This window comes from Phascolarctos cinereus, unplaced genomic scaffold, assembly GCF_003287225.1.
Source record: "Phascolarctos cinereus isolate Bilbo 61053 unplaced genomic scaffold, phaCin_HiC Scaffold_9;HRSCAF=440, whole genome shotgun sequence".
NCBI classification, from domain to species: domain Eukaryota; kingdom Metazoa; phylum Chordata; class Mammalia; order Diprotodontia; family Phascolarctidae; genus Phascolarctos; species Phascolarctos cinereus.
In genome coordinates, this window is record NW_027556402.1 from 151,376,656 (window position 1) to 151,448,744 (window position 72,089).

Here is a 72,089-nt window from a genome sequence, read left to right on the forward strand (position 1 = left end):
GACATAAGCACCTATAGATCAGAGACTGTTTAGTTTTGTTTTTTTTTTCATTTCTACCCCTATCACAGTACCTGGCATATAATAGAAAATAAATGTTGAATGATTGATCTACACAATTACCCAATCAAACATTTTGTCAAAAACGTTTTATTACCTGTCTTAATTCTTTCATACTTAGCAACCAAAAAATTCTATAAAATTATACCTTTGCATTATTAGCTATGCTTCAAAATTAGATTTTTATTGAATGTAATATAAAATAATTTGCTTACCACCTTGTCTACAGAGAGTACCACATTGGGTGATAAGGGAACATGAATTTTAGATAGAACATGATCCCTGGTTCATAGTATATAGAGTATAGTAATGAAGAAACAATGTAACAATGGCTCTGCCACTTACTACCTTTGTGACACTAGGCAAGCCACAATTTCCCTGGCCCTCAGTTTCCTCATTGCTGTGATGATTAACTGCATTACATGATCACTAAGATACCTCCATCTCTAAATCTCTGCTTCTTTGGTGTTACATATCTCTGGGCAATGGAATGGTTTTGAAAACTGGAAAAGCCACCTGAAAAGCCTTTTTTGGACCATGAGAACCAGTGACAATCAGGGAAAGGGTGGAGATTTCACATCAGGTTAACATGAGTAAACTTGAGAAGAAAGAAGCAAGTACAAGAATGGGCCAGAACCAAAAAGTATTCTGAAATAAGTGACTAAGATAGAAATGGAATTTGTAAGTTAGACAAGCAATATGGAGTAAGAGATACGTGGTTCCTGGAGGTCAAGGCAAGGCAGTGGGTCAGAACCAAGGTGTCAGAATATCAGTCATAAACCATTTGCACCAAATAAAATTAGAAAACAAAGCTTCCTTTTTACCTGCAAGGAAGAGTTTTACATTTCCTCCTGCTGAATTAACAGGCAAACCTATGGCAGGGTCAGCTTGTAGGTGAGAAAATGAGAGTTATTTTAAGAAAAGAAAAAGTGAACACACCTGGATCAAGCAGGGATGCTAAGGTAGAGACTGCTCCCAACACAGAAAGCTTTTTTTAACTGTTATGTCTATACTGTTATTAATTCTCCTTAGACAGGACTATCCTAGAGATATTTGTATTTACACACCCACACACTAACTAGTGCTCATTTGTGGAGCAAGACTAGGTACATATCAGAGGAAAGTGGGGGAAGGGGGAAGGAAATCAGAAGTCAGTAAAGTGGTTGAATTTTTCATTTATAATGGGGGAAAAAACACAAAAACTCCTGGAGTCAGTAAATATAAGACTGAAATAAATATTTAAAGTCTCATATTACACAGTTTCATTTCACCTTTAAATTTATCTGGGAGGTATTGTATATACTTAGTCACATAGCTTCATTATGAACAGATTTTGAATTATGTTATGCTGTTCTTGGAGAGGAAATGTGATGTAATGAATCAAGAACTGACTATGAAGCTAGAAAAACAAGAGTTCAAGTTCCCTCTCTGAAACACATGGGGTTGTGTGCCCCTAAGAAAGTTATATAACCTCACAGGCTCTAGACAACATTTTAAGGTTTTAAGCTGCAGAGAAAGTACCAACCTGTACTGGTAGAGGGAGTTCCTAACTGGGAGCTTCCTATACAGTACCAAGGAAGTCAAAGGTGAGGTCCCTTTAGCTGAATAGCCCTTGTGAAAGTTCCCGACTATGTTGTAGCTATGAATTAAATTATCAAGAAGAGAAACCATTATTTCTTCATATTGCTAACTCACTACTCATTTCCTTGAGTCTCTTGAACTCAACCAAGAGGGCTCCACTACCATTCCACTTAAACACACAGAGTCAACCCTACAGGGCAAGAATTTAGGTGATAAAAATTAATATTTTTAAGACATTAAATATTTCCACCTGGAGCACTAGGTACTTTTTATTTGAGCAATGACCTTGTCACTGCTCCTATTTCCTATGAAAGAAAGAGGAGAACCTGTATGATTAATGGTAAGTGGGGTAAAACTCATTAGACAGTCAAGGAACCATCAACACATTTTTTAGTATAACTGTTCACACCCTCTCCCATCCCCTCACCTAAACAGACAATACACTGCCACACATGCACATACACACACTTCATAACCTCTGGAATCAAATATTGGGAACAAAGCAATATAAAAGAAGCAGATTTAACATCCCAGAGTAAGAATTCTATAAGGGAGAGGTAAAGAGGCATTGCATTTCCATGGCTGTTTTTATGCATTTGGTAGGAAGGACTAGAGGAAAGCCTATAGGAGGGTTAGTGTTAGTGAAAATTTGTTGAGGGAGCAAAGTGAAGCCAGTGAAGCTTATTAATATCACAACTGATCATTTTGAGCTCATAAAATAGAAGGATAATTATAAGAGGCTTTTAAGAACTTTTGTGTACGTGTGAGGTTTTACATGGCATGGAATGTTAGAGAGAGCATTGGACTCAAATGCAGAGGACTTAGGTTTAGCTCCTAACTGACAACTACTCACTATGTGATCATTGACAATATAAGTAATCACTCTGATTCTCAGTCTCCTTATCTTCAAAATGAGAAATGACTTGCACTATGCATGTCACTCTTCACATTTTAGAAGAACTCAAGTTTTCATTGCTATACTATGACAGTATTATTAATAATAATTATCAATAATTATTGTTCATGATAAGTATTGTTTGATATTATTGTTGTTTATTACTATTAGTGTTGTTATCATTATTATGTTTGAGTAAAATGAAAGCCCCAAAGTTAATAATATTGTCTTATCATTTCAGGGTAGCATTCAGCTTTTTTGTCTCATTTTTTTTTCTGAAAAATTGTGATATGGAAGAATTTATTTTCTTTTGAAGAAAACATATGCTTTAATGATATCCCTAAATTTAAATATTATTTACTTTTATTTTCATCAGAGACTTTAAATTTCTTGAGGAAAGGGTATGTGTGTGTGTGTGTATGTGTGTGCGTGTATGTATGTATGTATGTATGTATGTATGTATCCTCAACATCTTTCATAGTATTTTACAACTACTTGTAGCATAATAAATACTTGTCAAATTGAATCATCTGAAGCTTCACGTGGATGTTGGGGAGTTAAGCTTTCCACAACCACATAGAAGCTATGTTTCTTAGCTTCCTGGGAAAAAAATCATTCCCTGCTGAAATTCCCCCTCAATAACAGAGATGACTAAACAATGTGGAATTTCATTATTTGTAAAAATCTATTATTTAATGCTATTTGCTAATGTGATTTTTTTTTCTGTAGAGTTACACATATAATTGGGTATGTGTTTTTAAATATTGATTTGTAATGCACTTTAGGGATTTATTTTAATCTAATTCAATAAATGAGTGGATTATTCAACTCAATGTGACACAAATACAATTTTGTATTAGTAGATGGATGAGTTTACCCATTTCTTATGATCTTTAATCACTATTTCTTTTGCCACATGACAGCCTACACTAATTCAGAACTATATTATTTTAAAGAGTAAATGGGGAAAACACATATTCAAGAGACTCATCTGCCATTAGATAACTTTCCTAGTCAACATTACTGTTACCAAATGCAGTCTCATGATGGAAGAGACAATAGATGGCCTCATTCATTCCTGGCAGTTTTGTAAGGGCTGTACACTCTCTGTATTTTTGAGGGTTTGTCAGTTAATGTTTATCTTCAAGTGTTTATGTTCTATTGCCTCTTTGGATGAGATGTGCTATTGTTGCTGAGAAACTCACAGTACTCTTTTTATATTGCCAGAAATGTTTTGACTATTTTTTTTTCAAACACATATAGGATTTTATGTGGTATGGACATGAATTAAGTGCTTTGGGCTTGACAAAATTTAAAAAAAAAAAGTTCATCAAGAAAACATCCTGTTCTCTGCCTAAAGATTCCTTCTGCCTATCTCTGCCTATTTGTTACCACATGTAAATAAAGAGTTTTTGGAGAAGATTCTGGGAAGATGGTGTTGTAGATCAGAAAATTCCAATATATCCAGATTTTCCCAACAAAGAAGACAAAATAGCACCTTGGGGAAAACATAGAGTGGAAAAATAAATAAGACTTGGGGCAGAACAGTGGTCCTCCTGGGACAACTGGAAAAGATCCAAAGAAAGATCCCAGGACCCAGGTTTAGTACCTGTGAAGTGTAGACACTTCCAGGCTAGTTCTGCTGAAACAGCAAGCAGCAAGCCTTAGGGCTAGCTGAGTTGGGAGGAAGCCTTGCCCTCACCACAGGAATTTTCACCTTCCAGACAGTGTGGGAAATCTGGTGTCTTAGCAGGGGAAGAATGAGGGAACTTCTGCTGATAAGTAATGTCACACTCATCTGTGCTACTAAGATACAGCCCTGGCCAAGAAAAAAGGTAGTACATGACTGATGAGTGCAGAAGCAATGGAGCACTTACAGGAGGACAGAGTACTTGCTTGCAGGTCCAGGCCAGAGGGGAGAACTGAAGGAGGATTGAGACCAGAGGCATTATCCCTCATATCCCACGACTACATGTGATTACAAAATAAATTTCTACAAATTGAAAAAAAAAATAGTAAGCAAAGAAGAAAGAATCCAAATATAGAAAGGTACTTGGAATAGAGAAGACTGGGGTTTCTCTTCAGAGGAGGATACTGAAACAAACAAACAAAACGAAGCCTCTCCTACCACAAACAGTAATATGGAATGGTCACCTGCTCAAAAAGAATTCATAGAACAACTTAAACAAGGATGGCGGAGTGAAAAGGTAGTCGCTCTCACTCTCCCCTATCAAACTCTGAAAACCCAGAAAATATCACCCCAGAAAAAAAAAAAAAAAACCCTGGAACACCTGAACTAGAAGAAGTACAAGGAGCAGCAGTGCAGTAGCCCAGCAAATGGGTCTCCCAGTGCCTCAGCAAAAACAAGGGGCCCCAGGTGGATATGCCCCTGCGGCATTCATCTGAAAGGAGGGAAGAAAACAACCTAAAGGCTTCCTAAAGCCCCGACCTTGCTGATTCCAACCCAACACCAGGTGAGCTGTAGGAGCCCTGAAGACCCCAATAGTGAAGAGATCCTGAAGCCCAGGTGGTAGAGCAGGCAAACACCAACAGTTGGACGTCCGAGTGCCTCAGTGAGGGTCAGGGGAACTGGTGGAAACCAGCTCAGAAAACCACCAGGAGTCTCAACAATCCACCGCAAAGGAATCTCCTGGTGCATTAGCAGAAATGAGGGAGCCCCAGGCAGATAAACATCCTGCAGCACCCATCTAAAAGAAGGTAAAGAAAGCTAAAGGAAAGGAAAAGCAGGTAACCTAGAATTGCCTGAAAGTTCCAGCCTTGATGATTCCAGCCCAACAGGAGGTAAGCTGCCAGAAACCTACAGCCTCCAATTCCCAGCATAAGAGGCCCCAGCACACAAAGCCAGTGACCAAGACCTAGGCTCCCAACACAAGAAGCTTGGGTCAGTACCCTCTGTGCCCCAGCAGGAGAGCTCAATCTCTTTAAAGGCCAGGGAATAAAGAAACACCACGAGTAAAAAGAAAGATACCATAGATTCATATTATGAGAAGAGTGAAGATCAAGACAGAAATTCTGAAGAGGACAACATTGTCAACAAACCCACATCTGTAGTATCAAAAGGGACAATGAACTGGTCTGAAGCCCAAAAAGCCTTCTTAGAAGAGCTCAAGAAGGATTTTAATAGTCGAATGAGAGAGGTAAAAGAGTCCTTCAAAAATACAATTGGCCAGTTGGAAAAAAAAATACACTGAATAAAACAAGTCCCTAAAAAACACAATTGGCCAATTGAAGAAGGAAGGACAAAAACTAACAGAAGAGTACACTGAAGAAAACAAGTCCCTAAAAAACACAATTGGCCAGTTGAAGAAGGAAGCACAAAAATATAATAGAAGAGTATGCTGAAGGAAACAAGTCCCTAAAAAACACAATTGGCCAGTTGAAGAAGGAAGTACAAAAACTAACAGATGAAAACAATCTGTTAATAACTAGAATTGGACAAATGGAAACTAATGTCTCTATGAGAGAGCAAGACTCAGTCAAACAGAAACAAAAAAAATGAAAAAATCGATGAAAATGTAAAATACCTCATCAGTAAAACAACTGACCTGGAAAATCGACTCAGGAAACACAATTTAAAAATTATTTGACTACCTGAAAATCATGACAAAAAAAGAGCCTGGACAGTATCTTGCAGGAAATCATAAAGGAAAACTGCCCAGAAGTCCTAGAACCAGAAGGGAAAATAACCATAGAAAGAATCCACCATCACCACCTGAAAGAGATCCCAAATTGACAATGCCAAGAAATATAATAGCAAAATTCCAAAATTACCAGATGAAAGAGAAGGTGCTGCAAGCAGCCAGAAAGAAACAATTTAAATATCATGGAACCACAGTCAGGATTACACAGGACCTTGCAGCTTCTACATTAAAAGACTGCAGGGCATGGAACATGATATTCCGTAAGGCAAAGGAGCTTGGAATGCAGCCAAGGATCAATTACCCAGCAAAAATGAGCATCATTTTTCAAGGGAGGAGGTGGATATTCAATGAAATAGGAGACTTCCAAACTTTCCTGATAAAAAGACCAGAGCTCAACAAAAAATTTGATCTTCAAGTACAGGACTCAAGAAGGACTTAAAAAGGTAAATGGGACAGAAGGATACAATATGTGTTAATAAGGGGGGGGGTGTTTAAACCCCTACAAGGGAATATGAGACTTGCAACCCTTGAGAACTGTATTGTTATTACACCTTGTTAAAGGAGTATACATAAAGAGGGTGGATATTAGTTGACTTTGATGTAATGATAAAAAAAAATCTAATCAAGTGGGTTAAATGGATCCAAATAAGTGGATCAATCTAATCTTAGAAAAGGTACTGAGAAAGGAGGAGGCAGACAAGGGTAAATTACATTACAGGAAAAGACACAAAATCCTATTACAGCAGAGGGAAAGAAGGGGGGGAGCATTGTTTGAACCTTACTCTCATCAGATTAGGCTCAAGAAGGGCATAATATAATCAGTTAGGTATAGAAATCTAACTTGCCCTATAGGCAGTAGGAGGGAAAAGGGGAAAGAAAAGGGAGGGGGAAAGAAAAGGGGGAAGAAGGGAGGGAAAGCAGTAAGACTAAAGGGGAAGAAAAGGGAAAGGGATAATAAAAGGGGGAAGGGACTGAAGGAGGCGGTGGTCAAAAGCAAAACACTAGTGAAGGGAGAAAGGAAAAAGGAGAAAGAAAAGCATAAATAGGGGGAAAAAGGATGGAGAAAAAGACACAGATAGTAATCATAACTGTGAATGTGAATGGGATGAACTCTCCCATAAAACGAAAACGTATTGCAGAATGGATTAAAAACCATAATCCTACAATACATTGTTTGCAGGAAACCCATTTGGAAAAGAGTGGCACATGCAGGGTAAAGGTAAAAGGCTGGAGCAGAATATATTATGCGTCAGCTGAAGTAAAAAAAAAGCAGGGGTAGCAATCCTGATCTCTGATAAAGCAAAAGCAAAAATAGATCTAATCAAAAGAGATAAGGAAGGAAACTACATCCTGCTAAAAGGCACCTAGACAATGAAGTAATATTACGTGAAATTGAGAAGTTTTTGCACAAACAAAGCCAATGCAACTAAGATTAGAAGGAAGGTAGAAAATTGGGAAAGAATTTTTACAACCAGTCTTTCTGATAAAGGCCTCATTTCTAAAATATATAGAGAATTAAGACAAATTTATAAGAACACAAGCCATTCCCCAGTTGATAAATGGTCAAAGGATATGACCAGACAGTTCTCAGATGAAGAAATTAAAGCCATCTATAGTCATATGAAAAAATGCTCTAAATCATTGATTAGAGATATGCAAATCAAAACAACTGTGAGGTACCACATCACACCTATCAGATTGGCCAACATGACAAAACAGGAAAATGATAAATGTTGGAGAGGATATGGGAAAATTGGAATGCTAATACATTGTTGGTGGAGTTGTGAAATGATCCAACCATTTTGGAGAACAATTTGGAACTATGCCCCTATAGGGCTACAAAAATGTGCATACCCTTTGATCCAGCAATAGCACTTCTAAGGCTATATCCCAAAGAGATCAAACAAATGGGAAAAGGACCCACATGTACAAAAACATACATAGCAGCTCTTTTTGTGGTGGCAAAGAATTGGAAATTGAGAGGATGCCCATCAATTAGGGAATGGCTGAGCAAGTTGTGATATATGAATTTAATGGAATACTACTGTGCTATGAGAAATGATGAACAGGCTGACTTCAGAAAAACCTGGGAAGACTTATATGTGAAGTGAGCAGAACCAAGAGGACTTTCTACACAATAACAGCCACGTTATGCAATGACTAAGAATGTTAAACTGAACCCTTCTCAACATTGCGAGGATCTAGGACATCTCCAGAGGCCTCGGGATGGAAAATGCTGTCCACATGCAAAGAAAGATCTATGGAAGTCGAATCACTCTCACTTATTTTTACCTTATGCTGAGTTTTGTTAAATACATGAAAAAAATTGAAGAGAATGTGAAACATCTCATAAGAAAAACAACTGATCTGGAGAATAGATCAAGAAAAGAAAACGTAAGAATAATCAGACTATGTGAAAGCTATGATCAGTAACATAATCTTCATACAATAAAACAAGAAATAAAGTAAATTTTCCTGAAGGGTTAGAAGAGGAGGGGAAAGTAGAAATAGAAATCCACCAACCACCACTTGAAAGAGATCCTATGAGGAAAAGTTATATTATTATAGGTAAATTCTGAAACCCCCAGATCAAGGAGAAAACATTATGAGCAGCAAAAAAAACAAACAAACAAACAAATAAATAAATAAATAAATAAATAAATAAATAAATGAATGAATAAATAAATGGATGGATGGATGGATGGATGAATGAATGAATGAATGAAAAACATGGCAGAGCCAAAACTAGAATTGTGCAAGACGTAGAAGCAATGATACCAAAAGACCACAGGTCTTGAAACACTGTATATTGAGGAGCAAAAAAAGGGGGGTGGGGCAAAAATATCATACTCAGCAAAGTTAAGTATAATACTGAATGGAGAAAAAGGATATTCAATGAATTGCTCGACTTTCAGGAATTTGTTGCAAAAAAAATATACCCTGAATTTAATGGAAAATTTAACAAACAGGATCCAAGAGAAGTATAATGTACACTTCAAAGACTAATTGCAAGGGATTCAATAAGGGCAGACTATTTAATTTTTATATGAGGAAATGTAAAATGTGTCCCTAATATTGTTATTAGTAATTGGGTAGTTTGAAAGAAAGATTTGGGTAGACCTCAGTATGATGCGGGTTACTTAGGAAACAATACATATATATCTAGAAAGATAAAAAAGTCTTCTAAATTCAGTGTACTTTTTTTTTTTCCAATTGGCCAATTGTATTTTTTTAAAGACTCTTCTACCTCTCTCACTAAACTTTTAAAATCCTTCTTGAGCTCTTCTAAGAAGGCTTTTTGGGCTTCAGACCAGTTCATATTACCTTTTGTTGTTGCAGATGTGGGTTCGTTGACAATGTTGTCCTCTTCAGAATTTCTGCCTTGATCTTCACTCTTCTCATAACATGAATCTATGGTACATTTCTTTTTATTCATGGTTTCTTTGCTCCCTGGTCTTTAAAGAGATTGAGCTCTCCTGCTGGGGCACAGAGGGCACTGACCCAAGCTTCTTCTGTTGGGAGCCTAGGTCTTGCTCACTCGTTTTGTGTGCTGGGAACTCTTATGTTGGCAATTGAGGCTGTAGGTTTCTGGCAGCTTACCTCCTGTTGGGCTGGAATCAGCAAGGCTTGAATTTTCAGGCAATTCTAGGTTGCCTACTTTTCCTTTCCTTTAGCTTACTTCAGCTCCTTTTAGATGGTGCTGCAGGGTGTTTATCGTATCTGCCTGGGGCCCCTTGCAATGCTGCCTTGCTAGTTTCTGCTAATGCACTGGGAAACTCCTTTGTGGTAGAGTGCCTAGGCACCTGGTGGTTTTCTGAGCTGGTTTCCACCAGTTCCCCCACCCTCATTGAGGCACTTGAAGGTCCGGGTGTTGATGTTTGCTTGCTCTACCACCTGGGCTTCAGGATCTCCTCCTGGTTGACAGTTGGAGGCTGTAGGGTTCTGACAGCTTACCTGGTGTTGGGTTGGAATCAGAAAGGCTGGGACTTTAGGAAGACTCTAGGTTGCTTTCTTCAGCTCCTTTCAGATGAATGCTGCAGGGTGCTTATCTGCCTGGGGCCCTTTGTAGTGCTGCTTCCCCTATTTTTACTGAGGCACCGGGAGACCTGTTTGCCAGGCTGCTGCACTGCTGTTCCCTGTCTTTCTTCTAGTTCAGCTGTTCTAGGGTTTTTTTTTTTTATTTCTGGGGTGATATATTCTGGGTTTTCAGAGGTTGATAGGGGAGAGTGAGAGTGACTACCTTTTTACTCAGCTATCTTGGCTCCCGGAAGCCAAGGTCATGCTAAATTCAGAAAGAAAAAAAAGCTAAGGGGGATAGGGAAGGGGGACAGAATAGGGGAGGGATTTTTAATGGCAACCTTATTCATATCAGATCTGGGTTAAAGAGAAAACAATATATACATTTAGAAGAGGATAAAAGTGTTTTAAATTTATAAAGAAATTAGAGGGTGAGAGAACAGAATAAGTGGGGTTATAGAATGGTGTCTAAATTAATGAGAGTGTGATAAAGAAGGAACAACATGTATGTATATATACATATATATTATATATAATATGTGTGTGTGTGTGTGTGTGTGTATATAAAAGCATTCTAAATTCAGATAGAAACAAGAGGGCAAGGGGAAAGCATTGGGGTCGGGGAGGATAAGGAATGGATCTTTAGAAGGCTGTGGGTTAAGTAATAGGAGGGCAAGGTAGCAGGTTGAAGTAAAGTAGAGGAGTCAGGAGGGATAGGAAATAAGATACACACAAACACGAAATAAAGATCAGGAGTAAATTTTACTGGAAAAAGAAGCAGGGCTAGTAATCATTTATTTCAGACAAAGTTAAAGCTAAAACAGATTTAATCAAAAGAGAAAAAGAGGAAAACCACACTGTATGTCAGCCATATTAATCAATATTGCTTTAGACTATTTAAAATAACTAGACAGTATAATGTTGGAATGTTGCTGCAGTGCAAGACATGATGAGTTGGTGGACTTAGAAATATATGGAAAGACTTGGACTTTTGAAGATGATATCTTCCCTCAGGAAAAGAAAGGACAAACAAGTATAATACAGTCTTACATAGATGCATAGGAATATAGTTGTCTATATGTGAATATGATTATAGAATTTAAGTATATATACATATATATATATACAGACATATATATGTGTGTGTGTGTATGTATGCATATATATATGTATATGTGTGTGTATACACACACACCCACACACACATATATACATATATATGTATATGTACATATAGTAGCCTTCTTGGGGGAGGTGGGGAAGAAGGGGGAAAAAGAATAAAGCCAAAAAAAAAAAAGTAAAAGTGCACAGCAGACAACAAAAGAAAACTTACAAGGAAAAGAAAAAATGGACTGCTCTAGACACAATATATAGGCTTTTTTGGAATGGAAATTTTTTGCTGTATGTTTTGAATCCTGTCTTATATTCTGTTGTGCACATGGCAGTGCTTTTTTTTTTTCTTTTCTTGTACATTTAAGTTTAAAATAAATTAATAAACGGAAAGTCTTTTCTACATTCAGGGTAATACCCTGTTAGAAGTTTGGCACGAAGACCCAGGCTTTCAGAGCCTTTCAGACACTGTCTGCTGCCCTGTGCCTATGAATTATACCCTAACTTAGATCTTTGACCACATGCTATGTGGAAGTTTTGATTTCAATTCCCAAGGAAAACCTTAGCTAATGTAGAAAAACTGGAGGTGTACCCTAGGGTTCTCAATTTAGAGGGCCTTACTAGCACCTTCTATCCTTCAGCATTGTGTAGAAATGAATGTACTCAGCACCTAATTAGTGGAGATAATTAGTTCAAATAGGAAGCTACTAGACAGACTGAGAGGAGCTCTTCCCTTTGCTCCCTCTACTTCCCTAGGTAGGAGATTTTCATCAGTGTCTGAGGATCTCTTCTCTCACTTTTGGTAGGAGGTATTCTACCTTTAACTCCAAACTAAAGGTTTACTTTGTATTGTTGCCCCAAGTGTGGTTAAAGGTATTTTTCAGGGGTTTAATAAGTCTTATTAATGCCTCTGTTCCTCAGTCCTTGTTGCCCAGATCAACTGGCTTTGAACTGTCCCCATTTTGTGCTAAATTTCTTACACTGGCACTTTTTAATTAACGTTTCAGTCGCTGGATTTCTTACTTACTGAAACCCTAAAGCAAGTGCCTTTGCAACCTTGGTTAATTTTTTGTTATTGGCATTGTTATTGTTTTTTACCTTTTTTTTTTCCTTGTTGTTGTTGTATAGCAATTTTCAGTCGTCTCTGACTCTTCATGACTTCATTTAGACTCTCCTTGGCAGAGGTACTCAACTGGTTTGCCATCTCTTTCTCTAGCTCATTTTACAGATGAGGAAACTGAGGCAAAAAGCATTAAGCAACTTGTCCAGGGTCACACAGCTACTAAGTGTCTGAGACCATATTTGAACTCACAAAGAGGAGTCTTCCTGATTCCAGGACTGGCACTCTATCCATTGTGCTACTGCACATGATCCCCCCAGGTGAGCTCTCAGGCAATGATCAGTACCCCACCTATTTTCCTGGTACCATCCCTTTTATCTAGCCAAACTTTTCTGCCTTTTTCCTGCTCAAGTCTCAGAGAGAAATAATATCCATATTTTGAAATGCCTCCTTTTAAGTTTATGGATTAGTGATGCATGTATTAGGTATTCACACATTAGCATAGGCTATTAGGAGTTCATGTGCAATACTAGTGATATATTACAATAGTAGAGATTACTTCTTGTATATCATTCTTTTCACTGCTTATTTTTGGTGACAACTTTTCCAGAGCAGAGCTGAAGAGGATAGAGTCTAAGGAACAATAATTATATCTGCATACAAATTTATACCATGTTCGTTATAGCTTTTTAAGAGAACCTGCCCCATGTCTATGTACATATAAAGTGAAGTGTAGGAATAAGGAATATTTCAATAATGCAGGTCAACTTCCCTCCCAGTATCCAGATTTGTTTTGTTTATTTTTGTTTTATTTTGTCTGGGATATCCAGAAAATTGAAGCAAATTGCCTTTTATATTTGCTTAATCAGTTTTCCAACTCCATATGTGTGAATATTCTTAGCCTATTAGACTCCCAAAACTTTTGAATGTCAGCCATTTCAATGATACAACAGAATGATTAAGGTAAGGAAAATAATATTTCTTTGTGTTGATAGGAATAGTATATTAGTGTTACTATAATTGCAAAAGGATCAGTCATCTGGGACAAAAAGTATTGGACTGGGAGAGCACACTTGATGGATGAAGCAAGGAATACATGGAGGAACAAGTAGATCACAATTTATGTACAGGCGTCACATGCTGAACATAAGCCAATGAACTGGCAGCTGCAGCATCTCTCAAAAGTATCAACTGGAACTTAGTTGGGAGTTAAAGAGGCAGTCAAAGCATTGTCATAGTGTTTGAATAAGAAGTTAGGTTTGTTTTTCTTTGCAAAGAAGAAGCAGAAAGAAATAAAGCTAAAGAACTAAAGTTACATGTATGTAACCAAGTGGTGTCATAGCCTCTAGAAAGAGTACAAAAATAACCAAAATATTCTGCAAAATACTATATATTTTGGCTATTGAATAAAATACAATTTTCAGATAAACCATGGTTCCTTTCTTCACGGAGATTTATATCCCAGTTGGGGGGGGGTGGGGCAGGTCACATATACCATTTGTACATTATAAAGCTATATCTTAGCAAATTACATTATGCAAAATGAAATCCAGAAAAAAGTATATGTATATATATATATATATATGTTTGTGTGTGTGTAAACATATACCAATATGTGTATATATCTATAAATATATTTATGTATCTATATGATTATATATATGTATATATGTGTATATATATGTATATATGTATATATGTATATATGTGTATGCATATATACTCATACATACACATATGCATACACATATATAGGTAAATATATAGATACATATATGTGTATATATACACATAAACATGTGTTTTTCTCTGGATACTATACACATACACACACATGCATACACGTATACCTTGAACAGATTGGAAAAATTGATTATATAGATATATACACATATAGGCATACATATATAGATAAATACACATATAGGTATTTGTGTGTACACACATAAACATGTCTATATTTACATTAATATATTTTTCTCTGGATATGTATGTATGTGTGTGTACACATACACACTCATATACCTTGGACATATTTTATAGGATACAACAATGAAATGAAAATAGAACCAAGCAGAAAGAAATTAGCCTAGATAAATGTTCTAGGAAACTACAAATACCAATAAAACCTCAGCACCAGTATTATCATGCTAATGTTATATAACTGAATCACGGGAGACCATGATTTCAAAAGAATTACAATTATAAGGAACTCAAAATAAAATGGAAATATTTCATGATTAGCTTAAGAAGTCTATTGAATATTACCAAGTCAGCACTGTGGATTTAGAAATAAAGGACCTCCCTCAGTTCTTAGTTTTGTTCTTTACCCTGTTATCTGTGCTACTCTGTGTAAATAACTCAAGCTCTCTGGCTCTTGGCAGCTTAATCTGTAAAATGAGTTCCCTTCTGTATCTAAATCTATGAGTCTCTACATAATTATCTTTTGCAGAAATCACCTAAACATCAAGGATATTAAAAAATTATCTAGTCATATGACAAGAGAGATAAAAAAAATCCAGTGCATTAATTCATGTGCTCGCAAAATAAAATAAACCAATGAAATGGATCCATTTCATCGGCTGCATCTTCTATGTAGAAGATATGGAAATATATAGATGACTACACATGCTTGTTGCAAAAGACTTTTCAGCCCAGTGAGGATTCAGTGAAAGGGAAATTTTTTTTGGTAAATTGAAAAAAAAAGTTCATTTTAAAATAATTTAAATTGCTTTTAATTTAAATATTTTTTAAATTATCCCATGCTCTTAAGAAAAAAAAAAGAAATGAAAAAGAATAGATAGTTAAGAAGTTACCATTATGATCTACACCTGTGGAGGGAATAGCTACATGGATAAAACCACAAATTCATCAAAATATTAATGGTTTCAAGTTTCTCTAGTTACTAGTAGCAGTAATCATTAAATAATCTAAACGTGCTTTGTATACTTGTGTCATGATGTCTTCCTCAGCAATCTTACTAGTTCTACCAAGTCAAGTGAGGACATGATAGGCACAGCTGAAGTGCCTGTCTATTTCCCAAAATATCAGTCTAGGAGAAAGGTGTACCTGCCATAAAAGGTTTTTGTTTTGTTTTGTTTCTCAGACAGGTTGAGTCCCACAATAAACTCCCAGAATTCCCTGCATCTTAGGCCTAATCCTGACTTCCTTGACAGAACTGAAACACTTAGAAGAAATAGCTTTTGGCTTCTATCTTCTCCTTTTGGATTTTGGAACTCAGAAGAAAGCTTCATAACTAACTTGTATAATTTTGGGGTCATGATGGTTTGGATCCTCCTCCTCTCTCACTGTAATATTTGCCCTACCTCTACTGGGCCTCCCAGACATAGACCATAGCAAAGAAATATCGAAGTGGAAAATAAATAGTATAAACAGGTCTTCTGTTTTCTAGGAGTTTTATATGAAGGAAGTTGGAAACGTAAGTGCTGAATTGTGCAGGTAAAGAAGATAGGATTCAAAAGGCTCCAGTCAGGTCAAAACAAAAGGACCAGAAGAGAATAAGAGAAACATTGTTTTTTCTTTAGTTAATAACAGACTTACCCTAACAAGACAAATTGATTAGGTCCCTTGTCTACCTTCCATGTACCTCACTTAAACTCACTTTGACGAAGAAAAGGAAGACCACTCAGGAAATTTTAACTTATTTAAAACAATACATCAGGATTCAAGCTATTGCAAATTTATTCAGTGGCAACTGAGAGTTACTAAGCAATCATTTAAACTAAATGAAAACTACCGTTTATTCAAACTGCATTTTAAATTCACGCTTTATTATGCAAAGCCATTTTGAATGGCTTCATGATTGAGTGAATTAGAAGTTATCCAGTAGAGGACAATTTTAAGTTAAATTGTTCCTGGGGAGGAAAAAAAAAAGTGGGCATATCTATTTTGTATGATATAGAATTGAAAAAAAAAAGAATACACCACATATATATATATATATGTATATATGTATATGAATACTAATATTACTTCTACTAATAACAGCTGACATTTATACAGGGCTTACTCTGTATGTGTATACAAATATACACATATGTGCATATACATATGTGTATAGGGATACATATTAACTGACATATGCTGTATAAAACAGTCAGTATATGTCAGAGGTAGGCCTTGAACCCAGATTTTTCTTGACTTTGGAAACAGCTCATTGTCCACAATGTAAATCTATGTCTATATCGTCTATATTACATGTGTATGACTCATACACATACATGCATATGTAAATTATATATTCTACATATATGTATTGTGTATATTACATGTGATAAAACCATATAATTTATAAATAGTGTATATTCATGACAATAATTATTTCCATATAATATAAACAGTACATAATACATATTTTATACAGATATATTTATTACACACTGTATTGTGTTGTATTTCATTATATAAATATTATGTGAAATAAATATGTAAAAGATTATAAAACTATTATATTACATGGACATATATATATATTTATGATCTAAATATGTGTTATTAATATGTGTATATGTATTAAACCAATTGTAAATTTAATATATGATACAATATAGAATAAATATAGCTATAGATACATGTACCTACATATACATAAAATACATGTAATATGAACATATGCATATGAATAAATATTTGTATGCTACAGACACCTAGGTACATAATAGAGATATAGATGTATAAATGTAGATACAGATATACATGTCTATAATGGGTAGAAAGCTATTCTCAAAGTCAAGAAAGATCTGGGTTCAAGCTTGCCTCTGACATATACTGGCCATTAAACACTGCACAAGTCATTAAATTCCCTAGTGCTCTGGCACATAGTGATTATTATAGGTATAGCATTATTATTACTATCATCATCATCATCATTATTGTTTATTCTAAGTAAATTTTTTTGTTGTTTTTATCATTGGGGTGATTTTTCTGAATTCTTCAGACAACATTAAGTGTCTTGTCAAAATGGCCCTAGGTGGGAAGGCCATTCTCTATTACATAACCATTAGGATCTACCAAGTAGAGATTTCAGGAGATGTGTGGGATCTTCTATATTTCTTTGCCAAGTTCTTAGCCAACAAAAATCAAAAATTGAGGAGCAGAATAGACATTTTTCATTTCTGCTCTCCACATATGATAATGATCAGTCTTTCACCAAATTTTATTTGAAACTAATTTGATTACTCAGAGAGCATATCTAAGCATACATTATTCCACTTTGACATTCTAAATTATACATTTCTAGTCCTGAGGCTCTTTCCTGATTCCTGCTAATGGAATATATAAACACAATACTTTGTTGACAATTTATGACATTTTTTTTTCATTTTCTTGAAAACTTTTGAAGAAACTTTATTTGATGTTTCAAGTTGAATTGAAGAGGAAAGTTTAGTATTGAGGGTTTAATTTTTGCTTTTTTAAATTATCAAACTCTAATTATTTAGAATTTTTCTTCTTCCCATTTTTCCCTTTCTCAGTTTTTAATGGCACTGGTGAATGAATAATGAATATAAACTTACAAGGAAAATAAGGACTATGATATCGAATATATTAATTCAAAGGTAAAATATCATTCCCTAAAATAATTTGGAATATTTGTCTGTATTTTAAAGTACAGCATTTTCTTCTTAGGCAATTGGGGTTAAGTGACTTGCCCAGGATCACACAGCTAGTAAGTGTCAAGAGTTTGGTCTGAGGCCAGATTTGAACTCAGGTCCTCCTGACTTCAGGGCCGGTGCTCTATCCACTGTGCCACCTAGCTGCTCCTCGAGCTCTTCTAAGAAGGCTTTTTGGGCTTCAGACCAGTTCATATTCCCTTTTGAGGTTCCAGATGTGGGTTTTTTGACAATGTTGTCCTCTTTAGAATTTCTGCCTTGATCTTCAATGTTCTCATAATATGAATCTATGGCACATTTCTTTTCGCTCATGCTGTTTCTTATTTCCTGGCCTTTAAACAGATTGAGGTCTCCTGCTGAGGAGGAGAGGGCACTGACCCAAGCTTCTTGTATTGAGTGCCTTGGACCTGCTCACTGCCTTTGTGTGCTGGTGCCTCCAATGTTGGAAATTGGAGGCTGTAGGGTTCTGGCAGCTTGCCTGGTATTGGGCTGGAATCAGCAAGGCTGGAACTTTCAGGCAACTCTAGGTTTCCTGCTTTTCCTTTCCTTTCACTTTCTTCAGCTCCTTTCAGATGGATGTTGAAGGGTGTTTATCCACCTGGGGCCCTTTGTAGTGCTGCTTCCCTGGGAGACCTTAGTTGCTGTAGAATGCCATGCGGAGGTACCTGGTGGTTTTCTGAGCTGGTTTCCACCAGTGCCTCAGCAGTCACTGAGGCACTGGTGGGGGGGGGGTCCAGGTGTTGGTGTTTGCCTGCTCCACCACCTGGGTTTCAGGATCTCCTCCTGGTATTCTGATGTGGGGCTTTCTGCTGGGTTGCTGGGATGCCTGCTGTTCTGTGTTGCTTCCCTTCCCCCATGGCAAGAAGGGCCTTTCCAGTCAATCCCTCAAGCTACCTGGGCTATAGGAATGCTGCACCCTGTCTTTCTTCTGGTTCAGCTGTTCCAGGGTTTTTCCTTGGGCTATATTTTCTGACTTTTCAGAGGTTAATACAGGAGGGTAAGAGCAACTTACCTCTTACTTGGCCATCTTGGCTCTTAGATAATGTTTTTAAAGTGCTTAGCATAGGGCTCCACACGTAACAAACATTTAGTACGTGTATGTTTCCTTCTTTTCTGTCTTTCTTTTAAATTTTGGAGCTTTGGTGAGGCATCAGTTTTTCTATCCTGGCAACAACTCTGTTTTCTTGTTTCTCTGCTTAAAGTTATCTCCCTTCCACCAACTCTCTTAGACCTCTTTGTATTTTTCTTTTGCTTTTATCACATTCTATTGTGTGTCATACTCATTTCAGTATTAATTTGATTCCTTCTATTAGATTATAATTTGTTGGTCCTCATACACTTAGAACCTGGAACAGTACCTAGAACTTGGAAAATAGTTAAAAAATTAAATTATACATCTAGTTTTGCTCTGTCTTTATTTGACCTTTCTTAGAGACAGATTATACAGTCCAGACCTGGGGAAAGGTCAGTTTTGGAGCTTGCCTACTTAAGATGAGAAAGGTTTTCAGATATTGACTAATTTAGGATTATGGATTTGAATTTCATTATAAAATTATTGCTCTAATGACTGTATGTCTCTACAGTCATCACCCTGATTATGATTTAGAAAGATGAGGATTGTCCCACAGGGCTGAGAAACCCATGGCTTCAAGGCCACATGTGGCCTCCTAGATCTTTGGATGTGGCCTTTTGACTGAGTCCCAGTTTTACAGAACAAATGCCCTTTATTAAGGGATTCCCACCCCTGCTTTAGAGCATCAAAAGCTTCGACAATGTGACATGATACTCCTTTAAAACAGAGAAGGGGAGGGGAAACTCATTAATGCATAATCCTCTTGGCTTCTTGGTTTTCCTACAAGTCATTCCCTCATTTTACATTGGTGCCCATATTCAATGTTTCCATAAATCTTAGCGAAGTAAACCATTGTCAGCTAACCAAATTAGCTGCTTAAATTTCTGAAGCAATTTAATTGGAACCGAATCAAGTGATTTGCATAAATCAGGAGATGAAACTTTTTGCTTGAAATCTGTTTAGTTGTGATTTGTATCAGAAGTAAACAGGAGAATGGAAATCAAAACAAACCCGAAGTCTGAAATGCATTGTTCTGGTTATAGAGCATTTGCAAACTTGTTATTCCTTAATTGAATCTTTATATTTAATACTGTATTCAATTTAAAGTTATTTAATTGTGTAGCTCTAAATTATTTTGCCTCCAGGGATTGGCCTATTAGCAACTATAGCTACCAAATATGTTTTCTACTTAACAACTGGATAAGGTCAATGCTTGCTATGCTACTAGCTAGAAAATAATTGAAACCCACTTACTACTAAATCCTTATATTTTTTCATAAAATCACAATAATCACAATTATTCAGAACCACCATAATGTAGTGGAAGGAAGATGTTTTTTAGAAACAGAATTAGCTGGATTTAAGTTGGGTTTCTGGCATATATTGTCTGTATGACCTAGGGGAAATTAGACAACCTCTCACTGCACCAGGCAACTTGCTAAGACTTGAAATTACAGAATAGCTTCTGATAATCAGGAGAATCTTTCTGACTTGAGAACTCCATGCACTGAAAAAAATCCTAGGTCTGGAGGGGGGGGGAAATAATATATGTAGCATCCACAGACCCCCTAGAATTGAGGTAACATCAGAATCCTCTCCACATCAAAGCTCACAAGCTGCTACCAAAGTGTTTTTGTTCCAGTCAGTCAGTTCACGTCATACCCCATAGGACAGGGCCAGTATCCCCAAGGTTCTACTTTCCCTAATGGAAAAGAGGTGAAAGAAACTGTCAAGAAAACTGATTTCAAATTGCTACCTCCATTAAATCATTCCCTCTTCATTTTTTTTTTCAAGATGGGTGGGAGGGAGATTACGGGTGTTCATTGAAGAGAAGTAAAAAGACTGATCTTTGCCCCACTTCCCCCAGACCCTCAAAAATATGGACTCATCTTCCTCTGTTCTTCTACTATTTCTCTATCATTTTAAAAGTTACAAGGTGGCTATAAAGAACTTCATAACTACAAATACTGAAATTGGAAACATATACAGCCAAAATGTCCCACCTTTATCTGGATGTTTGAAATCTCAGTGTCCCTTAGGAGAGCATCATTGCCAGAAACTTATACTCATCCTCTTTTCCCAAGCCTTTGAAATACATTCCCTTTGTGCAGCTTTTTTTTTTTGGCTATGTTTTTTTTAAAAAAAAAATCTACATTAAGTTTTCCAACAAATCATTTTATCAATATTAAGTACCTACTGTGAACAGAGCATTTTAGCTGGATATCAGTTATGTAGGGTTTAGATCACATATGATGCCTGCCTTCCTGGAACTTTGTAGAAGACATACTCAATAAGGTAAATGCAAAATAATACTTGATAGATACATAAAATACAAAGTACTGTCTGATGGATTAAAAGATATTATGATCAGCAGTTTGGTTTGGTCAGATCCTAGAGTATATGGATAGGAGACAAGAGATAAGGTTGAAGAAGGGAGAACTTGCCATGTTGTGGAGTGTCTTCAGTGCCCCCAAAGGACTATGGACTTTATTCCTTATGCAATATGGATCCATAAGAAAATAATGATGTGAAAAAAATCAATGGGGTTTAAAAGTTTCAAAGACTATTTACATTTTAAAAGAACTTATTTAAAGTGGAGGAATGTCGATATTTTAGGGCAAGGGTGCTTCCAAGTGTCCCTTCCATATTCTGGATTCCATCATCAGACATGGTAAGCATGTCCATAGTCATTACTATGCCTCAATTTCCATTTGCTCTGTGCATTGTAACAAAGACCTCATCTACATTGGAGATTGTACACAATCTTCTTTGAGTCTGGAAGGGGAATAGAAACAAGACTATATTGCTCACCATGCATATTGGTTCCATGGAAGCTATATATAAATTAATATGAGAAATCAGTTCAAAGCCTGAAATGCTAGAAAAATATCTCGCTTTCAATAATTTAAAGGTGCTTTATTTGACATATCCACTTTCCTCTGAGGTTTCTGCAAAGAATCAGATGTGATACCTCATGCAAATTGTGGGGAAGTTTGCAAAGCTAGATGATTGACCTAAAGCCCAAAGGCAATTTTGTGACTAGGAAATATAATAGACTCTGTATTCTAAAGAGTATTTGCATAACTTAATTTATGTAAAGAATGCTTGATTCATATATGCCGCAGGGTAATAAATACATGGCACATAAGTGATTGAATATTCTAAAAAGCCCTATTCAAATAACACTCTTGTCAGTCATTGATATGAAAACTGGTATTCAAAACTGATAACATGGAGTTTGTGCTCTCTTCTTTACTAGAATATCATTTAAATAAGGAGACAGAGTGACAGGTTTCAATTGTTATGCAGAAAGAAAATACTAAAAGACCCAAAATTTCTAAAGAAAGGAATATGTAAGTGGGATGTAAAAGCATCAACCACTACTAGGCTGCTCTTTTATAGTTAGGGGTAAAAAATGATAACAAAAATAAAATTTGGTGTGAGACCTGAAAGATAATATAATCTAGAATTAGAGAATCTACACTCAAAAATTAGATGTGTCATTTATTTCCAGTAAGATCAGGGATAAGCCACTTAATCACCCAGAGCCTCAGTTTCCTTTCTATTTTGACTCAACCTGGTTGTGATATTAAAACCATATTTTTATGATAGAAGGAATCTGGAAGGATTGCTTCTTTTCCTAGTTTTATAAACATTATATATTATTGGAACTAATTTTTCTTTTGATTTTTGATAGAATTAACTTATAAATCCATTTGATCACAGGACTTTTTGTTTTTGTCTTTTTTTGTGTCTTTTGTTTCATTTTCCCCTCTGTGAGACTATTAATCAAGTTTTCAATTACTTTTCTGAGATTAGTTTGTGTAAATTTTTGTGAATACTTATCAAATTCATCTGTGTTGCAGGATTTATTGGCATTTCTCCATGTTCCTTGGAGAAATAATTTTGAGTAATAACCTTTATTTCTTCTTCATTTTTGATGAATTGTCCTTTTTAATTTTGATATTCATAATACAGTTTTCATCATTTTTTAATCAAATTAATTGTTTACCTATTTTGTTATTGGTAAATGGCTTCTGATTTTGTTTAATACTTAAATGTGGTTTCATTTAATTTACTGCTTTTAATTTTGTTAATCTCTTACTTGATTTTCAGTATTTCTAATTTAATTTTCCACAAAAATTTCTAATTTTGTGGGAAAGTTTTTTTCTTCCCACAAACTGTAATGGTCTAAATTTTAAAATGTTTTCTTTTGTTGTATATGCATGCCCAACTAGTTGATCTGTTCTTTTTCTATATCTTACTGAGGAGAGTGTTTAGAGATATAAATTTTTCTATAAGATTAAGTTATTTAGTTTCCAGGTAATTTTCAATTCTTTCTTCAATTCCCCTTTACTGAATATATATTTCATTGCATTGTGATCATTAAAGAATAGGTTCAATAGTGCATTTTTTGTGTGTACATTTGAGAGGATTTTATGTCCTGACAAATAGTCTCTGTAAAGGTGCCACACAAAAGTGAGAATACATATAATCCTTTCTATTCCCATTCAGTAATCATCAGAGAGCTGTTTTAATTATATTTTCTTATATTTTTTCCAGGACCTTCTCTTCTTTCTTATGATTTTCCTAGGCTTGAAAGGCATATATTTGAAGTCCTTTATTATTATAATTTTACTATTTATTTCTCCCTATAATCCATTTTAGCTTTTGTTAAGTATTTAGATGCTATTATATTCTGTACATATATTAATTAATTAAATTAATTTTTATGTCTGCTACCTTTCAGACAAATGTATTTTCATCATTTGCCTATTTTAATTAAATACTTTGAGGACTGAGATATATGGGATTATGATTGTTTTTTTTAAATAAATTTATTTATTTCTAGTTTTCAGCATTTACTTCCACAAGATTTTGAGTTCCAAATTTTAGCCTTGTCTCACCCTTCCCCAAAGGCCAAAATGGCATGCGTTCTTAATACCCCTTCCCCTAGTCTGCCCTCTCTTCTATATCTCCCTCTCTTCTCTTATCCCCTTCCCCTTCTCTTTTCCTATAGGGCAGGATAGATTTCTGTACCCCATTTCCTATATTTCTTATTTCCCAGTTGCATATGAAAACTTTTTTAAATATATGTTTTCAAAACTTTGGGTTCCAAATTTTCTCCTTTCCCCTCTCCTCACCCACCCTCATTGAAAATGCAAGCAACTCAATGTAGGTTATACATGTGCAGTTATGCAAAACACTTCCTTAGTAGACATGTTGTGAAAAACTAACTCTATTTCCCTTAATCCTATCCTGCTGTCCCATTTATTCTATTCTTTCTTTTGACCCTGTTGCTCCTCAGAAGTATTTGCTTCTGATTATCCCCTTTCCCAATCTGCCCTCCTCTCTGTCATCCCCCTGCTCTCTTTTCCCCTTCTCCCCTATTTTCCTGTAGGGTGAGACAGATTTCCATACCCAATCGAACATGTATGTTATTCCCTCCATAAGTCAAATCCTATGAGGATAAGATTCACTGATTCCCTATCTCCTTCCCCCATTTCATCTCCATTGTAAGAGCCTTTTCTTTTCTTGTTTTTTTTTTTTGTGAGATAAGTTACCCCATTCTACCTCTCCCTTTCTTCTTCTCCTAATATAATACTCTCTCATTGCTTAATTTTATTCTCCAGATATGACCCCTTAATCTTCAACTCACCCTGTGCCCTCTATCTATCTATCTATCTATCTATCTATCTATCTATCTATCTAATACACACACACACACACACACACACACACATACATATGATTTTTTTCCCTCCAACTACCCTAATACTGAAAAAGGTCTCATGAGTTATAAATATCATCTTTCCATGCAGAAATGTAAATAGTTCAACCTTAATAAGTCTCTTATGATTTCTCTTTCCTGTTTACCTCTTCATGTTCCACTTGAGTCTTGTATTTGAAAGTAAAATTCTCTATTCAGCTCTGGTCTTTTGCTCAGGAATGCTTGAAAATCCTCTATTTCACTGAATATCTATTTTTCCCCTAAAGGATTATACTTGGTTTTCTGGGTAGGTGAGTCTTGGTTGCAATCTTATCTCCTTTACCCTCCAGAATATTATATTCCATGCCCTGGGGTCCTTTAATGTAGAAGCTGCTAAATCTGGTGTTATCCTGATTGTGTTTCCACAATACTTGAATTGTTTCTTTCTGGCAGCTTGTAATATTTTCTCCTTGACCTGGGAACTCTGGAATTTGGCTACAATATTCCTAGGAGTTTTCCTTTGGGGATCTCTTTCAGGAGGAGATTGGTGGATTCTTTCAATTTCTATTTTGCCCTCTGGTTCTAAAATATCAGGGCAGTTTTCCTTGATAATTTCTTGAAAGATGATGTCTAGGCTCTTTTTTTGATCATGGCTTTCAGATAGTCCAATAATTTTTGAATTTTCTCTCCTGGATCTATTTTCCAGGTCAGTTGTTTTTCCAATAAGATATTTCACATTGTCTTCTATTTTTTCATTCTTTTGTATTTGTTTTACAGTGTCTTGAGTCACTAGCTTCCAATCGCTTTATTCTAATTTTTAAGAAGTATTTTCTTCAGTAATCTTTTGGACTTCCTTTTCCATTTGGCCAATTTGCTTTTTAGAGCATTCTTCTCCTCATTGGCTTTTTGGACCTCTTTTGCCCTTTGGGTTAGGCTATTTTTTAAGGTGTTATTTTCTTCAGTATTTTTTTGGGTCTCCTTTAGCAAGCTGTTGACTTGTTTTTCATGATTTTCTTGCATCACTCTCATTTCTCTTCCCAGTTTTTCCTCTGCTTCTCTTACTTGCTTCTCAAAATCCCTTTTGAGCTCTTCCAAGGCCTGGGACTGATTCATATTTTTCTTGGAGACTTTGGATGTCAGAGCTTTGACTTTGTTTTCTTCTTCTGGTTGTATGTTTTGATCTTCTTTTTCACCAAAGTAAGATAATATAGTCTGACTCTTTTTGTGAGGTTTGCTCATGATCCCAGCCAATTACTTAAGATTTAAACTCTTTATTAAGGTAAGAGTCTGCTTCCAATGTGGAGAATGTACTGTCCCAAGCTTCGGGGGTTTGTACAGCTGTTTTCAGAGATACTTCTAGTAACCTGTAAATTTTCAATTCTTCCAAGGTGGTAAGATAAGGGGCAGGGTGTTTACTTTTTTTCCTGGCCAGTGCTCTGGTCTATGGGTGACCACAAGCAGTCTTTTCTGTGTTGGAACTATGAGGAAGATTTCGTTTCCTTAGCCACTACTAGCTCCACCATGCCAGTGCCCCTCCACCACCCAGAACTGTGACCTAGACCCAAGCACGAGCAAAGGAAGCGATTCTTGCCTCAGTACTGGCAAAGAGATCCTTGCAGACCCCTCTGATCAGCCACTGGACTCCCCCTCAGTTTGTGGGTGGGAAGCTCAGGAGTCAGCCACCAGCCCAGACCACGCTTGCTGGGGAACTGAGGCTGAGACCTAGCTCCTCTCTCACCGAACTTTTCCCACTGACCTTCTAAGTTGTCTTTGGCATTTGTGGGTGGAGAAGTCTGGAAACTGCCCCAGTTGCATATGATTCAGTACTCTGAGTCCTGGTCCAGGTTAGCTGTGTCCTGCTTGCCCACACTGAACTGTGCTCCTCTCACAGCCTGGAGTGACATACCTTTCTGATCAACCATCCAGGCTGTCTTGGGCTGGAAATTTACTTCATTCTATCTTTTTGTGGGTTCTGCTGCTTTAGAATTTGTTTAGAGCAATTTTTTTACAGGTATTTGGAGGGGTTTGGGGGAGAGCTCAAGCAAGTCACTGCTTTCACTCCACCAGCTTGGCTCTGCTGAGATTATGATTGTTTTAACCTTGTGTGAATCCTTATTTTACAAGTTTGTTTGTTATGAATAGCATAGTGATGGATTTTCCTTTCTGATGCTTTTTTATCCTCTTCAAATTTGGAGGTGGGTTCATCTCATTCATATTTAAAGCTATGATCATTTTGTATTTCTAAACATCCTAGTCCCTTGTAATACTTTCTTGTCTTAACTGCCTACCACCTCTTAATTGCAAGTACTCACCCTTTTCTTTCTTCTTAAATACTTCTCTTTTCTCAAAGAGTAGGGTTTGTTTTGCTTAAGACCAGTTTTTCCCTAAATCTGTCTTCCCTCTTATGTTACCGCCTTTCCTCTTACTTGTATCTTCCTGTTTTCTTCTTGAGTTAAATGTATTTCCATACCAAATTGTGTGTGTGTGTGTGTGTGTGTGTGTGTGTGTGTGTGTGTGTGCATGTGTGTGTTACCATCATTTAACTAGTCCAGATGAAAGTGAGTTCAGGTGTTGATCATGCTATTCACCGCTTCCTTGTTTATATGGAATCATATAAGAAGTAGAGAAGCTAATAATGCGAGTGAAGATGAGTAAAAGCAATGAAGTTATCAAAGGGGGCAAACTCCCAGAGTAGCTGGAATTCAGTCGAATCAAGGGCATTCATGAAAGGCTGGGATTAGAGAAGGATAACTTCCTTGGCCGAGAGAAAATGTAACTTTCTGCTCAAGACATCCCCAATGATCAAGCAATGGTAACTCCACCATAGCTGCTCAATGGACAATAACAGTTATGATGTATTTTATTGCATGTTATAAAATAATGCACAGTACAGTTGGAGGAGTACACAGTAAGTGTATAAGACAAAAGTTTATAGAAGGACTTTGGACAAATTGCCAATCTGAGCCTCAGTTTTTGCATGCATGCATGTATGCATACATACATACATAACATAACATACATACATACCATTATAGATAAAATATCTCTAGATCTCCCTTCTTTTAACTCTAATCTATGAATCAACGAAAGAATAAAGAAATTCACAACAAGCCATGATCAGTATTGTTGCTTTTTTTTAAAAATACTGTCCTAAAAATAACATTCTGAGATCTCATGGGGTAGTACAAAGTGTGCTAGATTTGGAATCTGAGATTCTGGATCAAATCCTGGCTTTACCAGTTATTACATGTATGGACTTAGGAAAATCATTCCATTTCTTTGGACCCCAGCTTTCTCATCTGTAAAATTAGGTCAGTCTAGACATTCTGTCTAGCTGTAAACCTGTGATCATGTCATTCTCAGTGCATAATATGAACGTTTTTAAAGTATTTCATTCTGTTTGGGAAGGATATTCCCTGCATGGACACATTAGAGCCCTCCTTGGTTTACAACATTGTCTTTAAGCTTTATCACAACCAAAAAATAAAATCATAAGGTGACATTCATTGGAGGATAAGCACTTTAAACTCAGCAGTGCTAATTCTTGCAAGACATTCTTATGGTCTTTATCTAGGACCCTATTTGAAGTCTTTCTAACTTAGTAGGAAATTCCAAAGATTTTTTTTCCCCTCTGGCTTAGCCTTTGCAACCTCAGCATAAAACTTTGATGCCTCAGTGAGATGTTGGAAGAGGATCTTGCTAGCAGGAGCACACCTTATGTTGTAGAAAAATGCATACAAACAATTAAGCAATGCCCTCCTTCCTGAGAAGTGGTAATGACATAGTGGATAGAATGTTGACCTGAGTCATGCTCTTGACACATATGAGCTATGTGACCTTGGGCAATTACCTTAACCTTTTGCTGACCTAGGCATTAAGTTGCAGAAAAGGCACCCATTTGCATTAGTAGATGCAGTCCCCTCAACCAAGAGCTGCTAGTTATAATTTCAGGGACATTATGGGCTCCTTCCCTATTGCTCTCTTTCCCAATGAACTTGAAAATCTCATCAAGAATACAAATATATTATCAAATTCAGAGGATCTGCTATGTTAGCACTGTCACTGCCTAAAACTCTGCTCAATCAACCAATTTCTCTATTTTTGGTTGAGTAAAAGGTGTATGAAACTGAGAGCAAAATCATATGTTCTCATCTTGGATATTTCTTTTCTTTCATAAAAAAAAAAAAAAGAATGAGGCGGCCATTTGAATTATTTTTTTCCTAGGGTTTCCAGGGTTAATGGGTTATGTTGAGCCATCTCCTAACCAACAATTCACATTTGTGAGACAGCTGGCTGGGACTTGGAGACAGCTTTGGCCTGAAATAAAGTATTCCTAGCTGGCTTATAGAAATATTGAACTCATGATCTTGGATCCATTAATGCTATGTTCTAAACAATAAAGATTTGTGACCCAGAGACCATTTCCCGTTTTCCAATCTACTATCCTGGTAAATGGTAATTAGCAGTTAGTGCTGCTGTTCTTTTTAATCCTGGTAGTCCAGGGATAATCTTTATATTCTAGCTTTTGTTTTCATTGGGAGTGAATGGGTTATTGAACCTGTGATTTCATTGATAAGGGGAACTCTCTTTACCATATATTATATATTAGAAACAGAACTTGAACTCAAATCTTCCAGACTAGATAGCCACTTATTTGCCATTACATTTTGCTTCTCATTCTTAAATGAAATTATTGATCTTAGAACACTAAAGCACCCTAAAAGGTCTCCTGGCACAGACCAATATCTTTACACAACTAAATTAGTTTTAAATCCACTTACAAATGAAGCAGCTTTTCGATTAAAAAAAAACACAAATGAAGTCCAAAGAAATTAAGAGAATTTTCCAATGCCATGAGCTAATAGTAATAAAGTATTGAGCCTTATTAAATATTACAATAGTATTTCTTATTAGCTATCATTACTAGCATTTATTCTATATAGCATGTACTATGTGCCAGGCACTGAGCTAAGGGTTTTATCATTATTATCTTATTTAATACCTCACAACAACCCTGGGAGCTCGGTGCTATTATTACACCCATTTTATATTTAAAGAAACTGAGGCAGAAAAGCAAAAGGACAACATTCATCTGAAATTGGTACACCTGAAGCTAATCTACTTATGTTGAATCACATCTTGCATGTCACGGATCATCTCTTCATTTTCATGTGACTTTGTGTTAGTTTCAAGATACAACATTTCTGTCCAAAGTGGCAGTTAGGTATAATACTGAATAGAGTGATGGATTTGGAATCAGCAAGACCGAGAATTTTCTCTGGATGTCTCTCATTCCTGGAACGCTCTCTCTCCTCATTTCTACCTGCTGACTTCTCTGGCTCCCCTTGAGCCCCAGTGAAAACCCCATCTTCTACAGGAAGCCTTTCCCCAACCCTGTTAATTCTAGTGCCTTCCTTTGTTCATTACTTCCTATTTATCCTGTATATAGCTTGTTGGGATATATTTGGTTTTGGTTTCCCTCACATTAGATTGTGAGCTCCATAAGGACAGAGACTATATTTTGACTCTTCATATTCCCAGTATTTGGCACAGTACCTGACACATAGTAGATGGTAAAAAACAAAAAAAAAAAATGTTGATTGCTTGAGTTTGAATCCTGCCTCAAAAATTTACTCCCTATGTGATCTTAGGGAAGTAACTTGATTTCTCTCAGCCTGAGTCTGCCTATCTGTAAAATGGGTATAATAACACCAACTTCACAAGGCTAATATGATCAAATAATATAACATGCTTAAAAATGTTTTTAAGATCTAAAGCTCAAGATACATGTTGTTATGTCATTTCGGTTGTGTCTGACAGTTCATGACTTCATTTGGGGTTTTCTAGGCAGAGATACTGGAGTCATCTGACATTTCTTTCTCCAGCTTATTTTACAGATGAGGAAACTGAGGAAAAGAGGGTTAAGTGACTTTCCTAGGGTCTCTCAGCTAGTAAGTGTTTAAGGTCTGTACCACCTATCTGTTCTTAATATAGATGTTAGCTATTATTAAAGGAAAGGTAAGCAGTCACCATCCCTATACCCTTGATATATCCAGCCAAGCATGAAAAACTGGGTTCCTGACTTGGAAAGTCAACATCAGAAATTCTTCTCTCTGAAGAGTTGAGGCCACTTCAGAAAGAAAAGTAGCACCTAGTTTATTTTGCAGACAAAGCTGGTAAAAAGAAGGTCTGGTTTTAGTAGAGGAGGAACATACTTTTCTTTCTTCTGTGTATTTTACTTACTACCAGCAAAGCCCTGTGTCAAATTGTAACACATAATGATTGTTTTGTTTTGTTTTCTTTCTTGTGCTACATAGTTAAAAACATAAAACGTGGTAATCCTTGATTGTTGAGAAGCAGGTAACATTTGAAGAGGTTTTTTTTTTCATCCCTTGCTCATGTAGAGCATGTCAGAAAACTGAGGATCAGATAAATTGTGAACTGTCCCACACTTCAATGCTGGTTACTTCAAAGCTGAAACTAAAATCTTTCACAATCTTGTAAGTGCCTAGTAAGTATTCAATAAATAGGTATATTAGAAAGAGCACAGGATTTGGTGGCAATACACCTAAGATCAAATTGTTACTCTTCTATTTAGTACCTGTATGACCTTAGCAAGTTAACTAACATTTATGGGTCATAGATTTTTTTTTTCCTTTGCAAAATGAAATGGTTGGCTTACATAATACGAGATCCCTTGCAATTCTATTATCCCAAATGAATTAAGAAATAATAAAATGAAGGAAATTGCCAAATTCTGACATAAAAAACAAAAACAAACAAACAACAACAACAACAAACAGCTTTTTTTGTCTGCAAAGCTTTCAGGATTCTAGAAGAAGAAAACTAATGGTGGAATTTCAGTCACAGTGACAGTAGAGAAAATGATTTTATAGGATCATGGATTTGAAGACAAAAGTGACCTTAGAGTTTACCTAAGGCAAAATCTTTATTATACAGATGAATAAAATGAAGTCCAAAAAGGTGAAGTATTTTTCTGTTCTTTATCTTTATTTATTTTTAGTTTTCCATATTAACTTTTATAAGATTTTTAGTTTTAAATTTTCTCCTCCACCTTCTCCTTTCCTCTCCCCAAGATGGCATTATAATCTGATATAGGCCATACATGTACATATTTCCACATTAGTCATGTTGTAAAGAAGAATTAGAACCAAAGGGGAAAACCAAAAGAAAGAAAGAAAAAAGAAAAAGAGTATGTTCCAATCTCCTTTCAGACTCCATAGTTCTTCCTCTGGATGTGGATAGCATTTTCCATCATGAGTCTTTTGGAATTGTCTTAGATCATTGCATTGCTGAGAAGAGCTAAGTCTATCAAAGTTGGTCATCACACAATGTTGCTGTTAATGTATACTATGTTTTCCTGGTTCTGCTCACTTCATTCAGCATCAGTTCATGCAAGTCTTTATAGGTTTTTCTGAAGTACACATGCTCATCATTTCTTATGGAACAATAGTATTCCATTCCATTAATACACCACAATGCCCAATTGGAGCGCATATCCTCAATTTCTGATTTTTGACCACTACAAAAAGAGCTGTTATAAGTATTTTTGTATATGTGGGTCCTTTTCCCTTTTTTATGATCTCTTTTGGATACAGACCTAGAAATGATGTTGCTGTATCAAAGGGCACATACAGTTTTATATACCTTTGGGCATAGTTCCAAATTGCTCTACAGAATGGTTGGATCAATTCTGAACTCCACCAACAATGCATTAATGTTATAATTTTCCCACATCTTCTCCAACATTTATCATTTTCCTGTTTTGTCACATTAGCCAATCTGATAGGTGTGAGATGGTATATCAGAATTGTTTTAAGATGCATTTCTCTAATCAATAGTGATTTAGAGCATTTTTTTCATATGACTATAGATAGCTTTAATTTCTTCATTTGGAAACTGCCTGTTCATATCCTTTGACCATTTATCAATTTGGGAATGACTTGTATTCTTCTAAATTTAACTCAGTTCTCTATAGTTAGGAAATGAGGCCTTCATTAGAGACACTGGCTGTAAAAAAAAATGTTTCCCAGCTTTCTGCTTCATTTCTAATCTTAGTTGCATTGGCTTTGTTTGTGCAAAACCTTTTTAATTTAATGTAATCAAAGTTATCCATTTTGTATTTCATAATGTTCTCTATCTCTTGTTTGATCATAAATTCTTCCATTCTCCATAGATCTGACAGGTAAACTATTTCTTGCTCTCCTAATTTGTTTATAGTATCACTCTTTATGTCTAAATTGTGTGCCCATTTTGACTTATTCTTGGTATGGAGTGTAAGATGTTAGTCTATGCCTAGTTTCTTCCATACTATTTTCCAGTTTTCCCAGAAGTTTTTGTCAAATAGTTCTCATCCCAGAGTCTTTGGATTTAGCAAACAGTAGATTACTATAGTCATTGACTACTGTGTCTTATGTACCTAACCTGTTACACTGATCCACCACTCTATTTCTTAGCCTGTATCAAGTAGTTTTGATGATTGCTGCTTTATAATACGATTTTAGATCTGGAATGACTAGGAAAGTAGAATATTATCCATCAATCAATCTATCACATGTATGAAGCACCTACTTTGTGCCAGGCACTGTGCTAAGTACAGAGGACACAAAAAGAGACAAAAGACAGTCCCTACCCCCATAGATCTTATAATCTTGTCTACATTCATTTGAAAACAAATTCTCCAACTACAAACCCAACCTACCATATTGTCTCCCTATATTCAACCAGAAGAACTTGCAGATGTATTTCAAATCCTTCTGTGGAGGTTATTCATCCTGATTTAATGCGACCTTGGTTAGTACCTTCCTAAATGTCCCAATTTCTTCTTTGAGAGGAAACAGACTTGTCTGCATAGACTGTTTAGGATTTAATGCCTGATGTACAATATTTGACCAGTGGTGGTGAATTGTCTAACACTATTAGCAGGAGACAGGCAGTAGGATAAGTTGGTTATTTTCAACCTATACCTACACAGCCACCAAGTGTTGCAAATGTTTTTATATCCATAGTATGCCAACCCTTCTTGGCTTTCCACTAGATTCTCCATCAACTAGAAATCATGAACTCATAGAACTTTAGAGCTAGAAGAGTTAGAAGAGATTTAGAAAAGAGATTTAATTCTTCAGGTAAAAACACTGAGGGCCAGACAGGTTAAGTGATTTGTTATATGTTATACCTTAGTATAGAGCTGAAACTAGAACATCCCTTATCTTACCATATTTTACATGGTACCTATATATGAAAAAAAGATTATCTTCATTTTTTTATCATTAAAAGCAGCATTTTTTTTATATTTACTATCATTGACAAAACTACACAGCTTTTATTTTGTTTAAGAGGATTGCAGAATCCTTTTAATTAGAATTCTATATTCTGCACAATGTAATTATCCATATTAAGCTGTGGTATTTAATGTGAAAATAAAATCTCATTTGGTTCTATTGGCTCTTCTGAAATGAACAGTATGCTTTGTGTTGCCAAGGAAACAGATCTTTGCTAAGATGCAATACAACTTTAATGTCAGTGTAAACCATTAAAGTGGAAATCTTTAACGTTTGTCAACCTCTTGAGAGTAAGTGGTTTGCTCTAATCAAAATGAATTTAAAATTATTCTGAGCATGTACAAATGCAGTATTTTAGCAACAAGCATTGATGGTGGTAAGCAAATGTTTGCTATTCTCATAATGATTTAAAATCCAAATATATTATTTTAAATATAGGATTAAAATATACTTTTATATAAATGTATTTTCTAAACTCAAATTGTCATAGATTATTTTCTTATATTAATTTATAACATACCATTAGCAAATAATTCAAAATAAAAGTATGATTTTAAAATCAGGGTAAATTCTTTGTATATAAAAAAAAAATCAGCTTATCTCCTTAGCCGCTACCTTATATTCAAAATAAGCCATTGAACACAAATGTTTTAAGGAGTAAAGAACACTGAATTGTGGTTAATTAACTCATTGACATTCCAAAATATAAAGATAAAAGGTGACAAGATTTGAAAAATAATATAGCATAAGTAAAAACAGGATGCAGTAAGTAGATTTTAGTAACTTATTAGCTATTCAGCCTTTTCCTACCTCTGTCTCTCTCTCCCTCTTTCTCTTCTTATATGTCTTTCTTTTACTAATCCTCTTCTTTGATTTCTTTTATCATCTCCTTTACTTCTTATTCCTTCTCTTCCTTGTTTCCTTCCTTGCTTCCTTCTTTCCCTCCTTCCAGTCTTCCTTTACCCAAAATGACTAAATGTTCATATGCTTTGATACAGATATCACATAAATACCAAATAAGTTTTTAAAGGATATAGATAGATATGGATATGGATAGATAGATATAGATATATACATGCCCCTATATAATGTTATATATCCACACATATACATATGCAAATATATGTTTATATACACGTGTGTGTGAATATATAATTTTATGTGTAATATATAAAGCCTCATAAATTTCTAAAATGCAGACATATGCATTTGTTATTCAAAAAACAGCACATAGATATGTATATAAGTGTCTGCAGATAAATAGGTAGATATCAGCATTTTTATAGTAGTAAAGAACTGGACACGATTGTGATTGTGATTGTGAAATTGTGCCAGTGATTGTGAAATGATTAAGCGAGTTTATTGTCACATGTGAAACTAATGAAATACTACTTTGGCATAAAAAATACGACAGTGGAGTGGGGAGAACCAAGATGGTGGAATAGACCAAAAAAGCACAGCACAGCTGTATAAAATCACTAAAAATATTTCCCTTTTAGAAAAGAAGTAAATAAAAGCCAAATTCCCAAAGGATCAAAGAGAAAAGCTTTAAACTAAACAAAGGAAAAGAAAAAAAAAAGTTTCAGTTGGAAGAAATCTCCTAAGGCATAAAAGCAAAAGTGAAAGTGAAAGACCAAGGTGCTCAAAGTCTGAGACTTCATTAGAAGGAAATCTCCCGAGGGACTAAAGTAAAACTTTAAGTTTTTGATGCTTAGGTAAGATGATGAAGATGATGGTGCTAATGATGATTTAAAAAAAAAACCTGTGTGAAGAAGAAAAAAAAAAAAGAAGCTTCCTTGTAAGCTTCCCATTGCTTCTGTGAGAAACAAAATGAATGGCCAGTAAGGTGGATGGACCCTATCTATTCTTGGAAGCATAATAAATAAATATTTTCAAAAATATAAACTACCCCAATTAATAGAAAAAGAGGTTAAACAGTTCAATTTCAGAACATGGAAGTGAGCTAGATATAAATGAAATACCAAGGGAAGAAACAAAAAAACCCTCCTATACAAATTAATTTTACTATTATATAAACTGATGACAAAAGCAGTAAAAGAAGGCTCCCTATAAAATTCATTCTTGAAACGTAGTCCTGACACCTTAACCATTCAGGGTCAAAACTGAAAAAGAACATTATAGATGAATATCATTACTGAAGTTAGATGAAAAAGTTTAAATAAAATATCAGCAAAGAATATGCTCCATGACTAGGTTGGTTTATACAAGGAATGTAGAGTTGGCTTAATATTAGGAAAACTGTAAATGAAATTTACCATATTGATAATAAAAATAAGAAAATCATGATATCAACAGTTGCAGAAAAATGATCTTTACATAATATAATATCAAACTATATTTAAAAATCCTAGAAAATACACTAAGTGGAAGTTTCATTGAAATGATAAATAATATATATTTAAAACTTAGAGATCCCATTATATATAATAGATACAAACTAGAATTCTTTCCACTAAAATCAGGGGTGAAACAAGATGTTTAGTATCACTACTTCAATTTCACTTAATACTAGAAATGATGGCTACAGTAATAAGACAAAGAAAAATAAATTGAAGAAATAAGTATAGTTGAAAGAGAAACAAAATTATCAATTCGTGCTAATGATATGTTTCTATACTTAAAGAACTCTAGAAGAATAGATTTATTTAAGTTCAATTAAATTAATTGAAAAATTAATAATTTCAGACAATTTGGAGGAGATAAAACAAACAATTCATCAGAATTCCAATATAGTACAAATAAAATTCAGAAGAAAGAGTTAGAAAGAGGAATTCAATTTAAAACAAGCAGAAAATATATGAAATGTCTGTGAGTTACACACAGACTGTTTATGTGGGGAGAGAAAAAGATCTAAAGACATGGGAAAATATGAATTTTCATGGGTAGCAAAGTTAATATAATAAAAATGACAATAGTATCTTAATTAATTTACTCATTCAATATCACACCAGTCAAACTACAAAAGAATTGCTTTATGTTAACTAGAAAAATAATATGGAAAGCGAATAAAGATCATGAACATCAAGTGAAATAATAATTTAAAAAAAGTTAGAAGATAAGGGAGCTGAATTTGCCAGGTCTTACACTGTACTACAGAGCTATAACTCTCAAAGAAAATTTGTGTAGTTAAAAAATAGAGTTTGAGAGACTGATTAGTGAAGCAGAGTAGCTGCATAACATACAGAAGCAAATATATTGAATACCTTAGTATTCCATTAACTTAGAGAACCTGACTGCAAGGATAAGTGTTGGAGAAATCTGATACCAGTATGGAGATAATTTGATTTAGACTAACACTTGTTACCTTTACAATAATAAGTTACAAATAGGTCCATGATCTAGATATAAAAGGTCATATCAAAAGCAAATTTAAGAAACAGGGAAAAAATACTTAGATTTATGGATAGGAAAAAGCTTATGACCAGATGAGATAAAGAGTACCTTACAAGATAAAATGGATAATTTTGACTATATAAGGTTTTTAACACCCCAGTCCAATTTGATAAGTTTGAAAGGAAAACAACAAAAACAATAATAATAGCCAACATTTATATGGTATTTACTCTGTGCCAGGCACTGTACTAAGCATTTTACAATTATTACCTCATTTGATCCTCACAACAACCTTTGAACACAGGTGATATTGTTATTCCTTCTTTAGAGATGCAGAAACTGAGACAAAAAGAGAGTAAATGACTTATCCTGGGGAAAATGTCTGAACTACATATCAACTTAAGTCTTTGCCACCAGGTCAAATGCTTTATCTCCTGCAATACCTAGCTACCCTAATTAACAATAATTGGGGGAGAAAAATCATCTTTGCAAAAAGGTTTCATTAAAAAAAAGTTTATGACAAAGGTGTAATTTCCAAGATACATAAATAATAGCCATTTTGCAATTTATAAATGGTTAAAATATGAATAAGCTACTCTCAATTGAAAAAATTTGCAATATATAGTATATATGCGTATATGTATGTGTACATATATATATATATATATACACATATTCCAAATCAAAATAAAGAAATTAAAGTTAAAATAATTCTAAGTTTCTACCTTAAACCTATCAGATTTGTAAAGGTGACAAAAAGGAAAAATGAAAAATGATGGAGATCTCTGTAAAAAGGTGCATTGATAAGTTATTGGTAGATGTATGTGACTAAGTATAACCATTCTGGAAAGCAATTTGGAAGTATAAATAAAAAGTTATTTAATATAGCATGCATTTTGACCCTGTGATACCACTGCTAGTTCTATACTCAAAAGAGATAGAAGAATGAGGAAAATATTATAAATGTAGAAAAGTATATGGTGATTTTTATAAATAGAAAGTTTTACAAATTTATTTATAAAACTTCTCTTTTGTAGTGGAAAAAATGGAAAATAAAGGCATGCCTATCAATTGAGGAATGGCTGAATAAGTTGTGATATAGAAAAGTGATGGAATATAATCATACTGTAAAAAGCAAGGAGGTGGAAAAACTTCAGAGACATAGAAAGGCTTATAGAAAGTGATGCACAGAAAAGTGAGCAGGACCAGAAGAATAATTTCGACTATATTATGAATGTAATAAAAACCAAACAATTTTGGAAAGCTTTATAACATGATAAAGAATGGAATGAACAGAACCAATCAATTGGTACAATTACAATTTCACTGCAAGGACAAAATAATCTTTGAAAGCTGAGAACTATGATCAATATGGTGACAAAACCATGATAATCTATGATCCCAGAGGCTGGATGATGAGACATACCACCTGAATGTAAGGTGATAGATTTAGGGTACAAAATTATTTGTATGGAGAGAGAGACAGAGAGAGAGAGAGAGAGAGAAGAAGAAGAAGAAGAAGAAGAAGAAGAAGAAGAAGAAGAAGAAGAAGAAGAAGAAGAAGAAGAAGAAGAAGAAGAAGAAGAAGAAGAAGAAGAAGAAGAAGAAGGAGGAGGAGGAGGAGGAGGAGGAGGAGGAGGAGGAGGAGGAGGAGGAGGAGGACGAGGACAAGGACGAGAGAAACTGGAATAGAGAGAGGGAGAGAGAAGAGAGGAAAAGAGAAAGAGAGAGGGAGAGAGAGAGAACAAATCTCTATGGTAATAAATTCCCTCCTACATAAAATAGGAAAAATAGACTAAATCAGGGCTGTCAAACTCAAATAGAAATAGATCCCTGCAGGCCAGGCTGCATATTGACTCAGAAAACCACAAATTAAATTTTTCTGGGTTGTACTGTATTTTTATTTATTTTGTTTAATATTCCCCAACTACATTTTGAGGTCCTTCTGGTTGCTTGTCCTAACAACTTGTGTAAGATGCTTTTGGGGCCCCAAATCATGAGTTTGACACCTCCTAACTAGATGGTTTCTCTCATAATGAAGGGACTGGACAAGGGAGGATCAGTCTTTCAGACATCCCAAATATCCTCTGCCAACCAGCTACAATCTCCTTATAGACTTGATAAGTCTGTTTCTGAAGAAGATAGAGAGGTTATTATCTCTGTCTTAGAATATGTGCTAATATTTTCTGACTGTTAACTGTCAGCTTACATTGTAGTGAAGAAAAGCATTTTTTAATTGAATGCTGAGCCATAAATGAGTGTGTATTCAAAAGACTCAAACGAATAGCATCTTTCTTCTCCCAGTGGCTTATGAGGAAGAAGAAATGTGGAGAGACTTCAAGTAGGAGGAAGAGACATAGAAATAGTAGAAGCAGGCAGTACTGTGGCTGCCTCAATTTCCCTCTCAAGCCACCATGTAATTGTGACTACTCTAAGGTAGAATGAAGGATAAAATATGCATTGATTACATGCCTACTATGTGCTAGGTATTGATCCTCATAATAACTCTGGAAGATAAGTGCCATTATTATACCCATTTTACAGTTGAGGAGACCAAGGAAAACAGAGTTTAAGTTGGCTTTCCCATAGTCACGGAGTTAGTAAATGTATAAGGTAGATGTGAATTCAGGTTTTCTTTACTCAAGGCTTAGAGTTCTATCTACTGTGGTGCCTAGCTGCCTCTAGCTGTCACCTAGAGTATAATGCCACCTGTTTCTGTCTCTGTTATGTGTATCCTTTCCTGATTTTAGGTGAATGGATACCAGCATCTGAAGAGACAAGATTAAAACCATTTAAGCTTGAAATGGCAGGAGAATCACTAGAGGTCCAGCAATTAGAATCCATAGTAGAATCTGACAGTAGCCATAGCAGCTGATCCTGGTAACAAGCCTGCCCTGAGGATTGACCTGCTTATTTTGGCTCAGCAGGAATTTCCCCAGCAGCCAAGGTTCCCATTGTTTCAGCAAGAGAACTTCTCATCTGTCAGTTATGCCACACACAGTAACTCAGTGGATGGAACAGATGGAAGTCATCATTTTATATTTGAGTTTATTCTGTCAGGTAAACAAGATTTTAGGCTCCTGAGTTTTGAGGGTTATTTCCTCCTTCTGTCCTTACTATGTTTTCTCAGTAAATACCTTTTTGTAAAATATAAGCAATGTTAAACATTCAAATAATATTGGACGTATATTCTACTGGTTGGAGAAAGAAAGAAAACTATTCTAGTATCTTTGCCAAGAAAACCTGAAATAGGGTCACAAAGAGTCAGACATGACTGAAAAACCACTGAACAAAAATTTTATTGGCAATTGGGTAATTGAAATTTGGGGAACATAATGGTTGGCGACTTGTCACCTCAAAGTTACCAGTAGAAAATAAGTCCCATTCCCTCAGGGTTATCCCTAGAGCTCTGAGCAGGGTGGCATTAGCTCAACTCTGGGAACTCAACCTGCTAGTCAGAATTTGGATTGGGAGAATAAACCCCAAAATTTTTGCTACAAATTCATAACACTAAGATACCTCTCATTGAAATTTGATGATTCTAGGATTATGCTGTGCAAACACTGAACAGTTTAAAGAGAAATATGTAGATATAGAAACATTACTCAGATTCTTGAGCAATAGTATGGTTGCAAGCCTATGTAAAAGTTGAAATAGACTATGGAATTCCTTGCCCCTGGTAGTCCCATATTCCCCAAAAGCTTAACCCTGGAAACTCTGATCATTACTTTTAACACCTAAAAATTCAAAGTTGTAGGTAATGAATACTAATTATATATCAAAATGTGATACAGCTTGGTGTGTGGAATCACTCCAACCTTATAGCCATGTAAGGTTAATCAGTCATTCATGGAGGAAGGCCTTTAAGTATCATATATCAAAGAACACATGGATACACAACATGCACACAAATTCAAACATACACACAAATGATTCAATCCCCATGAAATTCTCTAATTGCCTATATGATTTTTCTAAAAAGATAAATTACACAAAAAGTACAAGAAAAAATGATAATGAAATGATTTTACAGATAAACTTTTAAAGCTTTGCTCCATAATGCCCCCAAAAAATGGTAATGAAAAGCTTGGAAAAGATTATCAAGGAATGATAGCCGACTAAGCATCTAATTACTTTATACCAATTATGAGAACAGTGTACTACTAGGGTGCTGACATTTCCACTTTCTCCAAGAGCAGAGGAACATTTCTATTCACTGATATTTTACACCAACATATTTACCTGTTCCTCAATGATGTTAGTAGTTCTAATCCTTAAAAAGAAATCCACTTCCTAGAAAGGGGAGAGGAGGAATAAAGTGAGGGTATATTAAAACAACAAAAATAATTAACTGCTTTCACATACTTCTCAATTAACAAAGGAAGAGGCCACCCCCCCCTTTTTTTTTATCATGGAATGTGCTGTACTCTTTAGTTTAGAATTCATTCTCCAAATAAAAGAATACTTTTATGTGCTAGAGGACTAACCATGTTAAAATGGAAATGCATTTTGAGTGCACCATAATGGCAAGAAAAATGGGGTTAGTGTAGCCAAAAAATGGGCATTAGTATTCATGTAAAGTATCACGAGGATGGACCATGCTATAAACAATGCATGACTTGCATACAATGTGTACTTTTTGGGGGAGGGGTAACAAAATATTCATACTCTTCTCAGAGCTCCAATAAGATAAAGTTAAATCTTCTACTAATCTAATCTCCTTTAGACATTTTCCATAGGAAAAAAAAAATTTGCATTTATATTTTAACCTACTTAAAGGCTTCTTGGAAATCCATTTAATTCACTCACTGAAGGTACTTTTCTTTTTTCCCCCTCATATTGTGTTTTGAAGTCAGTTTCCATAGAAACCTTTCCATCAGGCAAGTATTTTTAAGAGATTTTTTTTAAACCTAGAATAGAGGAGACTTAAATGTCTCTCCTCTTCTGCTGGGGTAAATGCTTTGATAATGCCAAGAACACCTCTTTATTATGGGTCCCTAATTTGGATGTGACCCCAGGAGGACAGTCACTAGGAATTTCAATAGATGGTTCCTTGATGGTTTGAATCTGTCTTATCTTCAGGAAAAACAGGCAGCCACATCTTTAAAAAAAAATCACTGCTATTGGAATTTATATAATCCTTGACTATTTCTGGTAGAGAATAGTAGGACAATGAAACTTAATAGAGCATATAACTTTAAATTAGGGTTGAGAACAATTGAGAGACAAGGGACATTGCTTTGCATAAAATAGGCACTCAAAAAAAATGTTTGTTGATGATAATGATGACAGAGGAGACTAGAGGTGCTTTTATCTTCACTGTTTGAGTGGGATGTATAATGTGTCTGAACCAAACAATGTACTACCCAGAACTATTAAACTGTCACCTTTCATTGCATCAGGCCAGTTCTCCTATTTTTGAAAGACAAAAAAAAAAAAGTTAAAAAAAAAGACTTTCACTATGACTTGCTGACCATGTTATACAGAAAGGGCTAGCCTTTCCACTGCTGGCCTAGTCCCTCCCTCCCTCTCTCTCTCTCTCTCTCTCTCTCTCTCTCTCTCTCTCTCTCTCTCTCTCTCTCTCTCTCTTCCTCTCCCCCCTGCTTCCTCTCTTCTTTCTTTTTGTTCCCCCCATAAACATTCCAAGGTTTCTTTATTCCTGCTAAAAAAAATAAAATCACTTCACTTTTTTCAAGCTACCTTTCTATACGTTCTTCATTTTTACAGCTAAACTAGTTTTTTTTTAAATGTCTATCCTTGTTAAAGTGTTCAATCTGATGGCCTTTACACAACTGTTACTTTTCTTAACCTTTCTGCATTTTAAATTTTTTATGTTTAATTTTATTTTTTCCAATTACAAGTAAAAAGTTTTTAACACTTGTTTTTTCTTTAAATATTGAGTTTCAAATCCTCCCTTTCATGCTCCTTGAGAAGGCAAGAAATTTGATATGAATTATATATGTGCAGTCATGCAAAACATATTTCCATATTATGCATTTTGACAGAAACACAGACCAAAAGCAAACAAATAAACAAACAAAAAGAAAAATAAAGTTAAAAGATAGGCTTTGGTCTGCATTGAAACTCCAGTTCTTTCTCAGGAGGTGGATGATATTTTTCATTATAAGTCTTGTGGAATTATCTTTGATTGTTGCATTGCTGAGAATAGCTGTTATTCACAATTGATCACTGTAAAATATTGCTGTCACTATATGCAATGTCCCTGTGGTTCTGCTAAATTCATTTTGCATCAGTTCATGTAAATCTTTCCAAGTTTCTCCTGAAACTCTCCTGATCTTCATTTTGTGTGTGTGTGTGTGTGTGTGTGTGTGTGTGTGTGTGTGTGTGTGTGGCAATTGGGCTAAGTGACTTGCCTGGGATCACACAGTTAGTAAGTGTCCAGTGTCCAGTCTGAGATCTGATTTGAACTCAAGTCCTCCTGACTCCAGTTCCAGTGCTGTATTTACTGCACCAACTAGCTACCCCTTGATCATCATTTCTTTTTTTTTCTATTTCTTAAATTTATTTTATTAATTGATTTTGATTTATCAATAATCAATTCCATATGCTTTTGAGTTTAAAATTATTCTCCCCTTCCTCCCCACCACCCTCCCCAAGACGGCACACAATCTGATATAGGCTATATATTTACATTCCTATTAAACATATTTTCACATTAGTGAAGTTGTAAGTAAGAATTAAAACCCACAGAAGGAATCATCAGAAAGAGGAAACAAAACTCCACAGAAGAGAAAAAAAATAGTGATTCAACTTTCACAGTTATAATTGCTATCTGTGTCTTTTTCTCCATCCTTTTTTCACCTTGTTTATGGCTTTCTTTCTGTTTTCCCTCCCTCAGTAGTGTTTTGCTTTTGACCGTGGCCTCCTTCAGTCTCTCCTACCTTCTATTATCCCTTTCCCTTTTATTTCCCTTTGCCCTTGCTGCTTCTTCCCTCCCTTCTATCACCCCTCCCTTTTCTTTCCCCTTTTCCTTCCTACTGCCTATAGGGCAAGTTAGTTTTCTGTACCTAACTGATTATGTTATTCCCTTCTTCAGCCAAATCTGATGAGAGTAAGGTTCAAACAATGTCTACCCCCTCCCTTCTTTCCCTCTGCTGTAATAGGATTTTTGTGTCTTTTCCTGTAATGTAATTTACCCTTGTCTGCCTCCTCCTTTCTCAGTACATTTTCTAAGATCAGGCTAATCCACTTACTTGGATCCATTTAACCCACTTGATTATTTTTTTTTATCATTACATCAAAGTCAACTAATATCCACCCCCTTTATGTATACTCCTTTAACATGGTGTAATAACAATATAATTCTCAAGAGTTGAAAGTGTCATCTTCCCTTGTATGGATATCAACAGTATGCTCTAATTAACAACATTTTGTATCTTTCTGTCCCATTTACCTTTTTATGTCTTTCTTGAATCTTGTACTTGAAGATCAAATTTTTGTTGAGCTCTGGTCTTTTTATGAGGAAGGTTTGGAAGTCCCCTATTTTGTTGAATATCCATCTCCTCCCTTGAAAAATCATGCTCATTTTTGCAAGGTAGTTGATCCTTGGCTGCAATCCAAGCTCTTTTGCTTTATGGAATGTCATGTTCCACGCTCTGCGGTCTTTTAATGTAGAAGCTGCAAGGTCTTGTGTAATCCTGACTGTGGTTCCATGATATTTAAATTATTTCTTTCTGGCTGCTTGCAGCACATTTCATCTGATAATATTGGAATTTTGCTATTATATTCCTTGGCATTTTCAATTTGGGATCTCTTTCAGGTGGCGAATGGTGTATTCTTTCTATGGTTATTTTACCTTCTGGTTCTAGGACTTCAGGGCAGTTTTCCTTTATGATTTCCTGAAAGATACTGTCCAGGTTCTTTTTTTTCATCATGACTTTCAGGTAATCCAATAATTTTTATATTGTCTCTCCTGGATTGATTTTCCAGGTCCGTTGTTTTACCAATGAAGTATTTCATATTTTCATGTATTTTTTCATTTTTTTTCTTTTTGTTTGATTGATTCTTGCTCTCTCATAAAGTCATTAGTTTCCATTTGTCCAATTCTAGTTTTTAACAGATTGTTTTCTTCTGTTAGTTTTTGTACTTCCTTCTTCAATTGGCCAATTGTGTTTTTTAGGGACTTGTTTTCTTCAGTGTATTTTTTTCCAATTGGCCAATTGTATTTTTAAGGACTCTTCTACCTCTCTCATTAGACTTTTAAAATCCTTCTTGAGCTCTTCTAAGAAGGCTTTTTGGGCTTCAGACCAGTTCATTGTCCCTTTTGATACTACAGATGTGGGTTTGTTGACAATGTTGTCCTCTTCAGAATTTCTGTCTTGATCTTCACTCTTCTCATAACATGAATCTATGGTATTTCTTTTTACTCATGTTTCTTTATTCCCTGGCCTTTAAAGAGATTGAGCTCTCCTGCTGGGGAACAGAGGGCACTGACCCAAGCTTCTTGTGTTGGGAGCCTAGGTCTTGGTCACTGGCTTTGTGTGCTGGGGCCTCTTATGTTGGCAATTGCAGGCTGTAGGGTTTTGGCAGCTTACCTTGTTGGGCTGGAATCAGCAAGGCTGGAACTTTCAGGCAATTCTAGGTTGCCTGCTTTTCCTTTCCTTTAGCTTTCTTCAGCTCCTTTTAGATGGGTGCTGCAGGGTGTTTATCTGCCTGGGGCCCCTTGCAGTGCTGCCCCCCTCCTTTCTGCTAATGCACTGGGAGATTCCTTTGGGGTAGAGTGCCAAGGCACCTGGTGGTTTTCTGAGCTGGTTTCCACCAGTTTCCCTGCCCTCACTGAGGCACTCTGAGGTCCAGGTGTTGGTGTTTGACTGCTTTGCTACCTGGGCTTCAGGATCTCCTTCTGTGTCGACAGTTGGAAGCTGTACAATTCTGACACTTACCTGGTGTTGGGTTGGAATCAGCAAGGCTGGGACTTCAGGAAGCCTCTAGGTTGCTTTCTTTAGTTCCTTTCGGATGAATGCTGCAGGGTGCTTATCTACCTGGGGTCCTTTGTAGTTCTGCTTCCCTTATTTTTGCTGAGGCACTGGGAGACCCGTTTGCTGAGCTGTTGCACTGCTGTTCCCCAACTTTCTTCTAGTTCATCTGTTCCAGGGGTTTCTTTTTTTTTTTTTCTGGGATGATATTTTCTGGGTTTTCAGAGGTTGACAGGGGAGGCTGAGAGTGACTACCTTTTTACTCCACCATCTTGGCTTCCCCTGATCTTCATTTCTTATAACACAATAGTATGCCATCATAATCATTGCCCAATTGATAGGTAACCCCTCAATTTCCAATTATTTGCCACCAGAAAAACAGTTACTATGAATATTTTTGTACATATAGAATTGCTGGATCAAAGGGTATGCACAGTTTTGTAGCCTTTGGGGCATATTTCTAATTTCTCTCGAGAATGATTGGATTAGTTCACAACTCCACCAAAAGTGCATCAGTGTCCATATTTTTGCATATCCCCTCTAACATTTGTCATTTTCCTTTTCTGTCATATAAACCAATCTAATCAACGTGAGGTGGTACTCAGAGTCCTTTTAATTTGCATTTCTCTAAACAACAGTTATTTAGAGCATTTTTAGGTAGCTTTGAGTTTTTTTCTGAAAGCTGCCTGTTCATATCCTTATTTATTAATTGGGGAATGACTTGTATTATTGTGCAAAAAAAAATCCCCTGGTTTTTGCTTTCCTATGAAACTTCGCTGCATTGGATTTGTTCATGCAAAACCTTTTAAATTCAATCCATTTTGCTTCATATACTGTTCTGTATCTCTTGTTTTGTGACAATTCTTCCATTATGTAATTTTCTGATTGGTAAGACATCCCATGCTCTCTTAATTTGCTTATGGTATCACCCTTTATGTCTAAATCATGTACCATTTTTTACTTTGTCTTGGTATATAGTGTGAGATGTTGGCTTATACCTATTTTCTTGCAGACTGCTTTCCAATTTTCCCAGCATTTTTTGTCAATGAGTCCTTGTTTCAAAAACTTGTATCTTGGTGTTTATCAAACACTAGATTACTGTGTTCCTTTACTACTGCATGGTGTACCTAATCTATTCCACTGTTCCACCATTCTGTTTCTTAGCCAGTACCAGATTGTTTTGTTGATTACCACTTTGTAATACAGTTTGAGATCTGGTACTGGTAGGTCACTTTTCTTCACATTCTTTTTTTCATTGATTCCCTTGAAATTCTTGACCTTTTGCTCTTCCAGATAAATTTTGCTGTTATTTTTCTAGGTCTATAAATTAACTTTCTGGGTGTTTGATTGATATGGTATTGAATAATTAATTTAGGCAGAGTTGTCATTTTCATTATAATGGTTTGGCCTAAGTATGAAAAATTAACATTTTCCAATTGTTTAGATCTGACTTTATGTAACAAGTGTTTTATAATTGTGATCATATAGTTCCTGAATTTGTTTTGGCAGGAAGACTACAAAGAATTTTAGATTGTCTACAGCTTTTTATTATTTTTTGTTCATCTTTTATTTCCCCTTTTCCTTTCTTTTTAATTTGAGCTCTGTTACTGGGGTAGTACACTATCTCAGGCTGTAGTCCAGTTCCAACATACCGGGGCTCAGGATCCTCTGGTTTGCTGAGATGGGACTTACTGCTGACTTGCTGGCCCTAGACTGTGCTCCCTTTTCACTAGACTGAGATTGACCTTTCTTGCCAAACTTCCAAATATTTTGGGCTAAAAGATGGTTTTGCCTCATCTTTTTGCTGGCTCTGCTGTTCCAGGATTTTTTTGAGAGCACTATTTTATGGTTGTTTGGAGGTGAATATGGGAGAGTTACAGTGATTTAATGCTTACTTGGCCATCTTGGCTCCTGAAAGTCTGTCTACAGTTATCTTAAATGGAATTTCTCTATCTCTTCTTGCTGGATTTTGTTGATAATATATAGAAAAGCTTATGATTTTTGTGGATTTATTTTATATTTTGGAAATTTGCTGAAGTTGTTAATTATTTCAACTAGTTTTTTTTATTTAATACTCTAGGATTCTATAAGTATACAATCATGCCATCTGCAAATACTAAAGGTTTTATTTCCTCATTGCTTATTCTAATTCCTTCACTTTTCCCTTCTCTTATTGCTGTAGTTAGCATTTCTAGTACAATATTGAATAATAGTGGCAAAGGTGGGCATCCTTGCTTCACCCCTGATCTTATTGGGAAGGCTTCTCACTTAAACCTGTTGTAGATACTGCTTGTTGATAGGTTTAGATACATACTACTTATCATTTTAAGGAAAGCTCCCTCCATTTATTTCTATGCTTTCTAGTATTTTTAATAGGAATTGGTATGGTCTTTTGTAAAGAGCTTTTCCAGCATCTATTTAGAAAGTGATATAATTTTTGTTGTTTTTAATCACTGATATGGTCAATTATGATGATGGTTTTCTTAACTTTAAGCCAGTCCTGCATTCCCAGTATAAAACCTCCCTGGTCATAGCATATGACTATGTGATATATTGCTGTAATCTTCTCGCTAGCTGCATCAGTGTTTATTGACCAAATTGGTCAATAGTTTCTTTATCTGTTTCTGTTCTTCCCAGATTAAGTATCAGCACCATATTTTTTGTCATAAAAGTAATTTGCTAGGACTGCTTCTTTACCTATTTTTTTTCCAAAATAGTTTGTAGAGCATTGGAATTAATTATTCTTTAACTGTTTAGTAGAATTCAGGTGTGAATCCATCTGGTCCTGGGGATTTTTTCTTAGGGAGATCATTTATGGCTTATTGAATTATTGTTTTCTAATATAAGGTTATGTAAGTATTCTATTTCCTCTTCTATTAATCTGGACAATTAGTATTTTTGTAAATATGCATACATTTCACTTATATTTTCAGATTTATTGGCATAAAATTGGGAAAATAGGTCCTAGCAATTGCTTTATTTTCCTCTTCATTGGTGGTGAATTCACTCTTTTAATTTTGATACTGGTAACTTGGTTTTCCTCTTTTTTAAAAAATAATGTTAACCAATGGTTTATCTATCTTGGTTTTTATAAAAAAAAACTAGATCTTAGTTTTATTTATTAGGCTTTTTTTTACTATCAATTTTATCAAACTCTCCTTTGATTTTCAGAATTTACAATTTGGTATTTAATTGGGGATTTTTAATTTGTTTTTTCCTACTTTTTTATTATTTACATGCTTAATCATTGTTCAGCTCTTTCTCTGTTTTATTAATTTAAGAGTTTAGAGATATCAATTGTCCCGTAAGTACTTGCTTTGGCTGCATCCCATAAGTTTTCACATCTTGTCTCATTTTTGTCATTTGATTTAATGAAATTATTGATTGTTTCTTTCCTTGGGAATATTTAGTTTTCAATTATTTTAACCTATATTTCCATTCCCCTTATTTAATGTAATTTTTATTGCATCATGGTATGAAAGGGATAGATTTAAACTTTCTGCTTTTCTGAATTTGGTTTTGAGGGTTTTTTTTAATGCCCTAACACAGGCTAATTTTTTCACATGTGACATGTACCACTGAGGAAAAAAATGTATATTCCTTTCTATTCCCATTCAGTTTTTTTGTAGAGGTCTATCATGTCCAACTTTTTTAAAATTCTATTCATCTTCTTGACTTCTTTTGTGTTTATTTTTAATCAAAATTTTCTAGCTCTGGGAGGGGAAAGTTGAGGTCCTCCACTAGTTTTACCATCTGTTTCTTTCTCTAAATCATTTAACCTTTCCTTTAAGAATTTGGATGCTATAGTATTTGGTGCATATTTTAATATTGATAGTGTTTCATTGTCTATGTTTACTTTTAGCTAGATGTAGTTCAGTATTGATACTGCTTTATTGTCTTTGGTACCTTTTAGCAAAATGTTGTTTCCCTGTTTATCCCTTTTAATTAGATTATTTTTGCTTTTGATTTGTTTGAGATCATGAGTGTTGCTGCTGCTTTTTTTCACTTCAGCTGAAGCATAATAGATTCTGTTCCAGGCACTTCCCTTTACTCTGTGTATTTTTCTCTGCTTCAAGTATGTTTCTTGTAAACTATATATTATAGAATTCTGTGTTTGATCCACTCTTCTATCTGCTTCCACTTTACGGATGATCTCATTCATCCTATTCACATTCACAGTTATAATTACTATGTATTACCTTCCATTCTATTTTTATGCTTATCTCTCTTTCCCTCTCTCTCTCTCTCTCTCTCTCTCTCTCTCTCTCTCTCCCCTTCCATTTATGTTGTCCCTCCTCAAAAGTCTGTTTTGCTTGTGACCACCACCTCCCCCATCCACCTTCCATTCTATCACTCCTTCTTTCATCTTTCTCTCCTCCTACTTCCCTATAGGGTCAGACAGATTGCTATACCCAGTTGAGTGTGTATATTGTTTTCCCTTTGAACCAATTCCAATGAAGATAAGGTTCAAGCTTTACCTACCATTAGCAAATCTTCCCATCCAGTATAAAATCTCTTCCTTTCCAATCTCCTTTATGTGATATAATTTACCCCATCCTACCTTTTACTTCCCCCTCCTCCCAGAGCATCTCTATTTTTCACACTTTCATTTTATTTTTTTGGATATCATTCTATCATAGTCAATTCATACCCATGCCCTCTGTCTATGTACACTCCTTCTAGCTGCCCTAATGATGGTAAAGTTTTTAGGACTTATATTTATCATCTTCCAATAGGAATAGAAACAATTTAACTTTATTGATTCCCTTATGATTTATTTTTCCTGTTTATCTTTTTATGCCTCTCTTGAGTCTTACATTTTAAAATCAAATTTTCTAATCAGTTCTTGTCTTTTCATCAAGAATGTTTGAAAGTCCTCTATTTTATTGAATTCCCATTTTCCCCCTGAAGGATTATGCTCACTTATGCTAGGTCAGTGATTCTTGGTTGTAATCCTAGCTTCTTTGGCCTCCAGAATATCATATTCCAAGCCCTCTGATCTTTTAATGTAGAAACTAAATCTTGTGTTATCCTGATGATGAATTCATGATATTTGAATTGTTTCCTTGTGGCTGCTTTCAATATTTTCTCCTTGATTCTGAGAGTTTTGAAATTTGGCTATAATATTCCTGAGCGTTTTCATTTTGGGATCTCTTTCTGGAGGTGATTGACAGATTCTTTCAATTTCTATTTTTAACCTTTTACCATATCAGGCAATTTTCCTTGATATTTTCTCAATATATTATCTAGACACTTTTTATCATGGCCTTCAGGTAGTTTGATAATTCTTTAATTATCTTCCCTCAAACTATTTTCTGCATCAATTTTTCCAATGAGATTTTTCATATTTTCTTCTATTTTTTTCATCCTTTTGATTTTGTTTTATTATTTCTTGATGTCTCATGGAATCATTAGCTTCCATTTGTCGAATTCTAATTTTTAAGGAATTATTTTCTTCAGTTAGCTTTCGTACCTTCTTTTCCATTTGGCCAATTCTACTTTATCAGGGGTTATTTTCTTCAATAATTTTTGTTTGTTTCTTTTAGCAATCTGTCAACTCTCTTTTTATAATGCCCTTACATTATTCTCATTTCTTTTCTGAATTATTCCTCTACCTCTCTTATTTGATTTTTAAAATCCATTTTGACCTCTTCCAGGATTTCTTTTTGTGCCTATGGCCAATTCACATTTTTCTTGCAATCTTTACATGTAGTTGTTTTGGTTTCATTGTCTTCTGTGTTTGCATCTAGATTTCCCCTGTCACCATAGTAGCTTTTTATGATCAGGTTATTTTTATTTTTATGTTGTTGCTTTTGTTGTTCTTTGTTCATTTTTCCAGCCTATTTCTTGACTTATAACTTTACTTTAAAGTTGCTCTCTGTTCACATGGTGGAATAGTCACTGCCTAAAGCTTCAGATTTTTTCATGCTATTCTTATCAGAGATAGTTCTGGTTGTCTGTAGGTTTTCAGTTCTTCCAAGGTTGTATGATCTAGAGAGAAGTTTGGTCATGTTTCTCTTCGCCTGTTCTCTGGTCTATGAGCAACCACAAGCAGTGTGCTTTGCCCTGGAACTGTGACTAGATGTCTGCACCTCTGTAGGTACAAGCATTAGTGATTTAGTGTTCTTCTTAGATCTGGTACTGTAACCTGAAACTGCTTATAGATAATGTGGCAGAGCTCTACATCCAGTGCATGCAAAGTATCTCTTGTTATTTCCTTCTGACCAGTTTTCTGACACCTTCCTTTCTGTGGGCATATAATCTTGAAGCTGCTGTTGTTGCTAATGATGAACTGCCTCCAAGATCTGCTGCTTGTGCACTGGCACAGCCTGCATTTAACTATCTGTGCTTGGCTCCAGGTCCAGCTACCACTGTCCTGAGACAGACCTTTTCTGTATGCCTCTTAAGTTTTCTTGGCTTGAAAAATTATTTCACCCCAACCTCTGGCTCTTGGTTCTGCTGCTCCAGAATTTAATTTGAGGTGTTGTTTTTAAATTGTCTGCAGGAGAATTTGGGAGTGCTCAGGAGAGTCCCTGTCTTTACTCTGTCATTTTGTTTCTGTTTCCTTTTCTCTACAACTTCCACTCTCCTTTTGGTTCTCCCTTCTTTGGCTTACCCCGATTTTGGTATTGCCTGTTTTTTCTCTGATCTACCTGAATGCTCCCTCTAACTTTCCATCATAAATCATGACCCCATCTTCTCAACATATCAGATAAATAGACTAGGACAAAGGAGTTAAAGAGATGATCTCTAGACTAAACCAGATGAAAAGAACAAGAAGGTGGAATTGCTCACCATCAATGATCTCTTAAAGGCAATGGAGAATGGGAGACGCATCAAAGATTATGGGATGTTCAACTGTTTTAATTTTCAAAGAAAGAAAGAGAATATGATCTCTAAACTATAGTCCTATGAGTACCTCTTAGATTTCTGACAAGATTCTAGAAGACAGTATTGAAGTGAAGTATTGTTAGTGGTCCCCTAGCTAAGGGAGGGATAGATATAGTTCCCAAGATAAGAGTTCTCATTTGTTTCTCAAGAACTTACCATGGTAGACTAATTTCATTTTCTTGACAGATTTACTAAATAAGTAAATAAGGATAATGTTGTAAATAGAGTTTTGAAGTATTTGAGAAATCATTGTATGCCATTCATGTTGGGGAGAATGCCAAAGATGTTAAATAATGGTACAAATAGGCAAATTCCAGACTGTTTGAAGGGATGGGCTGAAAGAGTAGTATTAATATATCACTGTTAGTTTCAAAAGATGTATTCAATGTAATGCTTACTGGGCGCTGGGTTTTGTTCTTTATCAACAACTTTTACATATGCATAAATATCATATTTACCAAGTTTCAATGAGACACAAAGCTTAGAGAAATTTTAGTATTTTCAATGACATAATCAGGATACAAAAAAAAAATCTCAATTGGCTTCCATATTGAGCAAAATCAAATAAGTTAAAATGTAATAGAGATTGACATAAAGTCTTGTACTTGAATTCAAAAAGTCAACTTCCAAAGTCCAAGATAGAAAAGGTATGACTAGATAACAGTTCAGCAGGAAAGCCTCAGGAGGTTTTAGTGGACTGAAACTTCAATTTGAGGCAGCAGTTTGATATGTAAGTCAAAAAAGCTAATGCAATGTTAAAATGCATTAAGAGAAACATAATGTCTATGAATAGAAAGATGATAGTCTCTTGGTCTGCATCTGGTCAGTTAGCATTTGAAACATTGGGCTTCATTCTGAATGCAACATCTTAGTAAAGATTTTTTTTTAATAAACTAGGCTGTCATGTAGAAGATTACAACTGGGATTTTAAAGAAACTCAAGTTAATGCAATTTGGTTGAAATGAGTAGAGATATTTAGCATGGAGAAAAGAAAACTTCATTTGTGTTGGGAGGGTATGGTATATGTCTTTACATGAAAGCTATCATGGAAAAGGGGATTAGACTCAAAGCTTAAGGCAGGAAGCAAAGTGTTTCAAACTGAGGCTTGACATGAGGTAAAATTCTTAAAAATTAAAGCATATAAAAATAGAATTAATTGCTTCTGGATATCCTGAGTCCTCCATCATTGGAAGTTTTCAAGAAAGGCTGGATGACCGTTTATTGGATATATAGTAGAGGATTCTTGTTAAGGTATGAGTTGGATTAGATGGACTATACATTATTTTCCAATATTGAAGTGCCATGATGCTATAAAATAAACCATTGTAGCTAGAACCAATACTTGATGTATTTAGACAAATGGAAGATGGAAAAATGAAGAAAAAAGGGAGAAAGAAGAGATAGAAAAGGTAGAAGGGAAAAAAGAGGGGAGATGATGCAAAAGAACAGATGATAGAGAAGAAAGGTAATGCTTAAGGGAAAAATATTATGGACTTTTAACAATCAAGTGATGAGTATTCACCAAACTGAATATCTGGCAATGAAATGCATAAAAAATACCTCCAAATAGCCTACAATTTTAGGGGGAGTAAAATAGACACAAATAAGTAAAAATTAAAATAAGGAAATAAAAATTAGATACAAGGTACTTTGGAGTGGACAGAAGAAACTAATATCTGATAGGATAAACAAAGACTTCATGTATGAGATTACACTTGAAATAATCTTTGAATGAAGCTAGAAATTCACAAAGGTATACATCAGGAGGGAATATATTCCAGATATAGAGTATAATTTTATATAAAAGCACAAAAATGGAGATGGGATGCTTTGTGTGAGATACAAGTAGGACAGCTTGCCTGGATATATAGAGTGAATATAAAAGAGTAATTTATATTAAGCCTGGTGTTGGAATGAAATGAGGCACTTGTAGGTCATTTAATGATTAACAAGAAATTTTATTTAGCTATAGCATAGGATACTTCAGCATTGAGCTTGGGTAGGTGTTGCACCTCAGTCTCCATATGGAAACTTATTTGATTATCAGAAAGCATATGACACAGCTTTCAAATAGCTACTAAACTTGAATGACACCATCTGCATGGGGAATCTTTATGTCTTTAGGAGACCAGGAAGCCATATCAACGGGACCAGCAGCTATTAGGAAGCTGAAATGAAGAGAAGCTGATGCTTTGGGACCCTATACTAATCAAAATCCCAAGTCCCCACCTTTCTGGGGAAATCTAGTGTAAGCCATGTTGGTATAGGATTGGGGAACCTTAGTAGATGTTTGTCCTACCCAACTTGGAAGGGTAGTCTAAGTCAACATGTGATAGTTTTAAATGACTTGTTATTTTATTCTGGAGAACATAGGTGTCTTTTCCTTAGCTGTAAACTTCTACTACGGAAACTGTCCACTACATGACTTTCCTTTCTTAGCAAAACATCTATGAGAAAGGAGCCCATTTCAATTTCCCTTTATTATCTGTCTACTCCCAGGAGACGTAACTCAATCACGAAGAGCAAATTCTGCTACTAAGAAAATTCCTTTGCCAAAACGATCTAAATAGAGAAGTGCCCCTCTAAAAAAGGCATTTGTCATTGGTTTATCAACCATTATGGAGAAAAAATATCTCTACATTATCTGATTTTTTTTCTTTTCTGTTATGTCTTTCAAAGAAAAAATAACTTCTTTCTAAGATATTTTTAAACATTGTTGTAACTATGTACTCCAGTGCACTAACAACTAAATGGTGAATGTGTCATTCATTAACAAAAATAAATACTGGAATTATCTGAGAGGAAATAGAAATTAGAGGCTACACTATAGGAGCTTCAAAATTACCATAGAAAGGTTAAACTTGAATAACAGGTCATTAAAAGTTTTATATTTACCTTAAAATAGAAATTTTTTATTATTTGACCAAATTATAATGCACAGTCTTAAATAATTTATTTATTTTCTGTGACAAAAAAAGCTACTGCTGATAAAAGGATACATTTTTTCTTATTACTAGCACAATTGAAATCTGTAACAGTTGTGAAAAGAAAACAGCAGCAACCAGAAATATTTAAATACTTCTATTACAGTTCTGGCTCCAGTTATTTATGAAAGTTATGTAAAATTGCACAAGGATCTTTTGAAGATCCTATCTTAGTTTGGGTAATATAACTGGAGAGCTGGCCTCATAGAAAAGCTTGAGTTCAAGCCCATTCCCTGGAACATACAATTTATGGAACTCTAGAATCACTCTGTGCTTTAAGCAATTCACTAAAATTCTAAGTGGCAAAGAAAACGTCAACCTGTATTGTTATCATTTTCTCACTCAGGGGTTTCCTGTGCCAATGGAATCACAGGTCCACTCTTTAGCTCCTAATACAGCATGCACATGGATTCTTCTACAAATGTTTTTTTCTTGTGAATAGCTGGGAAAGGTAACACAATGTTTTATCTCTTCCTTGTTTCTGTGGTTGGTTCTTTGACCTGCTACTTCCTTAGTATTTCATTGTTAAGTCTCAATTAGGGCCTATGTCTTTTGTTGGTGTTCCCTGAACTGATGATAATTTTCATTGAGTTATGGTCTTGAAATGATGTTTGCAATTGCATCAATTTTTATATTAAATTGCAATATGTCTGTGCCCAAATATATGATAATTTTTTGTAAGAGTTTCAGAAAATATTGAGAAATATGTTTATTCTTTAGGATTCCTATTCAGTAGAAACTATAAACAGTTTAGCTCAAGTTTCTCCAGCAATGGGTTCAATCCTTTGTTTTCTATTTTGTTTGTATTTTTGCTAGATTTGACCTGAATTGAAAGAGGGATGTTACAGTTTTCTAATTCAGTGTATCAATTTCCACGTCTATACACAATTTGGCTATTTTTCCTTTATTATCTTAAAAATAATTTATTTGGGGGGCAGCTCGGTGGCACAGTGAATAGAGCTCTGGCCTTGGAGTCAGGAGGATCTGAGTTCAACTCCGGCCTCAGACACATAACACTTATTAGCTTTATGACCCTGGGCAAGTCACTTAACCCCATTGCCTAACAAAAACAAAAACAAAAAAATAATAATTTATTTGGAATATATTAGTTTAATATTGACACTGGCTTGCCTATGGTTCCTTTCAGTATAATGTAGTTTCTTTACTTCTTTTTCTATAGTGTGAATTTTTGCTTTTACTTTAATAACATGACTAAAACTCCTTTGTTATATTTTTTCTAAATTTTACTGATACATAGTAAATTTTACTCCATGTCCTCATTTTTATTCAGAGTTATGTCTTTGATTTTAAGGTGTTTCTTATAATCCATAAATTGTGGGATTTTGTTTTCTTATTTAATCTGTCAAACCATCATTTTATTATGTAATTCATTTACATTTAAAGTTATGATTTAAGTAAATATTTTCCTCCACTTGACTGTATTTTTTACTGAATTAGGATTTTTTTTAATTCTTCACCTTCTTTAAATATGACAACTTGTAATTTCAATTATTTTTACTTAATATCATTTAAAGCAACACAATCAAAGTCTCTCCTACTCACTCTCAAGCCCAACCACATTGCATTTGTCAACTCTTCCCCAAATTTTCTAGTTGCTTTACTTAGTAATTATTTTTATTTATTATTCTAATCTAATTATCTAATTTTTATTGTTTTTTCTATCAGTTAAGTAAAATACAATTTCCATTTTTTCCTATCCCATCAATTTATTTTGTTAGATTTTTTTTAATGTTCACCATTTTTTTCTATTTTTTCCTTTTCATTATTCTCTTCATTAATTCTTATTCCTTTCAGTCAATTTTTGGACTATTATTCTTTAATTAATGTAATGTGTACTTATTTATTCCTTCTTAGTCTCCATTTTCCCCACGGCACTAAAGACCTAAAGAATTTATTTTGAATTTTTGCTTCTAAACAATTTCTAAGTTAATCCCTTGTAGATATTGTCCCTCCTCCTTTTAATGTTATAACATGAATATTCCTAACACATTTTGAAGGAAGAAAATCACCTTATTTGATCCAGACAACAACACTGTAAAGTCATTAATATGATTGTTATCTTCATTTTATAGATGAGAAAACAGATTCTCAGACAGTGATTTCCCTATGATTACATAGATGCTGGAAGGTATTAAAGCCACATTTCAAATTTTGTCTTCTCATTAAAAGTTCAGTGCTCTTTTTGAACTTCATAAATTTTATGTCATCCTTATCATCCTGAATTAGGAGAGTTATTCATTCATTAAAGGTCCTATTCATATTCCAGTGCATTTTTACACTTTTTCTGTTTCCATTACTGCTATTAGAACCCTTCTAAAATTATGCCCTTGAATTTTGAATATAGATATATGCATGCATCATACATTCATATGTATACACATATCCTTCTGCTTTTATCAACACATTCATTAATTCCTATCAGAAGAAAAGCTCATATTCAATTCAGTCAAATTAAGTGCCAGACCACCCTCTATAATAAAAGTTAAGAAAAAATTCAATCATCCATTAACTTGCTATTTATTTCCTCCTGCTAAACATTTTTAGGTGACATTATAAAGAAAAATAAAACACATGTAGGTAGACTACCAAATTATATTGATTGATAAGAAAATTTCACTAGTTAGATGTGTACATGGCTGAGTGCTGTAGAGATATATGAGTTATTTTGGGGGTTCACACTGCCTAACAGTAGAAGGAAGTATGTAGTAGCTCTCACTAGGGGAGAAATATGGATGTATTAGAGAATTTTTGAGAAAAGGCAAGTCTGATTTTTTTTTCTTTTCCTTCCCATTAAATTCATGAATATGAGGGAATTCTCATAGAAAATCAAACTTCAGAACATGTTCAAATATAGTAACAAGGATAACAGTATTTGTTTATTTAACTACTTGGTAGTATTGATAGAAATTTGCAGGAGAGTTTTACTTTCAACCTGGTGATTCATACATGTCCTAATGGTTAGAAATCTTCAGTGCCATGTTCTCTGTATATGTATTTACCGAAGACTTAGCAACATTTTATCTCTATCTGGAGGTGACACTGACAAGGAATAGATGGATTTATGGATCTATCTAACTGTAACTTAGCTTTGGGCTCTAATCTACTGGTGAACACTTATCAACTTTCTTGACCTGCTATATTTCAATGAATGCTTATATGACCTTGACAAAATTGTTGTCTTCAGAAACAAGTAAATGTGTTTGGATGTTTCTTGCACTGTTTTCTCAGCACATAATTGATATAGAAATAAAGAGTACATAATAAATATAGAAAAATTTAAATATGTATATAAAATCTACAATATGGTATCCCAACACTCTCTCAGACCCCAGGAATCCTCCAGACATAGTATTAATCTGAATTTAGAAGTTCTAGATTTGAACATCTATTTCTATTGTGTTGCGTCTTCACTTAAGCAGGAAATATATATATATATATATATATAAAACACCATAGTCTCTACAAGATATTTGACTTACAGGAGGATAGATAGTAGACAAAGTAGAAACTCTGGAAGAAATTTGGACTTTAGTCTCAAGTTATGGGATTGTGGAACTCAGAATCCAATTTAACTAGAATTCAAGAGGTTTGATGCTTTCCTTGATTTCAGTGTTCTTATTACTGGTGGGGACCCCTAACTATGTCTGGCATTGATTAACACATCCTAAAACAAGATGAATGGACTCAATAGCCATTCTGGTCAAGGAATATTGCTACCACTGTTGATCCTGAAATGCCTGCAACCTCAACCCTGGGTGCAGCCTCTCTACCTGTTTCTGAGGTCCTCTTCACTGCCCATCACCACCTCCCGTCAAATCCCCACTGCTCTCCCTTTTAACAGGGCATAGAGGGGCAAAAAGAGGAAGAAGCACTGTATCTTCATAGTGATTTATAGCTACAAAATGCACATACACATTATCTAAATTTTATATCTTGCTCTGTATCAGCATATATCCACAATTTATACTTAAAATATTTTTATTGAATTGAATTTCTTTACAAATAATATTGAGAAGTATTAAGTTTAATTATGTGTTCAGATTTTATAGATGATGAAATAGGCACAGAGTTGTCAAGTAACTTATAAATGATTGAGCTCAGATAAAATCCAGGTGTTCTGTCTCAAAGTTTCCTGCTCTTTCTAGAACATGGAAGATTATAGCCTTTCTGAAGTGAACATCTATTTTTCTAAACTGTCAAACATTGTCAATGCCATCTAAAAGCACAGTTTGAGTGTAGGAGTAAGGGGTGTATTTCTAAGAGATTTACAAACTGAAAAGCGGCCTAATACACTAGATATCATATTAGTCCTAATATCACACTACTTAATTCTATAATTGAACTTAACAATATTAGTACTAACCTACTTTGATTAATAGTTTCTAGATCATAAATATAGTACTGAAAAGAATATTAGAAGCTACCTAGTCCAATCCTCTCATATTTACAGAAACTGAAGTGCTTAGGGGTTCAGTGACATTCCCAAGGTGACATAATAAGTAGTAATACTGGGGTTTGAACCTAGGCCTTCTGATGCCACTCTTCCCATTGTTCCATAATGCCTCCTTTGTATAAGCCCATCAGTATGGGTTTAGGTAAAAGGGGGGGGGGGAAAGCCTTGATACATGGGAAAGGTGGTGTTAATATCTTTTGGCCATATACCCTGAGCAACAGAGATAACCTCTTCCTGCCTCTTTTCCACTTTTCTGCTATGCCAATGTTGATTATTTCCTTCTGTTAAGTATTTTTCTCCACTAGATGATCACATGATCACCCAGAACCTAGGAGAACTTGGGAAGGCTGTCATGCTTTTTTTGCTCCCTGATCTTTCTTGCTCTTTAAGATGACAGATCCTGGACCACAGAATAAAAGTCGTGATGCTTTCCAGCAGATGTCCTGTCTTTCCTTGAATAGAGAAGTCATGGATTGACAAGCAGTAGCTAAGGGTCAAGAACATTAGCCTCTGGTTAACATTTTTGAAACTCCAAAAAATCTAAAGAATCTCCTTCATTCCTCAGTACCAGTGACTCCATAGAGGGGAACAGCAAACATTCATGCATAAAAGGTCAGGTACATAGTTCTTTACCTATCTTTCTTCAGTAAAATCTGCTTCAAAGAGAGAAATCTTCCATTTACCTACTGCCTCTCAAGACAAGAATGTCATCTGCAAATAGAATCCCTTATAAAGCACAACATGACCACATTAGACCTTCACTAAGCCCTTTTCTCCCACTCTGTGAGCTAACTAGTTATGCATTCAAGAAGCAATGCTTTCCTCCTTGCAATTTTTCTATATGCATCATAGCTGAAGACTGACATGCTGATATTGAATCACACATAAAATGTGATGGCTAGCTGAGGCTAGATTTTTGTCTTGGCCTGTGTTATCCTTATTTTTTTCCCCTTCAAATGAAGCTGCTTCTGGTCCCTTATCCATTAAAAGTGATGATAATACCAAAGGAGACTGTATTAATATATTATGTCCGCAATGTAAAGGCTAGAACAGAAAGCATCATTTTCATGGAGAAATTGTGATTTTGGTTATATTCTTGATGTTTCATAAGTCATAGCCAACAGAAATCAAATTCAAAGAAAGCAGGCCCCTGAAGAGAACAAGAGGAAAGAAGCATCTGTATAATTCTATGCTTCCTGTTAATGTTTTCTCTGTTTCTGAAAAACACTAAAATTTTGTTCCAGCACTAATAAAATTAAATATTTCTTCTTTTAAAAAAATACTGTCATATCAGTGCTACATTTTAACATGGAAGACTTTACAAGAATTTTCTTTCTTTAGCCTTGTCACAGCACCTTCATTCCTAGATATATGAAAAATGCATTTCTCTTAAATGAGAAAAACAACAACAACAACAACACTATTTTGATTCAATTTCAAAAGCCATGATCAAATTCTATAGTTACAATAAAGTGGTCAAGAGAAAATGAAATAGATTACACAATATCTGGGGCCAGGAATAAATGTTTGTATGGTAGCATAAAGGTGAGGCAACCAGCTTTAACCTCAAATATCACTTATTAACATGAAAAATACATATCTGGGCCTTTTTTTGGTCAGGTTACATGAGTCTAGTTGAATGAAATGAGGACAGTAAAGGAATCTTAGAGGCAGTGAGGTGAATGAATTTTATGAAATGGGAGACTATATGATACAGATGTAAGTGTGGCATTCTTAAAAGCCCCTCTAACAAGCAGTATTATCACTGTACATCTACATAATTTCAGGTATGGATACTTACATATACTTTATTAACTCTATGGATCTAGTGTCTATCAATATAGGTAATCCCACAAATGACACATCCATACCTACTGGGCAAATTTTTGTCTATTTCTTTCCATAAATCCTCTTTAGAGGATTCGTCCAACATTCTTTGGACCTTCCTCCTGATACTTGTTTTGGTTTGTTTTTCCCATATTTTCTGTATATATTTATATATACAAATCTAATAACATGAAAGATATTTTCTTTGCATCTGAGTATATTTACATATATAAATATGTGCATATATCCATGTACACATGTGCATAAATATATAAAGTCAATGTGTGTGTGTGCGTGTGGTGTGTGTGTGTGTGTGTGTGTGTGTGTGTGTGTATGGGTCACTCACTGCTTTTGTACAGTCTGTGAACTAAGAATTGTTTACATGGTTTTTACAGTATTTAAATACTGTTTGATTATATTTAAATAAGTAAAAACAATATATGTTTGCAGGTCCTATTAAAAATCAGCCAGCCAGATTTGGCCTTCTGACCATAGTTTATATATTTGACAGATGAGGAAACCCTTTTTAATTAACAAAAGTCTTGGTAATTTATAGTCTAAAAGAGTGGCCTACAGCATTCAGAGGCTGGGTTGACTTGTTTACAGTCACACAGCCAGTATGTATGAAAAGTAAAACTTGAATTCAGGCCTCCTGCACTCCCAGCATATATGTCTCATTATATTTTTAGTCTGTAACCTCTCTGTCAGGAAGTGGGCAGCATGCCTCTTCATTGATCCTCTGGAACTCTGATTGGTCATTTCATTGATCTGTTTCTAAGTCATTCAGTGCTGTCCATTTGCACAATGTTGTCTTTATCATATAAGTGGTTCACCTGGTTTTGCTCTACAGAATTTGTTTTCTCAAATTAAATAATTGCAAATGAGCTAGAAATTAGTTACACAAAACATGCCGGGAATTTACTGTAATTTTTTGCCAGTTTGCTGCTGTATGTATCGTCTCTGCTTCTCCTTTTCCTTAATTCAACAAACATGCCAGTTACTTGACTGTGAAAGCCCAACTGGCAGTGGTGGGAAGATATCAAGGAAGAAAAAAGACAGTAAATACTTCTTCTTTATACCCATCGCCTTGTGACTGCTCTGAAAAGAGCATTTGGAGAGATTTCTTGCCTAGTATAGTTTATATCTCTTTTGAGAACTTCTATGTGTTTATTCATTATCTTTCATAGTAGTAAGGACTAGTATGATGATCAGAAACAGTTTTAAGGTTGGTAATAACTTTGTTTATTCTAAAGTGGGTCCAATGTTGTTCAATGCAGGTCAAGAACCCAAACAGACAATTTATTAAGGGGTACAAAGTTCCTGAGAAAACAGGCTCAAGTCAACTAAATCATATGAGACTGATTCATGCTAGTAAAGGCAATATAATAATCTGCAATAAGAAACACAATTTTGAAGCAGACCAATGTTCATATTAGCCAGTAATATATATATTTTTTCAAAATAGAGGAACCTAGTCAGGAAAATAATTAAGGTCAAAACACTATAAGCTTCTTCTTCCCAGACTATTCAGTTCTAGGCTCAGCTCATTATTTCATAAGCAGTTCATTTCTGGGCCCAGCTCATTGTCCTATCAATTGTACATGTAACTGATTCATAGGGTTCCCTATGTAATTGAATGCTATAACCTGGGTGATATATAATCTCTATGTGTTTTGTTTGTTTGCTTTTTTTTTTTATTATTGACATTCCCAGGTTGATATCTTTTCAATGGTCATGGATATTTCTCTGCAAGCCTTTTAGGATTTAGGGACTTGATAGTATCAAACACATTATAATTTTCAAAAAGAAGTGTTTGGAGCACTTCATTCTCTGCAGGGGAAAACCCTCCTAGATTCTCAGAAGGGCAAATACCACGACAATGGTGAATTTAACAAGCAAAAATCTCTGTGTAAAGTGCTTCGCTTCATATTGATATAGAGGATTTATGGTAAGGCATGCATAAGAATTATATAGGATATGTGCTTCAGTCTTAGAGAGACAACCCTCATCCCTGATATTGTGCATTTATTGAACTATTAAAGCAATCATTTTGATAATCAGAGAATGTTTGAATAAAATTTTCTCTGGTTTACATTTGATAAGGAATCTTAAGTATGATCTTATTTAATCTTAATATTTTCATGAAAAACATCTTATATAGATTATTGAGCTTCTGTTGTGGTTTTAAATCAAATACTTTTGTTAATAGAAAAATAAACACAATAAACACAAAGAGACAAAAATAAGCACACAGAGATATTTTACTTTCTATTAATTTTCAATGTGTTTGCAAAGATGTGGTATACTGTAACTAGAAGTCTATAAAAGCATGTCTATGCCATTTCTTTCTTGGTTTCTTTATTTTATTCTTTCAAAAGTTATTGATTTGAACTGATAGAAAGTATTTCCATGCTGGTGTCCCTATCACAGGTACAGTCCCAGAAGAAATGGTTGTCTTCATTATTAAGAGGAGTAAATAATAGAGGTGAAAATTTCCTTTTCTTTAACGATATTTGCTTATCTGGTTCATGCGTGGCCATAAAAATTTTCTTCATTATGGTATCTGCCTTGGACGAGAATTACACAGAAATATCATCTCAGAATATAATCTGACCCTAGGTTAGAATAAGAGGAAGCAATAAAACTGCATCCTAATTAAGATAACGCATAGTATTTTAAGTTATACGAAACTACTTCCTGCCCCCAAAGCCAACTTTTGGGCAATAATATTCATCCTATTTTGCCATGCAGCAGCAAATTATGCAATATAACAATATCAGAAAGCTAAAAATGCAAACAATATAAGGGAAAATCAATGACACACTGAATATTGTAAGCTATTGCATAATACCAAGGATAACTCATATATAAGAACTGATATGAAATGGACAAAATGATATCTGCAAAGGATAGATCAGTGGTCTTGGCTTTGATTCTTTATAAAACTTACAAACTTATCAAAGTAATCATTAGTGAAGATCTATAACAAGTGTGGAGATATTAAAGACATAATAGCATTGCATCAAGAAAAGCTCATGCTTCATGAACGTCATTTCCTTTTTGGATAGTGTTGTTAGTTTGGTACTTTGGGGGAAAACTATAAATGTAATTTACCTAGATTGCTATAAAGTCTTTGAGAAGGTCTTATTATATTCTTTGAGGAAAAGATTGGGGGTATGTGAGCTAATTGATGATATAGTTTGAAACTGGTTTGGAATAAGTTTTTTTAATTAATATTTTAATATTAACTTTAATGGACATCTCATATGGTATCCCATGATTAGTTGTGCAATGTTTAACCATTTAAACAATGACTTGGATGAATCAGCCTGAGGTTCTCAATATAAAACATCATGAGAATTATATGCTTTCTTGCAATACTTAGATATATCATTGCATTATTCTTCCCTTTGTAAAGTGAATATAAATGTTGGTGCCCCATAGCAGTTAGAAAATGTTTACATCTAGAAGAGATACAAAATAAATATTTTTGAGTACTTATGGTATTAAACTCTAGGTCTGCTTTTCTGTTTACATTCTTTAATTTAGTAATCCCATCAGCTCCCTTGGGTTTGATTAATACCTCTATGAAAATGACTCCCAAATCTTTACATCCATCCCTCATCTGGTTGACAGGTAATGTAATGGGTAAGAAAGAGCACTGGGCTTGATATCAGGAAAACCCAAATTCAGATCCAGCCTCAGGCACTTATTATCTGCATAAAAATAGGTAAATCACTTAAACTCTCAACTTCAGGTTTGTCAGCCATAAAATGAGGATAATAATACCACCTCTCCTTACATGATTTTTATGAGGATCAAATGAGACACCATATATAGTGCTTTACAAAATTTATAGGACTTTACAAATGCTGTCTGCCATTATTGTTTTTCTTAGCCTCTCTCCTGGATTCTAGTACTGTATCATTAACTGTTTATTGAGCATTTGAAACTGGATGAATGAATAAATGGATGTATGAAAAAGCATCTATTAGGTACTTAATATCTGTGAGGTACTGTGATCAGTGCTGGGGATTCAGTTAGAAAAAGCAAAGCAATACCTGAACTCAAAATTTTTACATTCCAATAGGGGAAAACAACACATATGCTGGAGTTATGTCTAGTGAGACATATTTTGGGTCAAGGAAGTCACAGGAATAATCAGTAGGATCATAGAGTAATTCATTGGCATTTTGACATTCCTTTCCAGGAGTTGCAGTGTCTGTTGGATGGAAGGGAGGGATGCAATTTTATGTAAGTTGAATGCTATGAAAATGATGTAGAGATGGAGAACATTGGTGGTATCAGGGTAAAGTTAGAAAGAGCAGCACAGCAGAATTATGTGGAAAAAAAAGCTGGGTAAGCAATTAATATTTAGGAGACATGCCAAATAAAATATACCCTCCTTCAAAATAACTCATTATCTTGTCTCCATAAAATTCACCTTTCTTCTGAATTTATTTCTGTCAAGGCATCACTATCTTTCTGTTCTTCAAGATTTATAACTTCATTGTTATACTTGCCTTCTAATGATTACTCAATTCAAATATCTGACCTGTTTTCAAAATTTTCTAATTCTACCTCCACAATATTTGTTGCATTGGACTTCTATCTAACAATTCAGATAACACCTTGCTTTAAACTTTTACTAGCTCTCACCTAGATTATTGTGATAGCTTTCTAACATATCTCCTTGCTTCTAACCTCTTCCCTCCCGTCCTCCCAGCTATCTCCCATTTGGCTTCTATAGTAATTTTCCTTAAACATAATTATTCTTTTAGGCAATTGGGGTTAAGTGACTTGCCCAGGGTCACACAGCTAGTAAGTGTCAAGTGTTTGGTCTGAGGCTGGATTTGAACTCAAGTCCTGCTGACTTCAGGGCCAGAGCTCTATCCACTGTGCCACCTAGCTGCCCCCTTAAACGTAATTATTACCATGTCACTAGTATATTCAAACTCCAGTGGATCCCCATTGTCTCTAAGGTCAAATATAAATTTCTATTTATCTTTAAAAGCCCTTTACAATCTGATACCAACTCAGTTTTCTGATATCATACATCAATCCCTACCAACATTCTTTGATTTGACCAATCACTCGTCTTTCTTTATCTCGTCCAGGGCACTCTGCTTCTGGCTATATTCCTTTACAATGGCCATCCTCCATGTCCAGCACTTAGGCACAGTGCCTGACATATGGTAGACGCTTAATGAATGGTTTTAGACTGACAAGAATGTATTCCTTCACCTCTACCTCATAGAATCACTCTTCCAGATTCAGTTCAAGCACTACCTTCTAAATAAAGCATTTCCTGATGTCCCCAACTGCTCATATCACAGTTCCCTAAATGCCTTGTATCTCTTTTCTTTTTATCACTTCTTCATGTGCTTCTATGTAGTCTTCTTGTCTTCCCTATGTGAATGTAAGCTTCTTGAGAACAGGGATTGTTTTATTCTTTATAATTGTATATCTAGTACTGAGTAGATAGTAGGCCTTTAATAAATGCTTGTTGACTGATAATATATATATATATGTGTGTGTGTGTGTATATGTAATATATGTATATAAGTATGTGCGCACACACACACACACACACACACAAGCACACATGATATATACATATATAACCCTCCATGAGTGCATGGGCTTGTATATTCATATATGTGCAATGCTATATGCATACATACATATGTATGTTATCAAATGCACACATGCTATGTGCATGTACAAATATACATATGCACATATAACAAATCAGTGAACAATTATTAAGTTTCTACTATGTGCTCAGTGCTAGAGACACAATTGCAAAGAATAAAACAGTTCCTACTCTTAACTAGCTTACATTCTCATGAAACTGACAAGAGGAATATACACATGCATGTGCACTCACACACACATATAAATACAGAAAAATATAATTATAATGCATGTATCTACACACAGATAATATGATATATATTATAATATATATATATATATTCATATGTACAGACACCCATCTATAGATCTCTGTCTCTATCATCTCTTTCTATATCTCTCCTCCTCAACATTATGTAAGCTCATTTTAGGAATGAACAATTTCATTTTTGATGTTGTATCCCCAGCATCTGAAAGAGACTGACACACAGTAGACATTTAATAAATATACAGAAGGAACAGGCTAACAGAAAGGCAAGTAAGATGTTAAATTCAGTTATCTTGATTTCTACTCCTGGTTTCCTTTGGGCCACATAACCAAAGGAACAGAGTTAGGAAAAGACTAAGGAAAATACAACAGCATACTTTTAATGTTTGTATATAAAGATTTTTTCTGTTGTTTCAATGACATAAGGATTCAAAATGTGCATAAATGAAAAATTTCCCAACTACTCACAATTCCTCATCTTCTAAAAATACATCCAGCAAATTGTCCTCCAATATACATCATAATATATATGTATGACACTTATATTTTGTCATTGCTATCTAGTGAGCTTTTCAATAGAGGTGAATAAGATAGAGTTCATTTTTTTTTGTCTTTTTCCTTTGGAAACTGCTCTCTCTCTCATATTATGGCATTTAAAGTTTTTAATATCTTTACGTATATGTGTGTGTGTGTGTGTATACATATACATATATATATCATTGCACTTTCACTGAGATTTTCTTTTTCTTAACAAGGAAAGGTACCATAGAATTTTAATATCCAGATTTTTCTACCTGTGTAATTGTATATATATAAAAATAAATTTATATATACATATATACACACACACACACACATATATATTCATATGTATGTGTATGTATGTATGTATGTATGAATAACCATTGATACCATTAATGCCGTACAAGATTGGTGTATGTTATAAAATTTTGAAAAATAAAAATGATTAAACAAAATCTTCAAAATTTTCCAAAGACAGAGAGATGGCTGAATTTTTATTCCATTCATTAGTCTATAATTTTCCTTAGGCTTCTGTAATTAAAACAAATATTTGCAAAAAGAAAGAACTCTATGTAGTTACAAAAATCATCTCCCCTCATTTCTATACTATCTTGGCATAGAACTTTAGGAGTGTAGCAATTTTGGTATTTGCCTCTTTGTCCTTACATCTGCAAACAAAATCAGAAAATAGTATAAGCCTTTGTTCTCTGAAGGTCCAGTTCTACATCATTAGTATAATATAATGCTTCTGGTAACCTGCCCTTTCTAATGAAAGGCTTGTGTCTGCACAAAAACAAACAAACAAATCAATTCTTTCCAAGAAAAAGTGAAGAATCTGAGAATGGTTTGAAATCATCAGAAGAAACTGAGAATTATAATGATATTCAAATCTCCTCAGGCCACTTGGAGAGCAGTACAAATAACTGATTTTTAGTTCATTTTTATGGAAAATAAGGCTCAAAAAATCACGATCAAATTTATTACATAAACCAGATTTCAAGTGAAGATGGGCTTCTAGTCCTCATCTCTTCCTTAATTTTCTGTATCTTTGATCATCTGTACAATTGCCAAGATATTTTAGGAAATCAACATCATGAAACCAGACAATACGGGTGGAAGTAAAGAAAAATACAAATCATCTTTAATGAGTCCAGCAAAATGAAATATTTTGACATTTTATAATTAGATATATAAATAGAAAAAATATTAGCTATAAAATTTTACAATTTGTTCATCTGTTCAACTCCTATTCATACGGAGAAGGACAGAAAGAAATGCAAATGGAAAGAGACACAGAGAGAGAAACAGAGAGAGACAGAGAATGAACAACAGAAACAGAAAAAGTGTGACAGAGTGGATAGAGAACTAGTCTTGGAGTCATTATAAAAATGATGCTCTGCTCTATCCAGGCTAATTTCTTTTCAACCTTTGTTGATATTTTGTCTAATTATTAATTTACCATTAACGGACTCAACTATGGATAGCTTGATTAGTTAAAACTATTAAACGTCCTATGTAGTAGATAGAGAGTTGTCAGACAGAGACAGAGAGACATGGGAAGGAATATTTGGATAGTGATATATGTACCTACATACATATACAAACATATATGGCTAAATATCCCTTCAGAGAATTTTCCTGGGTTTATTGTTTTGTATCGTCTTCCCTCAGCAGTTACATTCTGTTGGCATCATGTTAATTGGCATTTGTCGATTTATTGTTTTATCAGTTTAATTAGTGTCCCTACCTCTCTGACTTTTATGGTTGTCAAGGACATGCTTCAATATAGTTTAGCTCTCTACCTCCATCCTCCAACCTCAATTCTTTATCTCTCAGTAGTTTTGATTTGTTTTAACAGATTTTCTGTGCATCCTTGAAGACTGACTGACCTTCAACTCTTTTTCTCAACAGGGGAGCACTATATATAAATGTTGTGCTCCAAGGAGTCTGAGAAAACCCAGTTAGGTTATTTTCTGCAGTTATTCCTCATGTTATATCAATGGTGGATTCCCTTATCTCTTTTCTGGGAGCAATGACTTCAATAGTTGCTACTCTTGTTTTCAGGCCCTGAAGTCACTAAGGCATAATAAATCAATGCTTTTACATAAAATACCCACTTCACCTTCACATTTTAGGACCAAATATGTACTGTGTGAGGTCTCAGAAGCCTAAGAAATAAGTGACAAGAGCCAAGGGTGTAGCTGTTTTGACATAATAACTGAAGAAACATTTGAATGTTCACAAAACCAATTCAAGTAAACATAGTAATTTGAAAAACCCAATTGAAAGGAGAGTCAACAGAAAAAATGTAAATTCCTTATTCTGGCATTCAATATCTTCACTACTATATACCTTTGTAATGTAATACTGTAGCACATTCTCTGGACCTGTTATTACAGTGCCCATTCATACAGGCAGATTGAGGACAACTAGAAATTATCTAATGAATTACTCAAACCCATCTTGACTAATTCCAATGTTCTAGTAAGCAATATTGCCTTTGCAATAATTTGGATCAAAATTTGTAGCATCTCTCAAATATTTAATCATTTTCCAACCTGTACTATAGCCATCTATGTAACTGGCTCATACTACTCCCACACTGTAAACTCTGTCAGAGAAAAGTTCATGTTACGTATTATCTTTGTACACCTAACTCCTTAGCCTTATATACTACAGGTATTTAGGAAACATCTATTTGATTTGATTATAACTCTTTTCTAATAAGATCTATGTCATTTAGATAAATATTCAACTAATACGTCTTATGTTAGTCTGTTTCATTAAGCTAGTGCCAAATGTCAGTATTATTCTAGTGGTTAAATAAACATATAAGTGAAAGTAGTTCCAGGTAGCAATCACTTTTATTGGTTTTAAATTTTTTTTCAGTTCCAATATTTTCCCTTTCTTCATACCCTTCCCTACATACTGATAGGCTAAGACAGACAATATCCATTATACATATGAAGTGATGCAAAACATACTTACGCATTAGCCATGATGTTAAAAAAGTGGAAAAAAACCCAAACATGCTTCAATTTTTACTCAAGAGTCCATTAGTTAGCTATGTGGAAGTGGATAACATTTTTCATCGTGAGTG